Source organism: Pongo abelii, chromosome 15, assembly GCF_028885655.2.
Source record: "Pongo abelii isolate AG06213 chromosome 15, NHGRI_mPonAbe1-v2.0_pri, whole genome shotgun sequence".
Classification (NCBI taxonomy): Eukaryota; Metazoa; Chordata; class Mammalia; order Primates; family Hominidae; genus Pongo; species Pongo abelii.
The window spans coordinates 61,505,703-61,577,791 of NC_072000.2; the positions used below are offsets into that span (position 1 = coordinate 61,505,703).

Genomic DNA, 72,089 nt, shown 5'->3' on the forward strand with positions numbered 1-72,089 from the left:
TTTTGCTTTGTTTTAAAGCTTTACTAAATTCTTGGAAGATTCTGGGTTGCTTAAAATTATTTTTAGATTATGCTAAACATGGAGCTGCATTTTACACAAAAGTTCTTAAAAATTGTCCCAAAAGCTGACTTTTCTAAGTGGAATAACTTTAGAATTGAACATTTATAACATTCGTTTTATTTTTTAAGGAGCTCTAAAATCTACATCATAATCTAAGAAGTCTTAATTTTGAAATTTAATTCACAATGATCTTCTACACATGACATTATCTCACCTGTATCCTGTAGGCTCTCTGTTATGGTTAGCTCACTAGAAAGTGACCTAAGTGGGCTTAGTGTTTAATGCAGCGTTACTATGACTTTCCTTTAGAAACTCACTTTTATTTGTCTCCAGTCTACTTTTTCTTCTATTTGTTTTTGGTTTTTTGTTTTTTACTTTTGAGACAGTTTCATTCTGTCACCCAGGCTGGAGTGCAGTGGAGTGATCTTGGCTCATTGCAACCTCTCTCTCCTGGGTTCGAGCAATTCTCTTGCCTCAGCCTCCCCACCAAGTAGCTGGGATTACAGACGAACGCCACCATGCCTGGCTAATTTTTGTATTTTTAGTAGAGACAGCATCTCACCATGTTGGCCAGGCTGGTCTTGAGCTCTTGACCTCAAGTGATCTGCCCACCTCGGCCTCCCAAAGTGCTGGGATTACAGGTGTGAGCCACCACATCCAGCCCATCTATTTGTTTTTTTTTTGTTGTTGTTGTTGTTGGTTGTTTATTCTATATTTGTCCACCTTATCAAATTAATGATATTAATTCTTTTTTTTTTAAATAATTAGCATTACTTTTTTTTTAACCAGTTTTACACTGTTAAGTTACAACCAAAAGTGAAGGACTTGAATTACATTTACATTTTAACACATGGTTTTAAAGGGAAGATCCGTGTGAAAAAGAAACAAAACTCAGAAAAAAACCCCAGAAGTTTTCATACCAATTCCCATAGCAATAACAATCCCTTTTCTGTCATTAGAGTTCATCCTCATTCTGATTTCATAGTAATCCTGTTCATGTCTTTCTTTAAAGCTTTACCCCATGCATACATTTCTTTTTTTTTTTTCTTTTTTTTTTTTTTTTTAAATTTATGAAGTATTTATTGATGATTCTTGGGTGTTTCTCGGAGAGGGGGATATGGCAGGGTCATAGGATAATAGTGGAGAGAAGGTCAGGAGATAAACACATGAACAAAGGTCTCTGGTTTTCCTAGGCAGAGGACCCTGCGGCCTTCTGCAGTGTTTGTGCCCCTGGGTACTGGAGATTAGGGAGTGGTGATGACTCTTAAAGAGCATGCTGCCTTCAAGCATCTGTTTAACAAAGCACATCTTGCACCGCCCTTAATCCATTTAACCCTGAGTTGACACAGCATATGTTTCAGAGAGCATGGGGCTGGGGGAAAGGCCATAGATCAACAGCATCCCAAGGCAGAAGAATTTCTCCTAGTCAGAACAAAATGGAGTCTCCTATGCCCACCCCTTTCTACACAGACACAGCAACAATCTGATCTCTCCTTCCTTTCCCCACACTTCCCCCCCCTCCTTTCAACAAAACCGCCATCGTCCTCATGGCCCGCTCCCGATGGTCGCTGTCTCTTCGGAGCTGTTGGGTACACCTCCCAGACAGGGCGGCCGCAGCCCATCTATTTGTTTTATGTAATCTAATTTTCTTTTTTAAAAACATGGTGAGGTGGCAAGTCTCAAAGATGAACCCCAAAGGATCACACTTTGGCATTCATGCCCTTGTGTAGTCCTCTTCGGCATTAACTCCAAGCTGGCCTATGACTTTAACCAACAGAACATGGTGGCAGTGATGCAAAGTCAGTTCTATGACTAGCTTTTAAGAAGACTGGCAACTTCTGTTTCCTCCTCTTGGGACAATTGCTTTTGGGAGCCCTGGGGTCATATGAGAGAAATCTCTGCAGTGTCCTGCTGAAGAGATCATGTGCAGATGCTCTGAGACTATATGGATAGGGGGCAAGGTCCCCCTGTGTCAGTGTCCTAATGGGGCCTCTGGATGACTCCAGTCCTAGTAGTCCAAATGTAGTCCAATTTCAATGACATGAAAGATTTCAAAAGGAAACAGCAGAAGAACCACCTAGCTGAACTCAGCAACCCACAGGAAAGTGAGACAATAAAATGGCTCTTGGTTAGCCCCTGTGTTTTGAGGCATTTAGTTATGCAGCAGTAGTTAACAGCACATATGACTGACTTGTTAATCATAAGACTCTAAAGATATCATTTCTTTTTACCAAAGTGATTTGCTTTCCTCAAAGTAATTCATATATCAGTTTGGAAGATTTTGAGAGTAAAACAAGCTTTCAATGCACTCAGTATCTAGGTTAATGAATAGTATTCTTATTCTCGATCAAAAAACTCATCAAAAAGTGGGATTCTCTCTGTCCTGGTCCTCACCAGTGCTCGTGGCTTCTTCTCATCTTTCCCCAACTCATCTGAGTCAGAGCTGGAACTGTCCCAGAGAAGCTGTCCCTGGGCCTCTTGTTCATGAAGCCATGTTTCCATTTTGCCAATTTTCCGGGGACAGTAGTTATTCACTGCTTGATGTTTCAAAAATTCTGTATTCTTTGAATTTCCTACAAAAAAATTAAGTTTCTTTAATTTTTTCCCTTAGCAATGATTTATTTGTTTATTAAGTGCCTAGCTTAATAAATAATCTGCTTGGTGGTTTTTCAAACTATATATACATAGTTTGAAAAATTATATATATATATTATATATATGTATACATTTCAACTGGTGTCTCTGTAAGCATTGAACATTTTTTAGTTGTTATTTTTTAAATGATTTAAATCTTCCAAAAGTCACAATAATACAACACACACCTATATACCCCATCCATCAACATTTTGCCACAATACTTTTTCATCATATATATGTGTATATCTATCTATCTATGCATACTTTTCAGCTGAACCATTTGAAAATTAGTGGCAGAGTCACCTCCCCCCTAAATATGTCACTACAAATCTCTTAAGACCAAGGGCATTTTCTCTACATAACTACAATACAATTATTACACTTAAGAAATTTAACATTGATGTAATACTGTTTTCTAATATACGGTCTATATTCAAATATCCATGGTTGTCACAATAATGCCCATTATAACTACTTTTTATTTGCTGTTTGTGTTTTAATTTTTAGGTCCAGGATCCAATCTAGGATCATTCATTGCATTTTATTTTCTCGTCTCAGTATCCTTTAATTCAAGAATACTCTTCTACCCTTTTCTTCTCTTTCTCTCTCCCACAATCTCTACACCCCATCACCGTTCCTCCTCGTTCTCCTCTTCTGTTTCCTCTTCCATCTTCATTGTCTTTTTCATTTTTCCTAATGTAATGCTGACATTTTAAAGAATCCAGGTCAATTATTTTGCAGAATGATCCTAAATTTCAGCTTACCTTATTATTTCCTTGTTATTAAGTTGAAGTTAAACATTTTGGGCAAGAATATTGCACAGGTGACATTGGGTAGTGTTTTTATTGAACATCTACTATGTGCTAGACACATAATATATACTTCTGACATTCACATCAACTCTGGCTTCATAGCAGAATCACCTGTTGCAGCCTTTTAGAAAGAGATGTCTAAACTGTACTCCAGACCCATAGTACTGGGAAGTTCAATGAGTCTGGCATTCTATTTTACTTTATATTTTTTATTAAAAGAGACAATTTATTTTTAGTTTGGGATTTTATTTATGTGCATATGTATTTACCTTAGCTTTTTATTTAAGCAGTTCCCAGCATTCTTTATAAGGCACTCCAGAAAGCAACAGGAGCTTTGTTCAAGGAAAGCTGGCTTTTAAGAAAACAAAATCTTCCCAACCACTTTGGAGCTGAAACAAAAATCCTAGGTCAAAGCCCAGAGTTTCCCACTAGACTGGTTGAAATGACCATAACTTTTTGGATGTCATCTTAATGATAATTGTTTATTAAATCTTTTGGCATAGTTTATGTAAGCCCTTGATATCTGAAGTTGTGTACTATTATATAAGAAAATCAAGTATTTCTTTTTACCTTGTGCACCATATTTTTTAAAACTACTTTATTGAACTATGATTGACATACAAAAGCTACACATATTTAATGTATACAGCCTGGTGAGTTGGAAACAAGCATTTTAATGTGAGAATTCATGCCTTGTGATTTGTTGGGCCTCCGTGAGAGGCTACCAGTTTTTCCCCTTGAATACTATTATAATGATTGTTGTTGTAGATAGCACTGGCAGATAACTATCTTAATTAATGTCTGCAGCCCTGATCTCTCTCCTAAGCTACAAAGGATGTTTTTGTAAAACTGGACACCTCCACTTTGATATCTACTTGGCAATAATGCAGCCCTACCTTCTCTTTCTCTCACAAACCTGCTTCTGCTCCTGGCTACCCTAATTCAGCAAACGGTACTACCTTTACCCCATTGTCTGCCTAATTCTTCAAGAGAAACCCAGGAATCTACCTGGCCTCCTTACCCTCTCCATGTACTCACATCTAACCTATCACCTAATAATTCTGATCATTCTGTCTCCTAAAGATCTCATATCTGGCTGCTTCTCTCCATCCTGATCGTGACCCCACTATCCTGGTCTCAATATCATCTCTCACTTGTGCTTTTGCTGTGTCCTTATAATTGGTCTTCCTTCATCCTTTTACTTTCCCCTCCCACCCATTCTCCACAGTGTAGACAGAGTGACATTTAAAAATATGAACCTGCTTATGCCACTCTCCTGCCTTATCAGTGGCTTCCCATTGATCTTAAGATAGAGTTTAAAATTCTTATCTGACATGGCTTACAAGACCCTGTGTGATTTGGCCCTGCCCATGTCTCCAGAACCATCTCCAGTTACTCTCTGAATCTCTCATTCACCTAGAGTCCATCGTGTTCCTTCCCACTGCAGGACTTTTGCACATGCTGTGGTTGATTACCATTTTCAACATTCCAGCACCCATGGTCCTCACACCTACATGCCCTCCTCCCCACTTCATCCAGCTACTTCTTATCTCGGTTTAAATGTCCCTTCCTCATGGAAACTTTCCCAGGAACCTCATGGAAACTTTCCCAGTCGTTTCCTCATGGAAATGACTCCACAGATACCAGGTCTACATGTTATACTCTTGTTAAACATCTCTTTGTTAAAACCAGGAACCATATCTGCCTGGCTCATCACCATACAATGAAACGACCACACAATGCCTGGCACTTGGTGTGTGCTAAATAAATATTTGGTGAACAAATAGATGAATAAATGAATAAACAAACGAGCAATCAGAGAATTTTGGGAGATGGGAAGTATTGGTAACTAGGACCTAAAAAAGGCCCCATTCATTGGGGCTCAGGAATATCAATCATCTCTGCTCTGCAAATTAGTCAAGAACTACCAGAGGCACCATTCAGACTGGGAACAGGAATTTTCTAGAACATCCAGCTATCGGCAGGAGCTCTGAAACAGAAGGGGAATGTTTGTTTGTGGTGGGATCTAGTGAAATATTAATGATAGCCTAAGTCCCACAACACCCTTGATGTTATGAAAATTCAGGTCTAATGTTAGTGTATGAGACAAAATTCAAATATTCAGTTTCATCCTTGAAAATCAATCCTTTGTCACTCATAAAGTATTACATACATAGTTTTGTGTATACAGCATTAAAATTTGAGAGCTTCTGAGCTAGGTTTCTTATTACTTGTTACAGTTTTATAAATCCTTGTTTAATTCTCTGTGGTTTATAGACTTTAAAAAATAAAAACACAGTCTTTAAAAACCTAAATGGGTTTCGGGTGAGCAGAGTAAAGGAAAGTGTATCCTACTCCAAAATTAATTTAGGGAGAGAGGAAAGCAACAGCTGTCAGTGGGAAAAATAGGAAGTGATTTAGGTAGTAGAAGAATCACGTAAAGCATGAAAACTGTTTGATGGTTGTGTATTTTATAATATGTGTTTCAGAAAAATGTATCACTACTATATCAAACCCAGAATTTCACATACAGAGCTATATTAAAAAATAAAACAAAACAAGATTCTATATAGAAAGAGTGCAGGTGGCCAGATAAGACCAGAATTTTGAAGCTGTCATTCAAATAATGGATTCAAAGTGACACACCCCTGAAGCATATGACTGTTTTCACTATAAGACATCAATTCTGGCCAGGCGCGGTGGCTCATGCCTGTAATCGGATCATGAGGTCAGGAGTTCGAAACCAGCTTGGCCAACATGGTGAAACCCCGTCTCTACTACAAATACAAAAGTTAGCTGGGCGTGGTGGCAGGCACCTGTAATCCCAGCTACTCGGGAGGCTGAGGCAGGAGAATCATTTGAACTTGGGAGGCGAAGGTTGCGGTGAGCCGAGATCATGCCATTGTACTCCAGCCTGGGTAACAAGAGTGAAACTCTGTCTTAAAAAAAAAAAAAAGACATCAATTCTATCCTTCTTCAGTTTTGTCTATATTCCCATACATTTGTATGGCATTTTACTTCTTTTTTTTTTTTTTTGAGACAGAGTCTGTCTCTGTCGACCAGGTTGGAGTGCAGTGATGTGATCTCGGCTTACTGCAACCTCTGCCTCTCAGGTTCAAGTAATTCTCGTGCCTCAGCCTCCCCAGTAGTTGGGATTACAGGCATGTGCCACCACTCCTGGCTAATTTTTGTATTTTTACTAGAGATGGGGTTTTGCCATGTTGGCCAGGCTGGTCTCGAACTCCTGACCTCAAGTGATCCACCCTCCTCAGCCTCCCAAAGTGCTGGGATTACAGGCATGAGCTATGGCCTGTAAAGTGCCTGGCCACACTTTACATTTTATGTGTGCTTTTATACATGTTAATTTTTACATAAACTTTACATTGTATGCAATACTTTATTCCCATTTCACAGATGTGGAAACTGAGGTTCCTGGAGGTTAAATAACTAGAATTTAGCTATATTCTTTCTCTCTCTAGAATAAAATTATATAGAAAAATATACAGTTAATATTTATTGAGAGGCTATCATGTGTCAGGTACTATTCTACGAACAAGAAAAGGTCCCTGCCTTCATGGAGCTTCCATTTAGTAGATGCACTACTGGGACTCAGGGAAGGGCTTTGAGGTCAGTTCCAGTGCTCTTCCCACCCTCTGTGTTCATTCATGTCACAGCTTCAGCAAAGGGTAAGAGCCACAGAAACACATTAAATCTCATTGACTTGTACAACAAAAAGGGTGACATTCACTATGTGTATGTTATATATAATTTGTGTCATATGATTGTATATGTAATTTATTATAGGAATGTATGTAAAATACATGTAAAGCATGGGAGATTTCATTTTAAAGATGCAGTAGAAAGCAGTGACTGACTTATCTCACAAGAGAGCCACAACCCTCATTTCACCTTTCAACAGGAGAACAAGAACGGGCCAGTATGTCATTAAGAGGAGACTGCTACAGAGGGACCTTAATGACCAGACCCTGATAGTAGAATGCTTATGTAAGTGTAAGATCTTAGCTACACTCCATTTGTAGGAGAAAGCAAACTACTTTTAGAAGGCATGGAAAGAAATCAAAGATGCTCTCTGGGAATAAGTAAAAAGGAATCATCGCTAGGACAAATGCCGAGCACAGAGGTGAAGGCTGTCGGCTCAGGAGTCAGGTGCCCCGTGAGTGCATCACTGAGCAGCTTCACCTCTCACTGGCTGGCTGTGACCTTGCACATGTGACTGGACCTCTCTGGACCCAGTCTCTTCATCTGTAGAAGAGAGGTGGTAATAATATTCACCTTGTAGAGTTAATATGAGGATTAAATGATGCATTTAAAATTCTTAGCAGCACTTTGTAAATACTAGCTGTATCCATTATTATCCCAGTATCCTACACTTTTACATGTACAGGGCTGCATAGTGAACACTGCAGCACAGAACAGAATGATAGCCTTTGTAGGCCTTGTAATCTCTCCATCATCAAACAAATTTCCAGTGATATTTGCCTTACTTCTCTTTCCAACAACTTCAGCAATAGGCAAGTGAGTTGATGCAGACATGTTATTCTGAAAGTCTAGTTAATTATGATATCATTATAATAGGAAGAGTTAGAATTCCCTCTCTATTTCATGCTAGCAAAATCTACATTTTCTAGGCTCATTTTGTCACGTGTATCACACACACACACACACACACACACACACGAGTTGTTACAAAGAAAAAGATCTCATATGGTTAAAGTGTTGAAAGAGTTCTCAAGGGTTATCTAGTCCATCTAAGTTTGGTTAATGTTCAAAATCACTTGAGGAACTTTTAGAATGTAAAATTCTTTCACCTTCAACCTAGAGATTCAGATTCGGTAGGATGAAGCTGGGAGACAGGACTGGGTGTCTTGCTATGTCGCCCAGGTTGGAGTGCACTGGCATGATCTTGGCTCACTGCAACCTCTGCTTCCTGGGTCCAAGCGATTCTCTTGCCTCAGCCTCCCAAGTAGCTGGTATTACAGATGCCCGCCACTGTGCCCGACTAATTTTTGTATTTTTAGTAGAGACGGGATTTCACCATGTTGGCCGAGCTGATCTCGAACCCCTGACCTCAGGTGATCTGCCCATCTTTGCCTCCCAAAGTGCTGGGATTACAGGCATGACTGGGTGTTCTTAAGAAGCTCCTCAGGTGGTTCTGCTCATAACTGAGCTTTTGTGCACTACTGATGCAACTACGCCTCCCTGACTGGCACTTGAATTGGTTCCTGCCTGAGTTACTCCTTCTATTCTCCCTTCTCTACACTCCATCACTTCCAGGAGAACATGAGCTCCAAAGTCTGCCAGCTGCTTTAACTTTCCTTTCAGAAGTCGCTGAGTGTGGCCTTCTTTGAAAATAAGGTCAAGGAGTCACAACCTCTACATTTGCAAACTTTTCCAAAGCTGTCCTTGACAGAGTTCCAAGTCCTTCGTGTCCAGTGGGGCTGTGTAAAAGTGCAAGTCAAAAAGACCTGACCTTGAATTCTGGCTCTATCACACTGGGGCGAATAGTAGCTCCTACCTTCTAGGTTGTGTGAGAATTAAAAGAGATAATGCATATTAAAGGCAAACCACAGTACCTGGCTTATAGTAAGCACTCAACAAACCTTAGCTTCAACAAAATGAAGCAGCTTTAAAAAGCATCAGGAGAGCAGAGGAAAACCCCTTTCTCCATGTGCCTGTTTCTCCTTGGTCCCCTCCAGGTCTGAGACATCGTCCAAGGACTTCATCAATGCTGGTTTTTCTTGGCGTGCTCTCAAGTGATGACTCTTAAGTGTCTAACTTTAGCTGAGGTTTTTTTCTTGGTTGTTTTGCGTATTTTTTTTAAGGTATGGTTTAAATGGTAAAAATTGTTTATGTGACTACAAAGGATATTTCATTCTGAGACTTGGGAGTATAGGTTAAATAGATGCCCCAAGTAGATTTTCAGTTATTCAGCCTTTTCTTATTTAATTAACTTATTGATTAAGCATCTTGTTTCTCCGAGTAGGAGCAGTGTCTCTTTCAGCAGGCAATTTTGCATCTTAGAAGTTCAAGACCTCCAGAGACATAGCCAGCTTTTCTGCAGCTCTCTCAGTGGTGGGTCAGTCCTGCTGATGTGGGGATTTGGCCCACAGCACAGCAATCTGTGTGTGTGGACAATATTGGAAATTTCAACTGTGGGTTTGCCCTGGGGAAATACAAACAAGGAGAACTTAATGGGGCTCTAACTGGTGGGGCAATGTCGCGTAGAAGTTGTGGACAAGCCTGTCCATTAGAAAGCATGGCGCGATCTGAGAGCATAAACAATTTGGCCTGGCTGAAATGTGGGGTCTGGGTGCGAGAGTGGCAGAAGATGAAGCTAGAAAGGCTAGGTAGGCAATGACTAGATTCTGAATGTCTTAGGATCCCATGTTGAGTTTATTTTATTTTATTGAGACAGAGGCCTTGTTATGTTGCCCAGGCTAGGTTTTGAAATCCTGGCCTCAGGTTGTCCTCCCACCTCAGCCTCTTGAGTAGCTGGGACTACAGGCATGAGTCACCACACTTAGCTCCATGTTAAGGAGTTTAGATGTTGTCTTCAAGCTGACAAGAATCCTGCTTGTTTTTCTAAGCAGGAGAGTGACATGGTCAGATTTCCATTTTATAAGACTACTCTGATGTTAGTGCAGTGCTTCTAGAACTTCAGTGTGCATGAGACTCATCTGGCAATCTTGATAAAATGCAGGTTCTCATTCAGTAGGTCTGCGGTATGACCTCCAATTTTGCTTTTTGTAATAAACTCCCAGGTGATACTGATGATGCTTGTATGTGGTAATACTTTAATTACTGAGTAGAGTTAAGAATCACTTAAAGTTAAGTGTTTCTTAAACTTTAAGGGCATCACAATAACCCGGAGGGGTGGTTAAACCCAGAGTACTGGGCCTAACCCCTGCGGTTTTTGATTCAGTTACTCTGGCTGGGGCCCTAACAGGTTCCCAGGTGATGCTGATGCTGGTGGTCTGGTGGCCACATGGAGAACCACTGAAGTGAATCATTGATGGATGGACAGTAAGACCTAATGGGAGGGGCCAAGTCAGGAAGCTGTAGCTGGAGCCCTGGTGTAATAGGACCAGGGCCATACCTAAGGCAATACTACTGGGAATGGAAGAGAAAGAGCAGATTTTACTGCTAGGTGATATCAGCAGGGCTTGGTGACTGACCAGCTGTAGGGAGATAGGGAAGAGTGACATTAGAGGCCTGGTCCAGTGAGCCAGTAGATCAGCAGGAACAGCAAGCTTAGGTTGGGCAGTGATTCATTCTAGAAATTCTGAATGTGCCAAAGAGAGTTGACCTGCACAGAAAAGGGTGCAGTTGGGAAAATAAGTGTCTGCATATGGTACCAACTCTGCTGAAGCAAATTTGCCATGTGACTGCAGGCAATATATCTTCATATGCTTCATTCTCTCTAACCACAAGATGAGGCTATTTTGCCTTTTCTCCTTCTAGGGATGAGGCAAGGCTTGCAATGAAGCATGCAAAGCATATTAAACCCATACAAAGAAAGAGACATTTAATTACCAAGCTTAAGCTTCTGTCTTTTCCTCCCAGCAATCCGAAATTACATGACAATATACCCACATTCTGGGAAGTAAAAATCTCAGCAAGAACTCAAAGCTGTTTGCTGTCTTCTCACCATGTCCCTCCCTTGGTAGTTTATTTGATGAAGTTTTAAAAAACACTTGAAATATTTTACTAAAAAATTGTACATGACTCACCGGGACCTCTGTTCAAGATTTCATCAGGCAACATGGTTAGAAGGTCATGGTCATCATTCCTTGGGGTGCTTTGAAGGGTTTTCTTGGCTTTATGGTCCCTTGGACTTTGCTTATTAATTCTTGCCTCTCCATGAAGACTTTTCTTTAACTCCATTTGGGCCTGAAAATCATCAACCATAAATGATCAATGTTCTTCCCAAGCTACTTTCACCAGAATAGATCAACAGATCAGCCACTTTGCAAGTTGTGTGCTTATCTGTAGACATCTGCAGTCCTCTAACCAGAACATGGTTTTCTTTTTCCTATTAGAAGGTACGGGAACTTTCTTTATTGACAGGCTTGTTAGGAGAAAGATGAGTGTGCCCAGTCTCAAAAAGGTATGGCTCAATTAGGATGAGGACCCTTACAAAAGTGTGTTTCTGTAGGCTAGCTGATATGATTGGAGTTGCAGAGAGCAGTAACTAAAGGCTCATTTCCTAGAGGGAGGAATTTGGAATATGACAGTTACAGGCATTACTGGTAAAGGGTTTTTTTTTGTTTGTTTGTTTGGTTGTTTTTTTTTTACAAGAGGTCTTTCTTGTTAGATAATTCTATGGCAAAAATTATATAGAGAGGCCTAGGAATCAGAATAAAGAACAATTCACCACCTCCTCCTTTCACTAAACCAAGAAAAATGATCTAGCCCCATTTTCCTATGTCCAGAGTGTCATTGGAGCAAACTATTTTTAAAAATGGAGACTTGAGACACAGATACATTCTTGATAGGACTGAAAACTTAGAAAAGACTCAACAAGGTTATCAGCAGAAGGAATCTTCCTGATTCTTCTCAGCTTTAGTAGTTGAACTTTCAACCTCAATGATGAAATTTAAAATGCTAAGTAAAGACTGGCTATCTACGCTTGATATATTCATGTGCCAGGGCAGTGATTATGTGATGAAAATTTGGTAAATATGACACTCTTTTCTCTTCTCTTATTTACCTCTTGTCTTTTACAGATCATTTCCAGCATTTGCATCTTATGCAAATATTGTCTGTTCTCAGAAGTATACATTGGAGTTTGCATTTTCTTTTCTGGTACCTGCTATGAAAGACAACACACTTGTTAGTATGGGGTAATTTGTTACTGACTCTGCAATTCACAAGTTTAGATCCTTTTTGAAACAGAGTCAGATCTTAATCAGTCATAACCCGTAGAGATATCTTGTGATGACAAAAGTGGACTATTGTGTGTCCCTGACAAGTCCTTAGTGTCCCTATCAATGAATGAAGTGACTCTTTGATGTGTATATATGTAGTTTTTTAGGTTGCTATAGAGTTTTGTAAACCTTAAATGGGAATATCTTTCCACATCTCATTTTTGACAAGATATCACTTCCTTTGTAGACAGATGCTTATTACCACCTCCCCAGAATTGTGTTCTGGTTTGAGGAAACCTGTCTTTTTCTCCCTGCCTCTTTTACCATTGAGTAATTGACTGGCTATGAAATGAGAGAGAAGCTGCTGAATGGTGAAATGGAACCCATTTCTATAGAGTGCATTTCCATATGCCAGCATAAGCCTTGGAGAATATTGCAGTTTAGGGAGGATTTGAAGTTGATTATTTGTGACTCTGAACATCTCCCCGCCGGTGCATCATAAACTCCAGTGGGACAGTGCAGACAGTTATTGAGGGCAGCCAGAGGTGAATATACCTTCATTTGTCATTTGCTGTTGCCAGGAAAGGTGATGTGTTTGACAATACCTTTTGTGTTGCCATGTGGATAGTGACTGTCAGCTGATGTGAACCTCAGGGAGGGGCCATCTCCTCAGATGCTGTCAGCACCACAAACATGGGCTTGAGGATGTGACAGCACCTGGACATCTTTATCAAGTCAGCCAGCCACAGAGCAGCACCTAGCTAGCTCCAAAACAAAATTAGGAGTGGAAAGTGTTGAAAATCTGCTTCTACCTCCCAGCTTCCATTTCTATGTGAGGGGAGTTCTAGTCAACAGAACATTATAAGTGCATAGCAGGGAAAAGATACACAGAAGACATTTCCCAGGATTAATTTTTGGTGAGGTTGTGGCAAATAAGTCAGGAGTAACTTGTAGATAAGATTTCTCCTGCAAACTGAGAACAAAGAGAAAGTTTTAAACTGAGGGGAGGAATGAAAGGGAGGACTTATGCTGAATTTTTCACAGATTTGAAAACTTCAGAATCACCAATTTCTAAGTAAAAGTCTTCTCTCATCTACATTGCCCTGGTTTTCAACACAAAGCAGAAAAGGGTGCAGAGCTCATGCAAGAGGTAAGAGCCACTGCCAGTTGGAGGCATGCACAGAAGAGAATAAATAGCTTTGAAAAGTTCTCACTCTGAATGACTTAACAGTTTGATTTGTCTTTGAACTCCTCCATGCAGAGAGTGCATGAAAGGACCAGTGTGCTCCAGTTCCCCAATCCTGTGTCACCCACCCCCAGTTCACCTCCCTGTCAGGTTACTGCTGCAGGTCACCTTTGCTTTGTGCATTGTCCTGGCTTCTCGCTGGCTCAGGAGTCTTCCTGAAGTAATTACTCGCGGCAAGTCAATGGGTTCAAGCTTCTAGAAGTTCAACGTTTAGAGCAGTCAGCATTCCTCATGCCATGAGATGATGAAACACAAAAGCCAGACATTAAACTATCTTAACACTTTGCAAAAGCGGCACTTATTTCTGAGAGCATACAGGAAAGGTGATTCCAACAGCATTATAGTTATATTGGTACAAAAGGCTTTTCAACCTATCTGGGTTCTTTATTATTCTAGTGCGCCGTCGACAGTGCCTTATTGATCTAAGTGTTTGTCAGAGAGTTAGGAGACTAAGATCCTCTTCTGTCTGCATTGAGGGCCATGTCCAAAGTTATGAAACCACCAGGATCTTAGAATATTAGAGATAAAAGAGGCACTAGGAATTTATTTTATTTCACACATCCCTTAGGTACCCAACTGAACTATTCCAGCCCTTAGGGAAGCAATCTGTTTTTAAGATCTCTAGAGAAGCTCCTTAGTAGTAATCACTGGTGATTACGAGACACATTTAAAATGAAACTGCAGTGCCCTAACACATTTTAGAGATGTCCTTTTCTAGCAGGGGCTTGGCTTGATAGGGGAGATCATGTTGGCGTTTCAGGGGGTCACTAAGACTGGGCAGCAATTCATGTCAACTGGTCTACCTCCAGCCCTTCTTGCCTTAGAAGCTGAGCACTGAGAAGTGATCAAGCAGGTTTGGGAGACAAAGCCTGGTCTCTTGATATTGACACGCAATGGGGAGCGTGGAGGGCCACAGAGTTTATCTGTTCCTTCGGTGAGTACTTAATGACTGCTACATGCCAGACATGGGGATGCAACAGTCACCAAAAATGGATGTGGCCCCTCATGGAGCTTACAATCTATGCATAATAGATGTACTTTTGCTTGTGTGATTATTCAAGTGATAATTACACTGCAGGGCAGAAAAAACCTGCAGGGCAGAACTGTGACACTACGTAACTGAAGGACTCCACCTGAAAAATAGGGTGTGTTAGGGGTTGAATCGTGCCTCCCCACAAAATTCATATGTTGAAGCCCTAGCCCTCCATACCTCAGAATGGGAACTTATTTGGAAATAGGGTCATTGCAGATATAATTAGTTAAGATGAAGTCATGCCGGAGTAGGGCAAGCCCCTAATTCAATATGATAACGTCCTCACAAAAAAGGGGAAATATGGACACAGACACACACACAGGCAGGACACGATGTGAAGATGAAGGGAGAGGTTGGGGTGATGGTTCTTCAAGCCAATGAACAGCACCCAAGAGTGCCAGAAAACTACCTAAAGCTAGGAGAGAGTCGTGGAACAGATCTTCCTCACAGGCCTCACAGGGAACCAACCCTATGGACACCTTAATCTCAGTCTTCTAGCAAACTAAGGCAGGAGGGAAAGGGCTAGGGAGGCAGTTCAAGAAAGTGCCTTGAGGTAGTACCTTTTCATTAGAAATCGGAAGATCGGGAGTTTTTAGGGGACTAAGTTGTGCCATAGCCCTGAGGTGGGGAGGGATCATGATCTCTTGAAGGAATGGAAAGAGATCGGTTGGCTGCAGTTTACAGTAAGTGAAACAGCAGCTTGGAATGAGCTGGGAGGTGAGGCAGGGGCCAGGTCATGCAGGATCTGACAGGCCATTAAGATAGTCGTCCCTTAAGAGCAATGAGAAGACACTGATATGTGTTAAGCAAAGGAGTGACACGATTACATTTGCTTTTTAAAAAAAGGTCACTCTGGCTGCAGTGTGGAAACTAGAAAGGAATAATTATGGATGTGGAGAGATCAGCTAGGAGGACAAAGATGATGGGCTGGGGTTGAGAGCGGGAAATTGATGAGCTCTACACATGTTTAAAGCTGACCAAACAAGATTCATTATGGTTAGTAAAGGGGAGTAGAGTCTACAGTACAATGAATGGAGGGTGTTATCATACCCTGTGATGGGCAATCCAGAGGAAGACCTAGTTTGGGTAGGATGTAGAAGGAAAATACAAATTTGGTGTGCAGTAGATTGAGTTTGAGACACCTTTAAGACAGGCCAGTGTAGATATTGAGTTATACGGGGAGCTTGGGAGGAGAGGTCAGTGCTGGAGATTTTGGGGAATAATCCCAGAGTAGAGCATGAGTGAAGCCCAGGTCATGGGCAAGGTCAGGAGTGAGAAGAGAAGAGCCAACAACTGCAGACTCCAGGAGTTCCAGTGGTGAGGCTGGTGCCCAGGAATAAGCTGGCCAAGGAGACTGGGAAGTGATGGCTCAGGAAGTAGGAGGAAAACCGTGAGGACATCACGCTGCAGCAAAGAGTGTGAGCCCTACTCCTACCTTAGTCCAACGCTGAAGGCACGTGCTAATTTACTTTCAAATGGTTTAGTTTTAGTGTGATTTGTGGCGTTATTAAGGGGGTAGATTTGGAAGTTAACTTGGCTTTCAAGGTGACCAGGATAAAAAGAGAGAGTGGAACCACAGAAGATAGATACTGGATATTCAGCACTTGTAATGGGGAGCATTACCTGGGTCCCCCACTACTTCCCTGTACAACCACTTCTAGGTCCCTGGTCCTGGACTGGAGAGCACCCAGCAGTCCTTTCTGCTGGAGCAGTCCAAAGTAGACCTGGTAAGGAAGAGAAGAAGGGCAAAGGATGTGGAGACAAAGAAGAGACAACAAGGGGGAAGAGCTCATCTTTATGTTAGATATATACCAGGTAATAATTTGCATTTGTGGTGGGAAGTGGTTCTCTGTTCCATTCTCACCTTAGAGGAGGAAGTGGGTCTTTTAACATAACTTAGCAAAGATGTAATGAGAGGAGATCAATCCTAGTAAGAGGAGTTTGTCTGTTCCCCTGGCTCTTAACTCTGCAGGACATGAAGATGCAAAGCAAATGGGACCTGCTGGCACAAGAAGCAGCTGCTGATCAAGTCAGAACACTGCAAGAAAAGGGGAAGGAAAGGAAGGGGAGGCGAGGCCAAGGGAGAGGAGCCCCTCAAGGCACCTATGGGAGGAAGAATCAGGAATGACTGAAGGGGGATTTCTGGAAGCTGGGGAGAACAAGTGTTTGTGCCATCCTCTGGAGATGGAGAGTGTTCAGGATTTGGTTCTTTCTCTTTAGGCCTATATGCCTTTGCAGCCATTACTGCATGCCATGCCCAGGGTTATAAATATGTAATCTCATTCAGTCTTCATGTGAACTCCGTGGATAATTATGAAGATTCACCATTTCAGACAGGTTGCTGACTTGTCTAAGGTTGAACAGTTAGAAAGTGGCATCTCCAGGATTTAAGCGCAAGTGTGTCCAGCTCCAAATCTAAAGCTCTTTTCTGCACTATATGTTCTCCAAAATGGCTTATCATCAGACTTTTCTGGGATTTAAAAAAAAAAAAAGAAATTCTTGGTCCAGTCACTACAGATTGAGATTCAACAGGTCTGGGGTATGTCCTGGAAATAAATATTTTCAAAACTCTCCCAGGGATTCTGATGATTTCTTTCTAGGTTGGGGTCCATTAACTTCCACATTGCCTTAAGTGAATAAACGAACGACATCATAATAGACTACGGAGAATTTTTTTTCGTGGAATACTTTTGAAAAATTGAATCTGAAGAAGCCAAGAATTTTTAGTTTTATTAAACTCATCTATCCATAAATTCATGGACCAAGTTTTTGCTTTGATAGTATAAGTATGTAGTTATCACAGATCTCTTTCTTCTATTTTCAGCCTTTCTATTTAAACATACAATTCTAATAAGGGTTCAGTGGTAGATATCTTCAAGAACTCTCCCCAGGTTGAGTTTCTCCCTGGCCTTTGAAAAGAGCCTAAGGAATCACACTATTCCTTCACAAAAGCCACTAGATGGCAGCAACTAACATTGCAACTGGGATCTCTTCATTAAATCATTTGCCACTTGATTTGAGAAGCACTGCAGAAAATTGTTGGTGAAATTGGTTTCTGCTAAATAAACCAGTCAGATGAAATTGCCTCAGAATTCTGGGTTTGTGTGCATGTTCCTTTTCCCTGCCCAGGAAGTGAGATGCCTCACTTCATCATCTTCAAAGAGAACACAATGGACGGAACTACTAGAGAATCAGTTAGAATGACACCTTATTTTCACTTTATAATATAAGTATCATTTGTCTAAAGACTTCTGGATTATTTGACTTCTCAGACAAAACAAATGGTCAGCATAATCAGTTGAAGCGTCTGCTAGGAGATTTGGGAATCTGGTGAAGGGCCAGGGGACTCGAGAGTGCTGATATGGGGGTTGCAATGTCAATTGATTGGTCAGAGTGGGTCTTATAGGGACAGTGAGATTTGAACAAATATTTGGAGATGAGGGAGTTATCCAAGGAGATCATCTGAAGACACACTACATATGTGGGGGAAACACCTCCAATTTAAGCTAGACCTGAAATGGTTGGATAAGAAGGTGATCAGGCCAGAGGGGACAGTGCTAATCAACTCTTCAATAAAAAGGCCCATTTGATTCGGAGTTCCCTGGCAGAGGCTCTCAAAGCCTCTCAGCTCCAGGCTGGATAACGCTAGTTCATGACTTGCTCTTTATTTGAGGAGTAGATATTTAGGAAGTAGAAGGTGCCAAAAATATAACTCAAATAATTTAGCATACAGTTAGATTTGGTTTAATAATTAAAAATAATTTTAGAATTTTCTTTGGCAGAAATTAGGCTATTAATTAGCATGTCATGAGGACCCAGCATGTATTATTCTCTCAAAAACTCATTTGTGCTGAAAAGTGTGCTGAGCTTCATTTGTGAAGATAATTATAGCTGATCTCTTTGGGAGTGTCTGCCAAGTTTCTAGTGATTTTCCTCCTCTCTGGGAGCTGACTCCAGAGTCTACAGGGGAGACGACTCTGCCCACATATCTACTGCATGAGCATATCCTCTGGCCATAGCTCATTGGACCAGAGCTGAAATCATGAGCAAAGCTGAGCCAATATCCTTTATCCTAGGAATCTGGAATTGGAGTCAAAAAGGCCAATCTGTCCATTTGACTGGAACTATAAGATACAAGCTCAGGGTGGCCATATTTCGTTGTGTACCTGAAGAACAGAGAAAACTGATCATTGGAGAAAGAGTATAGCAAATGCACAGAGAAGAGCTTAGGGATTGAGAGAGCTCTGCATTTCAGGTTCCAAGGTACAATTCTTCCCTGAAGCTTAGGTGTCTCACAGATCTTTGGTTCAATAAAACATTCCTATATCCTTTAATTAATCATGTTAGTTATTTTTGCTAGTCAATGAGACTTCTAATACAGTAATGTTACGGTGATGGTACAGACTTCTAATATTACAGGTCTGCAATAGCAGGGAGTGCACTTTGAGCACTTTATCCCCCCTCCAGCAGGGATAATGGGTCTCACTGTCATTCATTTACTCATTCATTTTACTCACAAACCTTTATGGATCTCATATTAAGTATTAATGGCTGAAGACATAAGATTGAATAAGACATAGTCTTTGCAACCTACAGAATGGGAGAAAATTTTTGCAATCTATCCATCTGACGAAGGTCTAATATCCAGAGTCTGCAAGGAACTTAAACAAATTTACAAGAAAAAAACAAATAACCCCATTAAAAAGTGGGCAAAGGACATGAACAGACACTTCTCAAAAGAAGACATACACGCAGTCAGCAAACATGAAAAACAGCTCAACATCACTGGTCATTAGAGAAATACAAATCAAAACCACAATGAGATACCACCTCACACCAATCAGAATGGCTATATTAAAAAGCCAAAAAACAACAGATGCTGGAGAGTTGTGGAGAAAAAGGAATGCTTTTACACTGTTGGTGGGAGTGTAAATTAGTTCAACCATTGTGGAAAACAGTGTGGTGATTCCTCAAAGACCTAGAGGCAGAAATACCATTTGACCCAGCAATCCCGTTACTGGGTATATACCCAAAGGAATATAAATCATTCTGTTATAAAGATACATCGATGCGTATGTTAATTGCAGTACTGTTCACAATAGCAAAGACGTGGGACCAATCTAAATGCCCAGCAATGATAAACTGGATAAAGAAAATGTGGTACATATACACCATGGAATTCTATGCAGCCATAAAAAGGAACGAGATCATGTTCTTTGCAGGGACATGGATGGAGTTAGAAGCCATTATCCTCAGCAAAACTAACTCAGGAACAGAAAACAAAACACTACATGTTCTCACTTATAAGTGGGAGCTGAACAATGAGAACATATGGACACAGGGAGGGGAACAACACACACTGGGACCTGTCAGGGTTGGTGGAGAGGGAGAGCATGAGGAAGAACAGCTAATGAATGCTGAGCTTAATACCTAGGTGATGGGATGATCTGTGCAGCAAATCACCATGGCACATATTTACTTATATAACAAACCTGCACATCCTGCACCTGTACCCCTGAACTTAAAAGTTGAAGAAAAAAAAGGCATAGTCTTTGCACTGAAATAATTCATTTGTCTTGATTCTTTGTTTTTAAGGTGGTTGGTTAGGGTGTGTGTGTATGGGGGTGGTGGTGCAGTGTTTGACTCTGAAATACCAATGTTCTCTTTCTGACCTTGTTTGACTATTGAGAAAATCAAAACCTAACCTCCTTTGTTTAGGATTGATAGATATAAAAAGCACTTGTGAGCTATAAAGTACTAGACAAATATTTTTCACTAGAGTAATATCTTCTATTTGAACTAATCAGCTTAGAGGCTTCACAGAAACATGTATTAAACTCACTCCTTTGAAAGAAAGTATTTGCTTTAGGAATAAAACACATTTTAAAACTGTCCTGTTTACCTAGAGGATTTGTAAAAACTTGTAAATTAGATATTAATTTGTTATATTTCATTTTATTTTTCCTTATCCAAATAATGATTTTATAGTTTCTAATATTTTGGGAAAAGATACTCTTTTGAGACAAAATGATATAATCACTTCAAATAATGGCTGTGAGCTTCTGCAGAAGACAGGTAAATAAAAACCAACTGAAACAGAAATAATCTCCAACAAATGAGCTCCAATACCCCTGGGATTGGTCCAGGCATCTGGGTGAATTGTGTAGCAGGTGGGATTTGGCTTCAAATGTCAGTGATAGATCCTGCTCACAAGAGAGCCCCAAACCCTCCTTCCAATGATGCTCATTTTCAAGGACCACTCCAATCTACCCATTCCCTTTCTAGGTTGAGAGTTCTTAAAATGTGTAGCTAGCTACAGAGAACCCATTAAATATTTATTAAGGTGAATGCATTTAAAGCTCTTGCTTTGCTTCCTTGGAATCCAATGTCCCGAATTTAAACAACCAGTTAACATCTAGAACAATAAAAGGTTAAAGGTAGAAGGACTATAGAAATTACTTATGCTGACAGTTAAGAGTACAGACTTTGGAGACCTGATTGATATCTGGCCTCTGTGAGTCTTTGAGGGTAGTTACTGAACTCTCTGACGAGCATGTATAAAACAAAGATAATTCTTCCTTTTTCATAGGAGGCTAAGAAGATTAAATGAATGACATAGAGTGAATTGCCTAGTATAGTATCTGACTTGTAGTAGGGTGTAATTAAATAGTAGTAGCTGTTATTATTTATTACAAGTTGTTTTCCCATAGTCACCCAACTAATCTGTGCTAGATTCAAGCCTCTTGAATTCCATCATACCTATGTCCTTGCTGCTAGCTTCTTTCAGTGGCTGGTCTTAAAAGCGAAATCATTGCTAAAGGAAATCTTAAAGTAATAGAGTATTTGCGATTGATGACATTTTTCTTTAAGAACATTCTCATTAACAGCTTGGTCATTATCAATATCCCTCTTTGATGATTATAGTTTAAAAAGGGATGTTACCATTATATCCAAGAAATTCCTTATGAAGCCTTTTAAATTCATCTTACTTGAAGTCTTTGAGGTGGATGCCTTTTAATAATACTTGTTTCTCTGTGTTCCAGTGGGATGTCAAAATACACGTCTCTGGATGCTTGAAGGATTGGGGAAGAAACAGGAATAAAACATTAAATATAATTTACTATTAAATCAGGCAATCATTATTTACTAGACTTTGTCAACATAATTTTGTACCTTTTTAGTTATATATTTCTAACCTGCGGGTTGAATGTGGAGATAAAACACAGAAAGCAGAGAACCTACATTAGTGCAAATGACACTATTTTAGTCTAGACCCGGGATTTAATATCTGCTTTCCTAACTTCCTACTCAGGTTCATACTTAGGGCAAGAGTTATAAAATTACCAATATGTTGACTGCAAATATTTTTCAAACAGAATTTGGCCTGGAAAATAGAAATTTATTGACTTATTTTAATTCCATAAAATCTCCTCCCTGAAATATAAGACATCAGAAAAAATATATAACTTTAAAAAATGAAAATAATCTTAGATGAAATAGATGATAGATAGATAGATAGATAGATAGACAGATGATTATACAAAGATGAGAAAGAAATGGAGTATGTGTGAACACAATTCAATAGCCCCTATAGTGAAAAAAATTTCCACAGGTTGCCACTATAATACTGCATATCAATATTCTTTCCTGATGAAACAAGCTGGCGATACAGAGTTAAGCCTCTATTAGGAAACAGAGAGGCTCAACAGATCCATTGTGGATTTTATTTTCCAGCTTGATTATCCTGAGCTCTTGGGAGTGCTACCATGACCAGCACTGCATGAATGAAGTTCTTGTCCTTCCCTTTTAACAATCTGGACACATTCTGATTTCTAGATTGTTTCATAGACGATTTTACAGTCCCACTTTGCATTTTAAATGGAAAAATCCCTGGGTAATTATGCATCTCTCTCCTTAAGACATGTGAATGACCACTTTAAGGACTTTGTTCTCTCTAACTTTTAGTGGGATGGAAACTTTGTCCTTATTTTCTTTTGAAAAGATGCCAGCATATTGAGCAGGATGGAAACAACAAACATAGTGGATTTAAAAATGTAAGCATTTTCAGCTATTTTTTCAGAAGGCTTACTAATCCTTATTTTTTTTATTTTAGTGACATTACCCCATTATTTAATTAGATATTCCTCAAATGGCATAGGCTGTGTCAGGCATTTATTTTTACCCCTGATTACAAGTGAAAAAAATTGATGAAGTAACTTGCCCAAGGTCATTCGATTTGGTATTTGATAGAGCTGGGGTGTGAATATGGGAGATCATGAGGATTCTCATGATCTTGTTATTTATTTTTAATGTGATTTTGTCACTTCAGACATAAGCTCACCATTTATTCAGTTACCTAAATCTTTTTTTTCTTTTAATTGAGACAGAGTCTCTCTCTGTCACCAAAATCTTAAAACTCTCAATGGGGGTTTGGATAAAAAGGGAATTCCTCAGTAGGAGAATTGTATACTCTTAGTACACATTCATGCTCCATTTTTTAAATCATGTCTTATCACCTATCCATCTATCTATCATAAAAAAATTCTTAAGGGGAAAATTCCCATCTATGTGCTTAAGAACTTGAAGAACATAAAGAACATAAAAATAGGCCGTATAGAAACAACCAAAGGTTATCAATTCTGCAGACAATAGCCATGAAAAATCTTTCCAGGCAAGATTTGCTAGGTACCAAAAGAGAATGTGAGGCTTTCTGAACAAGGCATCCAATAAGGGAAACTTATTTGTGTTATTGATCCAGAAGGTGAAGAAAAGGGAAAACAATATACATATGTATATGTATATAATAAACATATATTTTTCTAAGTGAGAATATCTGTTTAATTATCATTGTGGTCATCATAAAACATTTTACATGGCTTATAAAATATCCCAGGATTTATGGCCATTTCAGTCTCAGAGCTTCCAATCATAATGGGAAAGAATTCTGTTAGTTCTGCAGATGACCATGAAGAATGTGGGGTTGGGAAAAGGGTGACTCATCCACTCCTCTGTACTGCAATAAATCAATTCTGTTTAGGGTGGTTTCAAAATTCATGTTAGAATTAACTTACTCTTAAATTGCTGCTTTCAAAACCACAAAGCCTGGTGCATTAAACTATACTGGAGAGAATGATTTAAATTTAGAATCTAACTGAAACACGATTGCTATCATTTATTACTAGTATCTATATAATTTTAATGGTCTGGCAAAACTAGGTATAAACATTGAAAGCAGTACAAACTGAGCTGAAACAAAATGATTTATCCTTCTCATATGGAATGGTGAAAAGTCCTTTGTACAGTTTATACTCCCATTCTAATGCACCCAGAATACTTTCAATTGACATTCAATCCTCATTGAAAGATTTGAGTTTTCAAAGATAGCCTAAATTCCTTTACATTTCAGGAATTTAGAAACTTTCTGAGATCATGGAGACAGTCAGATAAATCTATTAATAATGCTCCTTGGTCCAGATACACACATCTCATGCTGGGTTTTATGTTTACCTGTAGAATATCTTCCATACCAGGTTTCTTGTAAAGGTGGCAGCTGCCCTTCCAAGGCTTTATTCTGGTCCTGCAGTCTTGCCAGTGAATATGAAGTCTTTTCCTCCAAATTCTGATTGAATGCGAAGTCCACACGGCCAGCCGAGGGAGTCTCTACCTCTTTGTTTTGCAAAGGTGCTACTTTGATCACCCTAGGGTGAGTCTTAGAGTGACTCAGGCCCATTTCATGTGAAAGACATTCAGAGGAAAGCTGCGAGGGAAGTGGTTTTGGGGTGTTTAATATAGCTTATTTTAATCAAGGCATTTCAGAAGTTTACCGTCATTTTACAAAGCAGTCATTTCCTTCATGGCATCCTTCTAGCTCTGTTTCACTGCACACTAACCCTTATGGCCACTTCCTGGGAGGCTGGTTTCCATGGAGACTTCCCTTCAACGTTGCCATTTCAGACCCAAAGAATCCAGTTAAACATTGACTTGGTTATGCTACTTTCTGAAATACTCAGTGATAGGAATAGAAGCCACTATTGATCATTAAACAAATATCTAACACCAGGAAGGTTATTAACAGAGAGAGAGATGTAAAGCAGAGGTTTAGAGAAGTCTTAAACTTGACCCTTTCATTGCAAGTACCTTTGTAAAAAAACTGACTGCTGAGAATAGCTAAGCCATCTTTGCAATTAAGAGGATGCATGCTGATTACCAAGGCTTTGTTAATCTTTAATTTAATTAAAGAATTTATCCCCCAAATAGGAAAGAAAGCAGTGGAGTGGCTAAAGCGTCATTTGATTTTTCTGTCGATGACTTGAGTTGCCTTTGAAGGGGGTGAATACATTGCAGGACAGGAGGATAATAGAAATTTTTTTCCTGGGGATGAGGGGAAAAACTTCTTGAATAAATGGTCTAAGTACACCTTGAGTTTTTGAAGATAGCCTGTTTACTATGTTTTTAAATTAAATTAAATTTATTTATTTATTTTTGAGACAGAGTCTCACTTTGTCACCAAAGCTGGAGTCACCCAAGCCCAGCGATCTTGACTCACCACAACCTCCGCCTCTCCAGTTCAAGTGATTCTCCTGACTCAGCCACCCAAGTAGCTGGGATTACAGGCACCTACTACCACCACACCCATCTAATTTTTGTATTTTTTAGTACAGAAGGGGTTTCACCATGTTGGCCAGGCTGGTCTCGAACTCCTGACCTCAAGTGATCCACTTGTCTTGGCCTCCCAAAGGGCTGGGATTACACGCATGAGCCACAGTGCCCAGCCTATTATGATTTTTAAAGTAGAAAAAAGACTGGAAGGAAATGTGCCGAAATATTGAGTAGTGATTTTTGAATGGTGGGATTATGGGTGATTTTTATTTTATTCTTTATACTTAGAAGTGGGACTAACTTTCAAGCTCTAATTGTTCATGACCACAGATTACTTGTGTTTTCATCACACCTCCATAAAGAAATTAAAAGAAAATTTATTTTTCATCTTTGCAGAATCCATTTCCTAACGGACTAAGGTGGTGTTTGGAAAGTCTTGGTAGACAATCACGTTTATCTAAAAAGATGTCTGAATTTAGTTTTTTCCTTACTCTCTTTGCATTTTCCACATTATTTTCTCTGCAGCAGAGAGGTTTGTAAGTAGAGACTAATATATTAACAGTATCTGCAAACAAAACAACCTCTGGTAAACAGACTAGCTTAATTACAAGGATAAAAATACTTGAATAAGGTCTAGTAAGATTTATTTTTTAGTACAATCAGTTTAAGTATTTCTAGGGGCAGGGGAATGCATTGCGAACTAACAAATGAACTAGACATTGTACTGAAAACTGTGGACTTCATGGATCTGGACCAGTAAGAGGGATTCAGCTCTTATGTTTTGTTTTATTATTATTTAATTTTCAGACAATATTTGTGGAGAACATGAGCCTTTGTTGAGGAAATTGGTTAGTTGTTGAAGGAATGATTAAAGAAATAAACAGGCATTTCTGTGTTTCTTTCTCTTTTCATTACTAGTGACTATCAAGCTTTGTGACTTTCCTGATCTGTGAAATGGGGTTAATAACAATACTTTGTGGGAAATGAACCTGATTCCATTTATAGCTCTTAGACTAATACCTGGCATGTAGTAAGCTCACAGTAATCATTAGCCAGTATCCTCCTCCTCTGAGGAAGTATTGCTACATGTCTACATGTACATAGGATAGTCTTTATTGCCAATTGGTCAGAAATTAAAATAGACATATTCCTGTCTAAAGGAGTTTGCCCCTAGGTATAGAAAAGACCAACGAGGGAAGCATAAATTAATCTAGCCAATTTAACTGGGAAAACCACCATGTCTAAGGATTATCATAAGAAAATATTCATACACTGAAAGGATTTTATTAAAATTTGATAGTGAAACATTTTAATTTTATTAAAAGAGAAAAAGAGATTAATTTCACTGATAGAGTTAGATATAAGATGTAATTTCTTATTACTAGAGTTGTAAAACATTAAAAAGCTCTCACCCAACTAAAACCTTGACTACTTCCCAAACACTTTGTGATACTTTACAATGACCACTCCCTAGTTCAAGAATGACTATGACTATACGTTATTGTGTGTAAAAATGATAAAACATGCTGTTATTTGTAACAGTCAGAATTCATGAATATGGAATGAGAATATTAATTTATAAAACTCTTAAGATGGAGCTCAGAAGGGATTAGCTAAACTTTTCTAAAGCTGAAGATAGCGTCCAGAGAAAAATGTACTAAGAGAAAGTGGTGAGGCCCCAGAGGAGATGGGGAGAAGCAGGAACTCACAGCCAAGTGTACTATTTCTGCCAGGAAGAATCAAAGCCCTCAGCCTGGAGCAGTTCCACAGGCAATGTGACCTTGAAGTTCCCAAGAAATAGCCGTGTACAAGCTCTGAGTGCTTGGACCTTTCTTGCCTTCTGTAGAAAATGCCTTCCTTCAAGACACAGAGTGAACCAAGCAGGAAGGAGAAGGCAAAATATAATGTCTATTTCAAAATATACATTCATTTTGAAGTTAAAAATCCTAGCTTTTGTTCTGGGTTCACTCCTAACTAGCCTTGGGGACAAAACTATTAAGCAATATTGTTTAGTGAATGTAAGTTCTATAGAAACTTCAATACACATTCATTATGAGATATGTGGATGTTTCTGCTCTCTAATAAGACAAAGTTTTACACTTGAATGATGGGAGGCAAGATCCAGGTCTTTAAGTGTGAGTTTGGTGTCATACTTAAGAGAGTAGGTGCTCTCTAAGTTTCCTTACAACCTCCTACAGCTTGATTTACACTGTAATATCTATTCAGAGCCAGCACGAGGAGAGAAGCTTTTCTTCCTGTGTGGAAACATTCCCTACCTTTTTCCATCAGATTGTGATTTGATAGCTCTTGCCTTGGTTTTGATGGATTTCCCAGAGTCATCTACAATCTCCTTCCCCATACCTTGGTAAGATGACTGCCTGGAGATAAGGAAAATGCCTGGGATGAACAAAGACATCTATTTTCTGCAGGTAGCTTACCAGCTAACAGGAATTCATGACTGCAGTTGCACTATGTTCTGAGCAGCTACCTAGAGAAAACCATGCAAACACTCGAGGAATAGTAAATCTTAAAGTTTAAACAACCTAATATTGGATAAATGAGTTTCTTTTTTTAATGAGCTGTGGGTAATTTCATTTGGATCTTTTATATTAAGCAAGTGACGAAGGCTAAGGTGATATTCCTTAGGATTGGATGGTGGTAGTCTGGAGTCGGGTTAGTTAAATTGCCTTTTGATCCTTCAGCATACGGTTTTCTTGGAAAGGCTTCAGAAGGGATTTAAATCCACATGTATATAAATATTCCATACGGTTGGACTTAATTCAGTCAGTGGGGCTTAAATTCTAAATGTTTATAGGGTTCCTAAATTAGGCTTCTAATAAAGTTACAGCCTTTTTCTGCAATTGATCTGTAATGGGTAAGCAATCATTGTAGGCTTTTCAGCAGCAGTGTGAATTCTAGGTTTGCATGCTAACTAAGCAGAGTTGATGTATGACCCGAACCTTAATTTTCCTTCCAGTGATTATTTTCCTTCCTATTTATTTATATATTGATGTAAAGGTGACAGTGTAATCAGACCTACTGGGTTTGGAAGTGCTCAAGCAAAACAAATGGAAAAAATGTGAACTGAAGCGTCTTGTATAACCTCTTACATGAGATCAGTTGTATACAATTTGTATCTTTACCCTTTGAATGCAATCTGCAAGTACATCATTGAATGAAATGCTAAAATCATGCCTTCATACACTATACTACTCTGAAGACAGCCAGTGCATGGGTTTCTTAAAATGTATTGCCAATGGATTTAACCTAGATAAAATAATATTTGTATATTGTATCTCTAAAAGGAACATCAACCTTTGGTTATCATAATTCTTTTTATTTTTTAAATTTTTATTTTATTTTAAATAGACAAATACTTGTGAATGTTTATGGGGTACAATGTGATGTTCCAATACATGTATACCTTGGAAATGATTAAATCAGGGTAATTATATCCATCACCTCAAATATTTGTCATGTTTTCTTAGTGAGAACATTTCACATCTTTTCTTTTAGATATTTTGAAATATACATTATTAACTGTAGTCACCTTGTTGTGCAATAGAACACCAGAACTTATTCCTTCTAACTGTAACTTTGTACCCATTGACCGACGTCTCATCTCTTCCTGTCCACCCCCTATTGCCTATTCCCCCAACTCCACCTCCCCATCCCCAGCCTCTGGCAACCACCATTTTACTCTCTACTTCTAGGAATTTGACTTTTTAGATTCCACATACCAGTGAGATCATATGGCATTTACCTTTCTTTCTTTTTTCTTTTCTTTTTTTTTTTTTGAGATAGAGTTTCACTCTTGTTGCCCAGGGTGGAGTGCAATGGCGCGATTTCCACTCACTGCAACGACCACCTCCCAGATTGAAGCAATTCTCCTGCCTCAACCTCCCAAGTAGCTGGGATTACAGGCACCTGCCACCATGTCCAGCTAATTTTTTGTATTTTTAGTAGAGATGGAGTTTCACCATGTTGGCCAGGCTGGTCTCAAACTCCTGACCTCAGGTGATCCACCTGCCTCGGCCTCCCAAAGTGCTGGGATTACAGGCGTGAGCCACTGTGCCCGGCCGGCATTTACCTTTCTATGCCTGGCTTATTTCACTAGGTTCATCCACATTGTTGCAGATGACAGAATTTCCTGTTTTTTAAGGCTGAGTCGTATCCCATTTTGTGTGTGTGTGTGTGTGTGTGTGTGTGTGTGTGTATGATATATATATATGGTATATATATAATATGGTACTTATATGTATATACCATATTTTAAAAATCCACTCATAATAATTCTTTTAAAGGCATCTTTAGAAAATCATTTTCCTTCCTTCCTGCCCTTTCTTTCTTTCTTTCTTTTTTTTATACTTTAAGTTCTAGGGTATGTGTGCACAACGTGCAGGTTTGTTACACATGTATACATGTGCCATGTTGGTGTGCTACACCCATTAATTCATCATTTACATTAGGTATATCTCCTAATGCTATTTCTTCCCCCTCCCCCCACCCCATGACAGGCCCCAGTGTGTGATGTTCCCCTTCCTGTTGTCCAAGTGTTCTCATTGTTCAATTCCCACCTATGAGTGAGAACATGTGGTGTTTGGTTTTTTGTCCTAGCGATAGTTTGCTGAGAATGATGGTTTCCAGCTTCATCCATGTCCCTACAAAGGACATGAACTCATCCTTTTTTATGGCTGCATAGTATTCCATGGTGTATATGTGCCACATTTTCTTAATCCAGTCTATCATTGATGGACATTTGGGTTGGTTCCAAGTCTTTGCTATTGTGAATAGTGCCACAATGAACATACATGTGCATGTGTCTTTATAGCAGCATGATTTATAATCTTCTGGATATATACCCAGTAATGGCATGGCTGGGTCAAATGGTATTTCTAGTTCTAGATCCTTGAGGAATCACCACACTGTCTTCCATAATGGTTGAACTAGTTTACAGTCCCACCAACAGTGTAAAAGTGTTCCTATTTCTCCACATCCTCTCCAGCACCTGTTGTTTCCTGACTTTTTAATGATCCCTGTTCTAACTGGTGTGAGATGGTATCTCACTGTGGTTTTGATTTGCTTTCCCGGATGGCCAGTGATGATGAGCATTTTTTCATGTGTCTTTTGGCTGCATAAATGTCTTCTTTTGAGAAGTGTCTGTTCATATCCTTTGCCCACTTTTTGATGGGGTTGTTTTTTTCTTGTAAATTGTTTGAGTTGTTTGTAAATTCTGGATATTAGTCCTTTGTCAGATGAGTAGCTTGCAAAAATTTTCTCCCATTCTGTAGGTTGCCTGTTCACTCTGATGGTAGTTTCTTTTGCTGTGCAGAAACTCTTTAGTTTAATTAGGTCCCATTTCTCAATTTTAGCTTTTGTTGCCATTGCTTTTGGTGTTTTAGTCATGAAGTCTTTGCCCATGCCTATGTCCTGAATGGTATTGCCTAGGTTTTCTTCTAGGGTTTTTATGGTTTTAGGTCTCACATTTAAGTCTTTAATCCATCTCGAATTAATTTTTGTATAAAGTGTAAGGAAGGGATCCAGTTTCAGCTTTCTCCATATGGCTAGCCAGTTTTCCCAGCACCATTTATTAAATAGGGAATCCTTTCTCCATTTCTTGTTTTTGTCAGGTTTGTCAAAGATCAGATGGTTGTAGATGTGTGGTGTTATTTCTGAGGCCTCTGTTCTGTTCCATTGGTCTATATCTCTGTTTTGGTACCATTACCATGCTGTTTTCGTTACTGTAGCCTTGTAGTATAGTTTGAAGTCAGGTAGCGTGATGCCTCCAGCTTTGTTCTTTTGGCTTAGGATTGACTTCCTGCCCTTTCTTAAAACAAAGTTATGTTTTAACCGTTAGTCCATGAATGTTTGTCTCAAGAATTCACACTGAAATTTAATCTTTAATACATGGTCTCTGTCTGGCCTCAACAGTCACTCAGAATACAGGCCTAAATAGAATAATGTGCATTTTTCCCCTAGGGCAAAACACCCTACTCTTACTGATGCCTAGCTTACTAAAAACAAATTTTAGAGTCTTTTTTTTTTTTTCTTTGAGACCTTTAAATTATGGACCCAGAAGAAGAGATCCGAGCTTCCAGCTTCCAGGCAGCATAAAACCAGGATGGAGAAGAACGTGGTAAATCAGATGTTCCAACGGTCAGGATTAAAGTGGCCAGAGTGAAGCTTCAGCTGGTTTCATTGAACTAAATGCCAGCATGGCCAGTGCTAGAGCCTGAGCTGCAGAAACCTCAGTTTTCAGTTATGTGTTTTAAAACATAGCAGGTCTGAGTCCAACCCAGATTAGGATGTCTCTCTGCTCTGGGAAAGTCTGTACTTAGATTTTTAAAAATTGCATTGAGATGAAATTTAGAGGACACCAAATAAAAAGACCCATCCAAAAGATTTGCCTTTCTTTTCATTCCTTCTTTATTCCTCTTATTTCCAATCAAATGCAATGCCAAGAAATATCAAGATATCACCCTCAGTGCTCTGGCCCTCTGCCTGGCATTACACATTTGTCCAGGTGACCCAGGGCCCTAGACCTGGCTCAGGTCACTAGGCAAAGCAGTGAAGGCTTCCTGTTACCTGTGGCTGAGCTTCTGCAGGGCCAGTTGGATGACTGCTCTGGCCCCATTTCTTACTTTCCTCAGGGCAGAAATTATATGACCGTGATGACATCCAGTTCTAACTCTATGACCTCTTTTGGAACTCTGTAGGGCAAGTTTCTGCTTGTCTTTGTTGTTTAAACAAAAACAGAAAGCAAATCGGCATGATTGCTAAACAAAGGGATAGAGCCAAAAGATTTGCTAATCTTAGGCTTACTTCCTTGCTACCAATTTGCATCCTAGTGAAGGACACAGATCTTGGGGTATCTAGCTTTAGAACAATAGAATTACAGAACAACGGACTCAGTCTGTTTATTTCTTCTGCTTCTCAGGAGAAGGGAGAGAAGTGTCAGGGAGTCTTAGGTATTACTGGGGAGATTTTTCCCAAGTACCTTCCACAAGATTACCAACTTGGACCCATGCCATTTCTGAAGTATGCAAGTGCAGTATGCAAAGCCATGCCGATGGTTTGGCCAGTTGTCTGATCTTACTTCTTCCTGGCATGTTGTGGGTCCCCTCAAGCATGCTCATGGGCATGGCTGCTGAAGAGAGACAGAGGGCTTAGGATTCTCTGTATTAGAGCAGTGTGGTCTTCCATAGGTCTTTTTCAGGGCTTTCTCTGTTATCCTGTGGGAGGTAGGTCTCCTTGGTGCTGGACTCACAGTGGCTAGATGCTCCCTCAGACCTTCATCCCTTCTAGATGTCTCCTGCTATTACTGGCATTTTTCCTTCTGCAGGATTTGACACTTAGACTTCAGACATCTTCAAGCAGAAAGCAACAGTTACCTTCTATTTAATTATTTGCAGCCAACGTGGCCACGATGTTTAGGCTCTGTATAACCAAGGTCTCTGTGGGTACCTCCAGCTTTCTTGCCTGTGCTCCTGGTGGAAATACTGCTGTTGAGGAGAATCTGAAGGCAGCCTCTGGTGCCAGGCACCATGTGGGGAGGAGCTGAGGTGAATGAGACACAGCACCTACTTCTCTTACTGGATTCAAAATTGAGCTCCGATGATGGAAAGGCAAAGGGGGAGGACAGAGCTCGGATCTCTATAATGACATTATTAGCCACTGTTTAATAAGCACTTCAACAGCTTCCCACTGTCCTTAGGGAAAAATCCAAACTCATTTATGTGGTACACATATGCACTCAGACATAGCTTCGAGTGCAAATGGTTTGTTTGGGAGGTCATCTTAGGAGACAGGTAGCAGGTGAGGAAGTGATTCAGAGGAAAGAAAAAAAGCTGATAAAGGGGTGTCTTCTAGCTTGTTCCACTGTGAGTAGAATTTAATTCTGCTGCAAAATTCTGGGAAACACTATAGAATACACATTTCAAAGATATCCCTCCAGAGGAGTGAGGGAACTGGGATAGCTGTCCCCCAACTATGGGTGCCTGGCTGAGAACTGCTGAGGGAGGGGGCAGGGGGGTCTGAATTTCCTAGCATTTCCTAACCACATGCATTAGGTCAGAGCAGGCTCTAATAGTCTAAGAAAGTCCTAAGGCAGAGAAATGTGAGTGCTGGCAGTGTGCCCTGAAGTGGGAAGGCCCAGGAGACCAGGCAGCATCTGCCAAGTGTGCTTTTACATCTTCCTACACAAGCAGGCCTCTGGCTGCTTTTCCAGACTTCACTCTGGAAGAGGGTGTATATGACGGGGAAGTGTGTTGGAGAGATGATATTTCCCATAGGATAGGTTAGGTATCATTATGCAGAGAAGCTGGTAGTGGTAAGCTGGAAGGCCAGGACAGCACCAGACCAAGCTGTTAAGGACAGGTGCAGATCGTTCCACAGGTACAGCTTGTTAGGCAGTAGATCTCTAGGGCAACACCAATAGCTGCCATTTACGAGTGCTTAGTATGCACTGTGCACTGTGCTGAAGGCTCTCAAGCACTTCTCAGTGGATCTTCACAATAGCCCCCTGAAGCAGAATATGCATTATTCTCTTTCTGCAGGTAAGGAAATAAGGCTTAGAGAAGTTATGAACCTGAGGCCACATGCCTGTTTTTTTTTTGTTTTGCTCTGTGTTTTTGTTGTTGTTTGGGGGAAGGGATTGTTATATTGAAAATGTCAAATATTCCCATCTCAAGCAATCCTCCCACCTTTTTCATGCCACTAACTTGTTATCTGATGGAATATCCTGTGGATTTGGCATCTGATGTGGTTTGGTTCTGTGTACCCACCCAAATCTCACCTCGGATCGTGTAATAATCCCCACGTGTCAAGGGAGAGACCTGGTGGAAGGTGATGGACTCACGGGGGCAGTTTCCCCCACGCTGTTCTCGCGATAGTGAATGAGTTCTCATGAGATCTGGTGGTTTTATAAGTGTTTGGCTGTTCCTCCTTCACTCTCTTTCTCACCTGCCACCATGTAAGATGTGACTGCTTCCCCTTCCACCATGGTGGTAAATTTGCTGAGGCCTCCCCAGCCATCCAGAACTGTGAGTCAATTGAACCTCTTTTCTTTGTAAATTACCCAGTCTCGGGCAGTTCTTTAGAGCAGTGTGAAAATGGACTAATATAAGGTCTGATTAGTTCTCCTCTTGTCATTTTTTTACCTTGTGTCTCTAGTCCCTAGGTTTTCTTAAACTGGGAGGTAGTCTAACTCTAAAAGGCTTCTTAGATGTGGTCATTTAGCAATACTACAACCCAGCTGGTGCTGTATGCGTGATACTGTGTGGTGTGGGGAGGCTGGATGCTAAGATTGCTCAGTGGGTTCAGGAGGTAACAGCTGATCCTTTCATTGTAAGACTGCACTTTTTCCTCTTTACAATCAGTGAGTAATCCATGGGGTGATACTGTCAAAGCCTGTGCTCTTAACCATAATATGCTAGAACCATCTCAACACCAATGTTTCAAAGTAGGTGTGGGTCATACAATCAGGGTGCCCAGCCCAAGCTGAAAGGGTCTCAGACAGCCTTGGCCTTTTACAAAGACATGAAGAAGCAGCAGGATGCATATGTCCCCTTGACATTTCCCTAGACCTGGCCATGGTAGAGGCCTTATGACCTTATTTTTTCAGGTTCCATGTGGAGATAACAGTTAGGCTCTTGCTGGCTGCAAAGGTTGAGCAACAACGAGGATGAGACAGGAGATGTTGGCACAGAGCTCTTTACCTAGGGACACTAGCCATTGCGCTCACCTTCCTTCTAAGGCCTGCTAAATGTTAGGTGCAGCCTCTCCTTTCCTGCACTTACTCAGATTTACACCAAATGATGCTGGGCCCCTCTTTGGTTCTCATGCCAGCTGCCACAGGTCCCGAACAAGCAAAGAAACTGCCAGCTTCCATTTCCAATTATGTCAAATGGGCCTATTATGCAATCAAATCTGGTTGAGCCCCAAAATAGACCCCAAAGCACCAAGTGATTTGATGGCATTCACACACACTCTGTTCTTGTTAACCCTCGCCAGGCCTGGTGAGCTGCTCTAGGACATCCAGGTGTGTCCTGAGGTCTAAACTATGCAGGGATGGCCCAGGGCTGAATTGCTGCAGCTGCTGCCCTGGGGACCCCGAGGCAGTGCCTGTCATTTTCCCTGCACCATCACTACATTTCCTTGACATCTAGGTCTAGGGAAACAGTTCATGGACCCCTTCATTTGAAAAAGCAAGATGCAACCAATAATAATAATTGTGGTTGCCCTAAATGGCAAGCACAGGAGTTTGGAGCATATAAATGCTGGGTCAAGAGATTCCTAATATTTTTTCTCTCTCATCTCTAAACCTTGCTGGGTCATCAAAGGGTAGATGGAATCATCTCTAAGAGAGAAACACTTTTCTAGACTTTTGGTCAAATTTCTTATCTTGTTTTCTTCCTGAAGTGCAGGCCCAGTTCTGCCTAAAAGAGGCAAGTTTTAAATAAAAATTTTGAGGCTAAATGAGAATTCACTGTGAATAGTGAAAAACTGGCATAGGCAGCCCTGTGGTCAGGGTCGAATGGAAGCTCCGGGAAGACTGCTTTTGTATTTGGATGCATGCAAGGCCATAAAGTCAGATGCGGAGCTGAGAGAGTGGCCAGCACAAAGACATAGTGGGGTTAGGATATGTGATGGTCTAGAAACAGGGCTGGAGGAGATTAATCCTTATTTTTGGAGAATTTATAGCTATCCTTTCTTTTCAAATGTTTTATAAAACTTCCAATCTTATACGAGGCCAGATCCCTTCCAAGTGTATCTCTATTCAAAGAACTAATTTTCATCTTTATGAATATCCATTATTAACATGATTTTCATCTGTTTTTGGTTATTTACAATAATAACAACAAATAGCATACAGCGAGCTCCAACTATGTACTAGGCACTCCATGGAACTTTTTAAATACATAATTGTTTCATTCCTACAACAATGCAATGATGGCAGTCCTGTCATTATCCCCATTTTAACAATAAGAAAATGGAAGCTTAGATTAAGCAATTTGCCCAGAGTTACACAGCACATATTCACTAGGATATGAACTCAGGCACTCTGACTAGTCTGGAACTCTAGCTCTATCTGTGCCTGATTGTGTAGGAAATCATAATTCCTGAAGCATAGCATTATACACTACTCTCATCTTTATACTGTCTCTCACCCCAACCCTCCATACACTTAATAAAGAACCTTCTGTAGATGGGCCCCTGTAGGTACTTATTGGAAGAATAGATATCTTACTCCTGCTTCCCCTCTCTTCTGCCTCATGCTCAGGGACAGAACCCTGGGTTTCTAATTAGTGCTAGATCTTTAGAATAACATAAAGAAAAAAAAATCCTTAAATTCTCATTAAGCTTCTCCTGAGTTTTATTATAGGAACAAATACAGAGAAGAAAAGTAGTGGCCATTTTGTATCTTGTAGCTGTTAATCTATAATTGTCTTTATTGATGCACACATTGTAAAGATTCAAGTGAAGCCTTTTGAGTCCCTGCCTTTGAAGAAAATCTCTTTGGAGGCAGAAGCTGCACTTTAGAATCCATAATATGTGCTGGAGAATTGTGTCATGAAGAATGTGGCATGCCCCTGACCCAGAAAGGTGAATGCTTCTATGGTTGGTCTGTGCTACGCTGACATCCTGTAAGTATTTATTGGAAGTATAAGCTGCTCCCTGTGACCTTACTGCCATCTTCAGCCCTTGTACTGAGCCTGCTAACGAGGATATCCTTTTGGTGAGGTGGAGACCTCCTCACTCGGAAGGTGAAAGGGTGCTCCAGTACATTTCACATCCATTAAATGAAGATGATTTCTAGCTGCTCTGAGCTGGATGGAACCTAGTGGAACACCAGCATGGCCTGGACATATTGTATCCTGTTTTTTGAATACCCATCGTGAGCAACTATAAGATGCATGAATCAATAGTGTTACAACTGGGAAATTGAATTAAAAAACCCTCCATATGACCAGAAAGACCACCAAATGTTGACTCATGATCCCTCTATGTTATGCAATACTTGGGTTAGCCTAATTCCAGTAGAACAAAAGAGCTCAGAACAAGGTGACCAATACAGCATAGTGTAAAGGAATGAACCTGGTCACCAGGAAGCCTGCATTCTAGTGCTACCTCTTTCTGTAACTAGTAATAAGAGTTCCCTTTTTTTTTTTCACCACTCGCCACATGTACATACTTTACATGAACTAAATTAGAGGTAGTGGACTGAGTGATAAAGAACTTGGACTCAGGAGTCCATGACTTTCTATCTGTGTAACTATGTCTTTCTATGCCTCAGTTTCTGGATTCCAAGAAAGGGAATAACAATAGTTCTTATCCCATAGAGTTATTTTGAAAATTAAGTGAGTTAATATTTGTGAAGATCTTTGAAGAGTGACTGGCATGGTAGATGTTTGAGTTCATTAACAACAACAATAATAATGGAAATAAAACCTAACAACTTTATGAAGTAGTCAGCTTTCACTCCTATTTCAAAGATGAGGAAATAGTGATTCAAAGCAGTTTCTAAGCTACTAAGAGATGGAGTCTGGATTCAAAACCATGATCTTACTCACAACACTTCCCTGGCCTCAATTTACTCAAGTGTAAAATGGGACAAGGTGGGCTCTGAGGTTCCTTACAAATCCTAACATTCTACAAACTGTCCTCTATCTCTGTCCTCTCCATGACATCTATTACTTATCCCTCTTCAAGGGCTTTTTCCCTTTCAACTTCAAATATACCCAGATCTCCCTTACTCTAAAAATTGTTCATTGTACCTTTTAGGCTGTGCCAGCTTTGATATTCCTCTATCTTTAAAGTCGAAGTTATAGGCATAGAGACCACTCCCACCAATCTCCCATCATCTTCCTGCCTCTGCAATGTTTTTCTCACCTCTGCTCCTCAGCTGGTAGTCCTCTCCTGAAGATCAGATGACTTTCTTCTACCCAAATCCATTTGCCTTTTCTTAGTTTTCTTGACTTAGTATCTTTGCCATATGCAACATGTCAAAATGTAATGATATGTAATGGTCTTCCAGGTCCCTCTCCTCCAGAACACTTCTGCATTAGGCAGGTCTCTTTCTCTCTCCCTGTTGTTCGTCCCTCTCAAAAACATAGACCGTTTCATATAGTTTATAATACCATGCCATTTTTCCCCGCTCGATTCAACATTATGTATTGGAGATCTTCCCATAATAGTCATTGAACACTACCTCATTCTTTTGCATGGCTATGGATTGTTTCAGTATGGATACACATAATTATTCCCCTATGGATGGACATTAACGTTGTTTTCAATTCTTTGATTGCAAGCAATGCTGCCATGAACATCCTAGTATACACTTCTTGTGCAAGATATAAGTATTTTCCTATGATAAATACCAAGATGGACTTTTGCCTTTTAGCTCAGTCTAAAAGACTTTCGCCTTTAGCTCACATCTAAGACTAAGGTACCCTCCCAGATAGGGACGCTATTATGAGATCCTACTTCAGTTTATGACTTATCAAAAGCGAATTTTGCTGGTGCCTGGCCTCTGCCCATAGGAATTCATTTGTCTGAGCTTCTGCTTTTGTTTGTTTCCTTTTCTGCCTCTGATTTATCCTGATTTTCTCTGTGCTAATGTCTCTGAATCTTATACCTGTACCTCTGAGATATCCAATATCTACTTGTTGGAATCTTCACCAATTACTCCTCTCTTCCCCCATCACACTGACCTGGATAGACTCCATCAGCTCTTGGTTTCTGCTCTGACCTTGACTTGCAGGCTTCTGATCCCACCGGTCCTTTTCCTTACTCTGGTGTACTGGTGTCACAGATCCCATTAGAGTCCATATTCCCTAGCTCCAGATTTGAGATCAGCAACCTAAAATGGCCTATCGTGGGCTTCCTGCTTTATTGTGAGGTTCTGTCTGGGCTTAGCCACTTCTTGATCTGGTGGCTGCCCAAGCTCACACACTATTAGGGGGTTCCATATTGTCACATAGTAGTGATTATCTTTCATCTCTAACCATGTATCTGGATTTTTCCCTGGTAAAAACACTTTTTTTCTATTTCTTTTTTCTTATTCCTTGATATTCTTCAAGGCTGAGTCTTTGCCCTGCTGTTTTTTTAAGCACTCACTTCTTTAGTATTTACCTAATCTTACTTACCTTAATAGACTCAATGTAGTCTATTTCCAAATCTACGTATCTTGCCGTCACCATTCCCTGCGTTCCATCACTGCATTTCCAGTTGTCTCCATAATGCCTCCATTGGGATATTTCCAGTCACTTCAGTTTCAATATGTCTAAATGCAGCAGAACCATCTGCTCCCATCCCAATCCCATCTATTCCTTTTCCAGTTTTCCCTATCTCTGTAAGTGATACCACATTTTCCTAATGACCCAGACTAGAAATCTTGGAATAATATCTAATTTATTTCTCTTTTTTACCTCTTATATACAATCCATCATTTAATCTTGCTGAATTTTTTCATTTTAAAAATAATATAGTAGGTTACTTCTAGTTGAGAAGTGGATTGTGTACATGCCTTTATCTCTGCTCCTTTCTGAAAAGTCACTAAGATGGCAGTAAAGGTATATTTTTAAAGGCAAAAATCTGTGTAAGAAAGGGAAAGGAGAAAACCTCAAGTTGAAAAGTAGATGGATGAGCAATAATTGATTTAGCAAACTTCAAAAAGCTAAACCATAAGCCAAGAACAAAAAGAATCTTAGGACCATCCCAATTTTTACATCTCTGAATAACTCAATGGCCTAGAAATTGAAGACACTCTTATGTGGGGGTACATTAAGAAGTGGGAGTAAAGGAAGAGCTAATCAGAAGGAGAATTTGAAAATCTTTTTAAAAGCAGTTAGAACCCTAGTTACCCTTCCACAGTCCTTCCCATTCCAGAAAGACTAGAGGTTTATTCTTTAGAAGAGTGTATTTCTGGCCTGGGAATATCAGTAGCTGTTTCAGGTGGGTGCTGATTACCAAATATGGTGTGATCAATTATAAGTTTGTATACTGCGTGCTGAGACTTTCGGTTCTCTTTCCCCACTATCCCCCAGAGCTCAAGATTCTCTGAGGCAGGAAATGTCTGGGGACTCTGACTAACTCAACACAAAAGACCTGGAGATGCTGACATCAGAGACAATAGCTTGGAAAAACAGAGACCATGCAGGAAGAAGAAAACGGGGGGGAAAAACTCAACCTTCTATTAACATTTTCAAAGATCTAGGAGAATATTTTATACCCATGAAACAAGAATACAGATGCTATGTTAAAAAAAAGAACATTCAGAAATGTAAAAGAGTTGCTCTTATAAATTAAAGGTAATATAGGAGAAATTTTTAAAGGCTCAATAGAAATTTTAGAAAATAAATTTCTGGAAAAAAAAAAAGAAGCAGGAGATGGATAATAGGAAACAACAGCAATTCCAGAAAAGAGAGTACCAAAAATAGACAGGAAGAAGTTATCAAAGAAATAATTTTGAAAATTTGCCAGAACTGAGGGACATGAGTTGCCAGACTAAAAGGATCTGCTGAGTGCCACGATGGATTAAAGCACTAAGTCTAGTTACTGTAAAGTTTCAGAGCACATGGGACGAAGAAAAGATTTCAAAATCTTTCAAAGAGAAAACTCAAGTTTCAAACACAAAAATAAGATCCAGGATAGCACCAAACTTCTCTACAGGATGGTTGGAAGCCCAAAGACAATGAAGCAATGTCTTAAAAATTCAAAGGAATAGGAATTGCAACCTAACCAAACTAGCATGAATTAGTTTATACCTAACCAAACCAGCGTAAATTAGTGTGAGAATATAACAAAGACCTTTTTAGGCATGCAATATCTCGTATACCCTTTTTAAAGAAGGTAATGGCAGATATGGCCTACCAAAATAAGAGAGTAAATGAAGAAAGGTAAAAAACTGAAACCCAGAAAAAGGTAATCTAGCATAAGAGACAAAAGAAATCCCCAGGATGAAGATGAAAGAAAAACCCAAGATAACATTTATGCACCAAGCATGGAGCAACCAATTCAAACTGGGGCCAATTCAGAAGGCTCAAGGAGAGATTTCTTCAACATGAAATTAATAGCTACTTTCCTCCTCCTCCTCCCTATTCTCCTTTCCCGTCTTTTTTTTCTTCTCTTCTTTTTTCTTATAAAGTGGTTCCTTTAACATTTTTTTGTCATGTAACATTTTTCCTTTATTTCAAAAGCGCTGTAACAAATCAAAATATTCGTAATAGCTAACATGATTCAATTAGTGCTTGCTAAGTGTCAATCACCCTTAAGTGCATTATGTGTATTGTATCAATCTTCATCCTAACACTATGAGGCAGAACTATTTGATCTTTATTCACAGATGAGAGAATGAGGCATATAGAAGTTAAGTAACTTGCCTGTTGACACATATGAGAAGGGGTTGAGTTGGCATTTCAACCAAGTCTAACTCCAGAACCTATGATCTTCATCATTGTGCTGTGTATTAAAGAAAAACTTAAACTCTCTTCATTGCCTCAAATCCATGAGGTGCTCCTTGATGACAGTTCAGTGTGCATCTTGACACATATTTTTTTGCATGTTCACATGCATATATAAACACATATATGGGGGACATTTTCTTTTTAAAAAACCCAAACCATAATACATGGTTTCACTTTATTTCAACTAATATTTATTGAATGTACATTTTGTGCTTGGCACTGTGCTAGATACTGGGATAGAATGAAAATTATGTAGTTCCTGCTTATAAGGAGCCCCTAGATTATTAAGTTAAATATCCTGGTTTATTAAAAGTTGTCATAAAAACATTTTTTCCAAAGAATTAGAGTATAATATATTTGATGTGAAATTATACTAAATATAAGCTTTCCTTTGATTCAGGTACCACTTTACACTCTTGAAATGCCTTTGCCTTTTTAGTGTGAACATCAGATATCCTTGAATTACACAGCAAAAAAAATCTGCTTTTGAATTTTCAGGTGTTTGGATGCTAGGGAAGTAGGTCTACACTATGCATTTAATCTGCTTCTCTGCCAACCCATTTCTCTCAAATGTCATCCTCCTTTACACTGTGCTGATTTAATACCAACATTTTCTTGGCCCGTAGCTAGTTGCCATGTAAATTAAAAAGAAAAACCTTAGGTAATATCGTCTAGGTTGTTGGTGTGTCTCACTCTTGGACTAGAGACAAACTTTATGGTCTATTTAGCGAGATTTTGCTTCATCACTTTACCATAAGGATACAATGGTAATAACTCAAAAATAAAGTCTGTTTAATTAAAGACAAATTGTTGGCTCAAGATTATGCTTGTTTGCTAAATGTAGCAAGAAGAAAGTAGAAGTTCTTGCAGCTGATTTGTCTTGAGAACTGCCAAGTTTTTTCTTATATGTGTTGGTCAAGTTCAGTTAGAGACAGAGCTTGAGTTGTAGCTATTTTTACTGGAATTTGAACATTGTCTCTTTGGAATTATATGTCTGAGAGAAAATGAGCCACCTGTACATCTGAATACATTTTCTGATTTGTAATATTTACCCTGCATACCTTTCCTAGGGTTTTGAACTTTGACAACAGAAGAAAAATTATATTGAGGTTAAGCTGTATGAGAGAGTAAGATAATAGAGAACTAGAGACTGATCTATCTGTAGAATGAAGTATTTTGTTGTGGGTGGTACTAGGCTATGTAAGTTCAGGGAATATATCAAATCCTCCAAATAAGAGTTGAAATATGGTCTCTTCAGTGTGACTGATGTTCTGGCTTCTGGGAGCATGTTTACTGGCTATAACAATGTTCCAGAGGCTGCTGCTGAACAACTGTAATTGCAATCCACAAATGATTTGTGAGGAGTGTCTGAGCATGCTAGGATCATAGCAATTTGTTCTGCTTCTTTATTTTTTCCCGATCAAATTTGTTGTGGGGTAGTTTACAAACAACAAAATTTATAAATGTTAAGTGTGCATTTCAACAAATTTAGACAAATGTATACACCTGTGTAATGGGCACCTCAGTCAATATACAGAATATTTCTAACATCCCAAAGAGTTCCCCTGTGCCCCACCCTAGTCATTCTTCTCCCCATCCCACCCACCCCTGGCCAATGTGCTTTTTGTAGCTAGATTTGGATTAGATTTGTTATTACTAGAGTCTCATGTAAATGGGACCATATAGTGCATACTCTTTTGTGTCTCTCTTCTATAGCTAAGCATAATGTTTTTGAAATTCATCCATGTTGTATGTGTAGTTCATTTTTGGTGTTAAGTCATATTTCATTGTATGAATATACTGTAATTTGTTTATCTGTTCACCTGTTAATGTGGTCATTTGGGGTTGTTTCTGATCATGGGCTACTATGACTAGAGCTGCTGTGAACATTTGTATACAAGGTTGTGTGTGGACACAAGTTTCATTTCTCTTGGGTAAATGCCTAAAAGTAGAATTGTTGAGTAATATGTTGAGTGTATGTTTAACTTTTTAAGAAAATGTCAATTGGCTTTTTAGTCATTGTACTATTTTTCATTCCCACTAACAATATATGAGAGTTACAATTGCTCTACATCCTTGCCAACCTTGGTATTTTCAGCCATTTAAACTTTAGTCATTCTAGTGGGTGTACAGTGGTATCTCACTGTATTTTTAATTTGCATTTCCATTTGCTTATTTTATATCTATCCTCTCTGGTGGATTATCTTTTCAAATATTTTGCCCATTAAAATTATTTTTGGACTTATTGTTGACTTCTAAGTGTTCTTTATGTATTCTGGATGATAAAAGTCTTCAACCAGGTATATAATTTGCAAATATTTTCTCCAAGTCAGTGGCTTCCCTTTTTAAAATTTTTTTTTATTATGCTTTAAGTTCTAGAGTACATGTGCACAACATGCAGGTTTGTTACATAGGTATATATATACCATATTGGGTTGCTGCACCCATCAACTTGTCATTTATATTAGGTATTTCTCCTAATGCTATCCCTCCCCCAGGCCCCCACCTCCCGACTGGCCCCGGTATGTCATGTTCTCCACCCTGTGTCCATGTGTTCTCATTGTTCAACTACTACCTATGAGTGAGAACATGTGGTATTTGGTTTTCTGTCCTTGTGATAGTTTGCTCAGAATGGTGGTTTCCAGCTTCATCCACGTCCCTGCAAAGGACATGAACTCATCCTTTTTTATGGCTGCATAGTATTCCATGGTGTCTATGTGCCACATTTTCTTAATCCAGTCTGTCATTGATGGATATTTGGGTTGGTTCCAAGTCTTTGCTATTGTGAATAGTGCTGCAATAAACATACATGTGCATGTGTCTTTATCGTAGCATGATTTATCATTCTTTGGTTATATGCCCAGTAATGGGTCAAATGGTATTTCTAGTTCTAGATCCTTGAAGAATCGCCACACTGTCTTCCACAATGGTTGAACTAATTTACATTCCCACAAACAGTGTAAAAGCATCACTATTTCTTCACATCCTCTCTGGCATCTGTTGTTTCTTGTCTTTTTAATGATCGTCATTCTAACTGGCATGAGATGGTATCTTGTTGTGGTTTTGATTTGCATTTCTCTGATGACCAGTGATAATGAGCATTTTTGCATATGTCTGTTAGCTGCATAAATGTCTTCTTTTGAGAAGTGTCTGTTCATATCCTTTGCCCACTTTTTGATGGGGTTGTTTGTTTTTTCTTGTAACTTTAAGTTCTTTGTAGATTCTGGATATTAGCCCTTTGTCAGATGGGTAGATTGTAACAATTTTCTCCCATTCTGTAGGTTGCCTGTTTACTCTGAGAGTATCTTTTGCTGTGCAGAAACTCTTTAGTTTAATTAGATCCCATTTGTCAATTTTGGCTTTTGTTGCCATTGCTTTTGGTGTTTTAGTCAAGAGGTCTTTGCCCATGCCTATGTCCTGAATGGTATTGCCTAGGTTTTCTTCTAGGGTTTTTATGGTGTTAGGTCTTATATTTAAGTCTTTAATCCATCTTGAGTTAATTTTTGTATAAGGTGTAAGGAAGGGATCCAATTTCAGCTTTCTATGTATGGCTAGCCAGTTTTCCCAGCACCATTTATTACATAGGGAATCCTTTCCCCATTGGTGGTTTTCGTCAGATTTGTCAAAAATCAGATGGTTGTAGATATGTGGTGTTACTTCTGAGGCCTCTGTTCTGTTCCATTGGTCTATATCTCTCTTTTGGTACCAGTACCATGCTGTTTTTGTTTACCGTAGCCTTGCAGTATAGTTTGAAGTCAGGTAGCGTGATGCCTCCAGCTTTGTTTTGCTAAGGATTGTCTTGGCTATATGGGCTCTTTTTTGGTTCCATATGAACTTTAAAGTAGTTTTTTCCAATTCTATGAAGAAAGTCAATGGTAGCTTGATGGGGATAGCATTGAATCTATAAATTACTTTGGGCAGTATGGCCATTTTCACTATCTTGATTCTTCTTATCCATGAGCATGGAACGTTGTTCTATTTGTTTGTGTCCTCTCTTATTTCCTTGAGCAGTGGTTTGTAGTTTTCCTTGAAGAGGTCCTTCCCATCCCTTGTAAGTTGTATTCCTAGGTATTTTATTCTCTTTGTAGCAATTGTGAATGGGAGTTCACTCGTGATTTGGCTCTCTGTCTGTTCTTGGCATATAGGAATGCTTGTGATTTTTGCACATTGATTTTGTATCCTGAGACTTTGCTGAAGTTGCTTATCAGCTTAAGGAGATTTTGGGCTGAGACAATGGGGTTTTCTTTTTCTTTTTCTTTTGACAATGGGGTTTTCTAAATATACAATCACGTCACCTGCAAGCAGACAATTTGTCTTCCTGTTTTCCTAATTGAATACCCTTTATTTGTACAATCATGTCATCTGCAAGCAGACAATTTGACTTCCTCTTTTCCTAATTGAATACCTTTTATTTCTTTCTCTTGCCTGATTGCCCTAGCCAGAACTTCCAACACTGTGTTGAATAGGAGTGGTGAGAGAGGGAATCCTTGTCTTGTGCTAGTTTTCAAAGGGAATGCTTCCAGCTTTTGCCCATTCAGTATGATATTGGCTACAGGTTTGTCATAAATAGCTCTTATTATTTTGAGATACATTCCATCAATACCTAGCTTATTGAGAGTTTTTAGCATGAAGCAGTGTTGAATTTTGTCAAAGGCCTTTTCTGCATCTATTGAGATAATCATGTGGTTTTTGTCATTGGTTCTGTTTATGTCATGGATTACGTTTATTGATTTGCGTATGTTGAACCAGCCTTGCATCCCAGGGATGAAGCTGACTTGATCATGGTGGATAAGCTTTTTGATGTGCTGCTGGATTTGGTTTGCCAGTATTTTATTGAGGAATTTCGCATTGATGTTCATCAGGGATATTGGCCTAAAATTCTTTTTTTGTTGCGTCTCTACCAGGCTTTGGTATCAGGATGATGCTAGCCTCATAAAATGAGTTAGGGAGGAGTCTCTCTTTTTCTATTGATTGAAATAGTTTAAGAAGGAATGGTACCAGCTCCTTTTTGTACCTCTGGTAGAATTCAGCTGTGAATCCATCTAGTCCTGGACTTTTTTGGGTTGGTAGGCTATTAATTATTGCCTCAATTTCAGAGCCTGCTATTGGTCTATTCAGATTGAACTTCTTCCTGGTTTAGTCTTGGGAGGGTGTATGTGTCCAGGATTTTATCCATTTCTTCTAGATTTTCTAGCTTATTTTTGTAGAGGTGTTTATAGTATTCTCTGGTGGTAGTTTGTATTTCTGTGGGATTGGTGATATCCCCTTGATCATTTTTTATTACGTCTGTTTGATTCTTCTCTCTTTTCTTCTTTATTAGTCTTGCTAGTGGTCTATCAATTTTGTTGATCTTTTCAAAAAACCAGCTCCTGGATTCATTTATTTTTTAAAGGGTTTTTTGTGTCTCTATCTCCTTCAGTTCTGCTCTGATCTTAGTTATTTCTTGCATTCTGCTGGCTTTTGAATTTGTTTTCTCTTGCTTTTCTAGTTCTTTTAATTGTGATGTTAGGGTGTCAATTTTAGATCTTTCCTGCTTTCTCTTGTGGGCATTTAGGGCTATAAATTTCCCTCTACGCACTGCTTTAAATGTGTCTCAGAGATTCTGGTACATTGTGTCTTTGTTCTCATTGGTTTCAAAGAACATCTTTATTTCTGCCTTCATTTCGTTATGTACCCTGTAGTCATTGAGGAGCAGGTTGTTCAGTTTCCATGTAGTTGTGCAAGTTGAGTAAGTTTATTAATCCTGAGTTCTAATTTTGTTGCACTGTGATCTGAGAGATGGTTTGTTGTGATTTCTGTTCTTTTACATTTGCGGAGGAGTATTTTACTACCAATTATGTGGTCAATTTTAGAATAAGTGTGATGTGGTGCTGAGAAGAATGTATATTCTCTTGATTTGGGGTGGAGAGTTCCATAGAGGTCTATTAGATCCGCTTGGTCCAGAGCTGAGTTCAAGTCCTGGATATCCTTGTTAACCTTCAATCTCAATCTGTCTAATATTGACAGTGGGGTGTTAAAGTCTCCCATTATTACTGTGTGGGAGTCTAAGTCTCTTTGTAGGTCTCTAAGGACTTGCTTTATGAATCTGGGTTCTCCTGTATTGGGTGCATATATATTTAGGAGCGTTAGCTCTTCTTGTTGAATTGATCCCTTTACCATTATGTAGTGGTCTTCTTTGTCTCTTTTGATCTTTTTTGGTTTAAAGTGTTTTATCAGAGACTAGGATTGCAACCCTGCTTTTTTTTTTTTTTTTTTTTTTGCTTTCCATTTGCTTGGTAGATCTTCCTCCATCCCTTTATTTGAACCTAATGTGCAGCTTTGCATGTGAGATGGGTCTCCTGAATACAGCACACTGATGGGTCTTGACTCTATCCAATTTGCCAGTCTGTGTCTTTTAATTGGGGCATTTAGACCATTTACATTTACATTTGTTGTTTGAATTTGATCCTGTCATTATGATGTTAGCTGGTTATTTTGCCTGTTAATTGATGCAGTTTCTTCCTAGCATTGATGGTCTTTACTATTTGGCATGTTTTTGCAATGGCTGGTACCAGTTGTTCCTTTCCACATTTAGTACTTCCTTCAGGAGCTCTTGTAAGGCAGGCCTGGTGGTGACAAAATCTCTCAGCATTTGGTTTTTTGGTAAAAGATTTTATTTCTGTTTCAATTATGAAGCTTAGTTTTGCTGGATATGAGATTCTGGGTTGAAAAATTCTTCTCTTTAAGAATGTTGAATATTCACCCCCACCCTCTTCTGGCTTGTAGGGTTTCTGCCAAGAGATCTGCTGTTAGTCTCATGGGCTTCCCTTTGTGGGTAACCCGACCTTTCTCTCTGGCTGCCCTTAACATTTTTTCCTTCATTTCAACCTTGGTGAATCTGACAATTATGTGTCTTAGGGCTGCTGTTCTCAAGGAGTATCTTTATGCTGTTCTCTGTATTTCCTGAATTTGACTGTTGGCTTGCTTTGCTAGGTTAGGGAAGTTCTCCTGGATAATATCCTGAAGAGTGTTTTCTAACTTGGTTCCATTCTCCCCATCACTTTCTGGTATACCTATCAGATGTAGGTTTTGTCTTTTTACATAGTCCCATATTTCTTGGAGGCTTTATTCATTTCTTTTCACTCTTTTTTTCTCTAATATTGTCTTCTCACTTTATTTCATTAATTTGATCTTCAATCACTGATATCCTTTCTTCCACTTGATTGAGTTGGCTATTGAAGCTTGAGCATGCGTCAGGAAGTACTTGTGCCATGGTTTTCAGCTCCATTGGGTCATTTAAGGATTTCTCTACACTGTTTATTCTAGTTAGCCATCTGTCTAACCTTTTTTCAAGGTTTTTACCTTCCTTGCAATGGGTTAGGACATGCTCCTTTAGCTCAGAGAAGTTTGTTATTACTGACTTTCTGAAGCCTGCTTCTGTCAGCTCATCAAACTCATTCTTCGTCTAGTTTTGTTCCCTTGTTTGCGAGGAGCTGCAATCCTTTAGAGGAGAAGAGGTGCTCTGTTTTTTGGAATTTTCAGCTTTTCTGCTCTGGTTTCTCTCCATCTTTGTGGTGTTATCTACCTTTGGTCTTTGATGTTGGTGACCTACAGATGGGGTTTTGGTGTGGATGTCCTTTTTGTTGTTGTTGATGCTATTCCTTTCTGTATGTCAGTTTTCCTTCTAACAGACCCCTCAGCTGCAGGTCTGTTGGAGTTTGCTGGAGGTCCACTCCAGACCCTGTATGCCTGGGTATCACCAGTGGAGGTTGCAGAACAGCAAATGTTGCTGCCTGATCCTTCCTCTGGAGGCTTTGTCCCAGAGTGGCACCCGCCTGTTTGAGGTGTCTGTCGGCCCCTGCTGGGAATTGTTTCCCAGTGAGGCTACAGGGGGGGTCAGGGACCTGCTTGAGGAGGCAGTCTGTCTGTTCTCAGAGCTCAAACACCATGCTGAGAGAACCACTGCTCTCTTCAGAGCTGTCAGACAGGGACATTTAAATCTGCAGAAGCTGTCTGCTGCCTTTTGTTCTACTATGCCCTGCCCCCAGAGGTGGAATCTATAGAGGCTGTAGGCCTTGCTGAACTGCAGTGGGCTCCACCCAGTTCATGCCTCCAGGCCTCTTTGTTTACAAGGTGAGCTACTGAAGCCTCAGCAATGACAGACACCCCTCCCCCTGTCCAGCTGCGGCATCACAGGTCAATCTCAGACTGCTGAGCTAGCAGTGAGCAAGACTCTGTGGGTGTGGGACCCAACAAGCTAGGCACAGGAGGGTATCTCCTGGTCTGCCGGTTGCTAAGACTGTGGGAATAGCACAGTATTTGTTCAGGAGTGTACTGTTTCTCCAGATACAGTCCGTCGTGGCTTTACTTGGCTAGGAAAGAGAAATCCCCCAACCCCTTGCACTTTCTGGGTGAGGCGATGCCCTGCCCTGCTTCAGCTCGCCCTCCATGGGTTGCACCCACTGTCCAACCAGTCCCAATGAGATGAACCAGGTACCTCAGTTGGAAATGCAGAAATCACCCGTCTTCTGCGTCAATCTTGCTGGGAACTGCAGACCGGAGCTGTTCCTATTTGGCCATCTTGGAAGCCTCAGTGGCTTGCCTTTTTATCCTTCTAAGAGTATCCTTGGAAAAGCAACAGTTTTTAAACTTTGATGAAGTCTAATTTTTATACTTGTGTGTCATATATAGTATGTATTTTTTGGTATTCTGAGAAATCTTTGCCTGTTTCACTATTTTAAAGTCTTTTATTGATCAAAATAAATTATTCACAGATGAAATGACTCTGTACCTAAAAAGAACAAAGCAATCAATCAACTTAACAATTATAAGAGCTAATGAGAAAATTAAATAAGGGGACCAGAATGAGATTCAGATCTCAACTTTTTTTTTTTTTAATCCTTGGCCAGGGAAATTATTCATGTTCTTATCTTTATATATTTTTATTTATTTCATTTTTTAAATTTTATTTTATTCTATTTTATTTCAATAGTGTTTTAGGGGAACAGATGGTGTTTGGTTACATGGATAAGCTCTTTAGTTGGCGATTTCTGAGATTTTGGTGCACCCATTAACCGAGAAGTGTATACTGTACCCAATGTATAATCTTTTATCCCTCACTCCCTTTCCCCTTTCTCCCCACCAAGTCCCTAAAGTCCATTATATCATTTTTATGCCTTCACATCCTCATAGCTTAGCTGCCACATATAAGTGAGAACATACAATGTTTGGTTTTCCATTCTTGAGTTATTTCACTTAGAATCATGGTCTCCAACTTCATCCAGGTTGCTGTAATTCCTGTTATTTCATTCCTTTTTATGGCTGAGTAGTATTCCATGGTGTGTACGTGTGTGTGTGTGTATATATTAGTGTGTGTATATATATAGTGTATATAGTGTGTATATATATGTATATATAGTGTGTGTATATATATAATGTGTATATATATATATATCACATTTTCTTTTTTTTTTCTTTAAGTTCTGGGATACATGTGCTGAATGTGCAGGTATGATACATAAGTATACATGTACCTTGGTGCTTTGCTGCATCTATCAACCCGTCATCTAGGTTTTAAGCCCTGTATGTATTAGGTATTTGTCCTAATGCTATCCTTCCCATTTCCCCCTACCCTCAACAGGCCCCATGTGTGATGTTCCCCTCCCTGTGTCCATGTGTTCTTATTGTTCAACTCCCACTTATGAGTGAGAACATGCAGTGTTTGGTTTTCTTTTCCTATGTTAGTTTGCTGAGGAGTATGGTTTCTAGCTTCATCCATGTCCCTGCAAAGGAAATGAACTCATTCCTTTTTATGGCTGCTTTGTACTCCATGGTGTATATGTGCCACATTTTCTTTATCCAGTTTATCATTGATGGGTATTTGGGTTGGTTCCAAGTCTTTGCTGTTGTAAGTAGTGCTGCAATAAACATATGTGTGCATGTGTCTTTATAGTAGAATGATTTATAATCCTTTGGGTACACACCCAGTAATGGGATTGCTGGGTCAGATGGTATTTCTGGTTCTAGGTCTTTGAGAAATCGCCACACTGTCTTCCACAATGGTTGAACTAATTTACACTCCCAAAAACAGTATAAAAGAGTTCCTATTTCTCCACATCCTTGCCAGCATCTGTTTCCTGACTTCTTAATGATTGCCATTCTAACTGGTGTGAAATGGTATCTCATTGTGGTTTTGATTTGCATTTCTCTAATGATCAGTGATGATGAGCTTTTTTTCATGTGTTTGTTGGCTGTATAAATGTCATCTTTTGAGAAGTGTCTGTTCATGTCATTTGCCCACCCTTTGATGGGGTTGTTTTTTTCTTGTGAATTTGTTTCAGTTCCTTGTAGATGCTGGATATTAGTCCTTTGTCAGATAGATAGATTGCAAAAATTTTCTCCCATTCTGTAGGTTGCCTGTTCACTCTGATGACAGTTTCTTTTGTTGAGCAGAAGGTCTTTAGTTTAATTAGATCCCATTTGTCAATTTTGGCTTTTGTTGCCATTGCTTTTGGTGTTGTAGTCATGAAGTCTTTGCCCATGCCCATGTCCTGAATGGTATTGCCTGGGTTTTCTTCTAGGGCTTTTATGGTTTTAGGTTTTATGTGTAAGTCTTTAATCCATCTTGAGTTAATTTTTGTATAAAGTGTGAGGAAGGGGTCCAGTTTCTATTTTCTGCATATGGCTAGCCAGTTTTCCCAGCACCATTTATTAAATAGGGAATCCTTTCCCCATTTCTTGTTTTTGTCAGGTTTGTCAAAGATCAGATGGTTGTAGATGTGTGGTATACACCACATTTTCTTTATCCACTCGTTGATTGATGGGCATTTGGGCTGGTTCCTTATTTTTGCAATTGCGAATTGTGCTGCTATAAACATGCATGTGCACGTGTCTTTTTTCATATAACAACTTCTTTGCCTCTGCATAGATACCCAATAGTGGGACTGCTGGATCAAATCGTAAATATACTTTTAGTTTTTTAAGGAAACTCCACACTGTTTTCCATGATGGTTATACTAGTTTACATTCCCACCAGCAGTGTAAAAGTGTTCCCTTTTCACTGCATCCATGCCAGCATGTATTATTTTTTGATTTTTAAATTATGGCCATTCTTGCAGGAGTAAGTTGGTATTGCATTGTGGCTTCGATTTGCATTTCCCTGATAATTAATGATGTTCAGCATTTTTTCATATACTTGTTGGTCATTTGTATATCTTCTTTTGAAAATTATTCATTCATGTCCTTAAGCCCACTTTTTGATGGGATTGTTTGTTTTTTTATTGCTGATTTGTTTGAGCTCCTTGTAAATACTGAATGTTGGTCCTTTGTTGGATTCATAGTTTGCGAAGGTTTTTTCCCACTCTGTGGGTTGTCTGTTTATGCTGCTCATTTTATTTTCACTTTTTTTTTTTTTTTTTTTTTTTTGCTGTGCAGAAGCTGTTTAGTTTAATTAAGTGTCATCTACTTATCTTTGTTTTTGTTGAATTTGCTTTTGGGTTCTTGGTCACGAAGTATTTGCCTAAGCCAATGTCTAGAAGGGTTTTTCTGATGCTATCTTCTAGAATTTTTATGATTTCAGGTCTTAGATTTAAGTCCTTGATCCACCTTGAGATGATTTTTGTAAAATGTGAGAGATGAGCCAGTTTCATTTTTCTACATGTGGCTTACCAATTATCCCAGCACCTTTTGTTAAATAGGGTGTCTTTTCCCCACTTTATATTTTTGTTAGCTTTGTCGAAGATCAGTTGGCTATAATTATTTGGGTTTATTTCTGGGTTCTCTGTTTTCTTCCATTGGTCTACGTGCCTATTTTTATACCAATACCATGCTGTTTTGGTGACTGTAGTCTTAAGGTATAGTTTGAAGTTGAGTAATGTGATGTCTCCAGATTTGTTCTTTTTGCTTAGTCTTGCTTTTGCTATGTGGGCTCTTTTCTGGTTCTGAATGAATTTTAGAATTATTTTTTCTAGTTCTATGAAGAATGGTGGTAGTATTTTGATGGGAATTACATTTAATTTGTAGATTGCTTTTCGCAGTATGGTCATTTTCACAAGATTAATTCTACCTATCCATGAGCAGGAAATGTGTTTCCATTTGCTTGTCATCTATAATTTCTTTCAGCAGTGTTTTCTAGTTTTCCTTGTAGAGGTCTTTCTATTGGAAAGGAGTTGAGTTCTTTATTTGATGCTCAGCTTGGTCATTGTTGGTGTATAGAAGAGCTACTGATTTGTGTACATTGATTTTGTATCCTGAAACTACTGAATTCATTGGTTAGATCTAGGAGCTTTTTAGATGAGACTTTAGGGTTTTCTAGGTATACAGTCATATTATCAGCAAACATTGACAGTTTGACTTCCTCACTACTGATCTGGATGTCCTTTATTTCTTTCTCTTGTCTGATTGCTCTGGATAGGACTTCTAGAACTATGTTGACTAGAAGAAGTGAGAATGGGCATCCTTGTCTTGTTCTATCTAGTTTTCAGGGGGAATGCTTTCAACTTTTCCTTATTCAGTGTAATGTTGGTTGTGGGTTTGTCATAGATGGCTTCTACTGCTTTAAGATATGTCCCTTCTATGCTGATTTTGCTGAGGGTTTTAATCATAAAGAGATGCTGGATTTTGTTAAATGCTTCTATTCAGATGATCATGTGATTTTTGTTTTTGATTCTGTTTATGTGGTGTATCACATTTATTGACTTGCACATGTTAAATCATCCCTACATCCCTGATATAAAACCTACTTGATTATGGTGGATTTTTTTTTTTGATATGCTGTTGGATTCAGTTAGCTAGTATTTTGTTGAGGGTTTTTGCATCTATGTTCATTGGTCTATAGGTTTCTTTTTTTGTTGTGTCCTTTTCTGGCTTGGGCATTACGGTGATACTGGCTTCATAGAATGACTTAGGGAGGATTTTTCTATATCTATTGGAATAGTTTCAATAGGATTGATACCAATTCTTTTCTGAATGTCTGATAGACCTCAGCTATGAATTCATCTGGTCCTGGACTTTTTTTTGGGTGGCAACTTTTAAATTACCATTTCAATCTTGCTGCTTGTTATTCATCTGTTCAGAGTTTCTATATTTTCCTGGTTTAATCTAGTCGGGTTGTATGTTTCCAGGAATTTATCCATCTCCTCTAGGTTTGCTAGTTTGTGTGTGTAAAGGTGTTCATAGTAGCCTTGAATGATCTTTTCTATTTCTGATGTATTGGTTGTGATATCTCTTGTTTTGTTTCCAATTGAGCTTATTTGGATCTTCTCTCTTCTTTTCTTGGTTAATCTTGCTAATAGTCTATTAGTTTTGTTTATCTTTTCCAATAACCAGCTTTTTGTTTCCTTTATCCTATGTATTTTTTTGTTTTAATTTCATTTAGTTCTGCTCTGATCTTATTTCTTTTGCTGGGTTTGGGTTTTGTTTGTTCTTGATTCTCTAGTCCTTTGAAGTGCGACCTTAAATTGTCTATTTGTGTTCTTTCAGACTTTTGATGTAGGCATTTAATGCCATGAACTTTCTTCTTAGCATCAATTTTGCTGTATCCCAGAGGTTTTGATAGGTTGTGTCACTGTTATTCAGTTCAAAAAATTTAAAAATTTTCCTCTGGATTTCATTGTTGACCCAATGATCACTCAGGAGTAGATTATTTAATTTCCATGTATTTGCATGGTTTTGAGGATTCCTTTTGGAGTTGATTTCCAATTTTATTCCACTGTGGTCTGAAAGAGTACTTGATATGATTTCAATTTTTTAAAATTTGTTGAGGCCTGTTTGTGGCCTATCGTATGGTCTATCTTGGAGAATGTTCCATGTGTTGATGACTAGAATGTATATTCTCCATTTGTTGGGTAGGATGTTCTATAAGTATCTGTTAAGTCCATTTGTTCTAGGGTATAGTTTAAGTCCATTGTTTGTTTGTTGACTCTGTGTCTTGATGACTTGTCTAGTGCTGTCAGTGGAGTATTGGAGTCCCCCACTATTATTGTGTTGCCATCTATCCACAAGGTAGTATTATCCAGCCCAAGAGGTTAATAATAGTAGAGTTAGAAATCCTGAGTTAGATCAATCAAGGAGGGATCAATGGTGTCAGGAAACCATGGAAAAAGAAGTTCCCATTCAAATGCCCTGTCCTGTAACCTTGAGTAACTTTGGGCAACAAAACCACATAATCACATGCTCTGGAGTAGTTTGGTGTCGAGTTTGTCCATCACGTCTGTTTGCCAGTGCCCTTCTCTAGTTCAAGCAGAAGTTTCACCACTGCCCCAAAGATGGGAACATTAAAATCACACAGATTAGATCAGATAGTTTACCCTAACTGGGAAAGCCATGGGCTGAAGAAATGATCTTCTTGCAAGGCAGAAATATTACTGAACCTGTTATTGGTTTGGGACTGGGCAAGAAAAATCCCTGATGTTGCCTAAGCAATTCCCTTAGACTGGTCTGAAATGAAGTTTTGGTGTAAAATAATAAAAATAAAGAGAATAGTAGTGAATGTTTCACAAATCTATATATATTTTCCCATTTAAAAGATTATTTTATATTTTGACATGGCCTCCATTAGTTTTAGCACTAACAGTGTTCTGTCTTTCATAAAATAATAGAACATTTTCATGATTCTCCACCCTCCTCCTACCACCAATTTTAAAAATACATTACTGATCTGGAAAACCAAAAGTCTGATGATCACTGGCTATGTCAACTTGATCTGTTTGGGAATTACATTTCCCAAAATGCTCTTCCTTATATGGCTTCAGTTTAGAGTTGGAAAAAAGAAAAATATATGTGAAATTCAGAAGGCAGAAGTAAAACTGCAGTCATTATTCTCCTAAGTATTTTTTGGTCAGGTGTGTGTACAGACACAGAGGTGCCCAGCAGGTTCCCTCCTGTCCTTGCTTTACATATCCAATTATTCTTCCTGCCTGATGGCTCTGCTGACCAATAGTGACCCCAGACCCACTACTACCAAATGCTTGGTGACAGACCTGCAGAGCAGATAGCTAGACAGAGGCAACTGCCTCCCACAGGCCTCTCTGTGCACTCTCTGCTCATGGCCTCCTTTGGCAGCTGGAAGTATTTGACTTCTCAATGTTGCCTGGTTGGTGATCCTTCTCTGATCCTTCCAGACCTGCATTTCTGTATCTCCCCCATAATTATGTAAGGTCTAATTCCTATAATAAATCACTTGTCCCATCATTTTCAAGGGACTCTGTTCTCCTTCCTAAATCTTGATTGAAAGGTATTGATAACAGAAATGGTTCCAGGGGAACAGAATGATGAAGACAGGAATCTGGAACTGGTTCTCCGATCTTTTAAGATTTAAAAGTATCAGTGGTCATGTTTCCATTGGTAAAAAAGTACACATGTAATCCATGGAATGGAGTGACAAAATAGTTACCTAAATTTCTGTCTCTAGTCACCTGAAGTCAAGTCGCTATAGAAAGGAAGACTTAGGATGGCCAAGTAGTTGCTGCTATTAAACATTTTAGTGGAAATCTAGTCTAAGGACTATAGGGTTGGTTGGTTCCTTTTAAGATAGCTAGAGAACTTAGAGAAAAAAAGAAAATGATGAGCTTAGGGCTTTACATTTCCAGCTAAAGATCTGTATAGGTTGTCAGTAAACTTCTATAACTGCTCTGAAAGACACCATATCTCCTATAGCCCAGAGCTGAGACTTCTGGGAGCCAAGCTTAAAGGCTAATACTGCAGGTAGGGTGCCTTCCTAAATGGACTAACCTACAGGCCAATAAATAGTGCCATCTCCTCATAGCAAGAATGCTCCTTATCTGGGAAGCAAGAGGGGGAAGTGGGAGTGGTTACTCTCACTATTAGATTTAATAACCCACATAAGGAATTTTTGCTGCTTATGTTAATGCTGCAACTTTAGACTTAATGGTTCTGTAAGACATCCGGCCCCAGGGCAAAATAGTTTCACCAGTAAACACAGTCAATGTTCCATTAAATCGGAAGCTGAGATTTCCCTTTAGTCAATTTGGGTTCCTCATGCCAATGAGCCAACAGTCAGCTCTGAGAGGCTGATTTTTATGGGTCTCATTAGATGGGCTTCCTTGCCATTTGGCTTCCAGGTGAGTTTGGCTAATGGGAGGCACCGACAGAGAGTCAAAGGATAGAAGGAGAGAGAGATTGAAGTATTTGTTCCCCTATCTCCCTGCCTCTGCTGGGTCATGGGTTGGCGGTGGCTGTATTCCTCTACCAAAGACTGAAAAGCTCCTGTCAGGTGGACCTCTCCTATAGGAGAGGTCTTTGCTCTGACCCTTCAGGCCTAGAATTAGTAATGGCTTCCTGCTGTTGTTAGAGTGGTTAACCCTGCCCTCCCCTGTGTGAATAGTCCCTTCATCACACTGTCTTTAGTCACCCCTTTTGAATATGTGGGCCATGCTGCCCAATTCCCTGACTAATGCACATACAAGAAAGTTGAGGATTTCCAAGGAAAATGGTTACTAGGAGGCAGGACTAACTTGTAGCTCCCACTCAGACAGATGGAATAGTGTGTGGAGGCTCATATCATGAACTTTTGCTCCAAGAACTACCACAGGAACATACCAAGAAAACCAAAAGAATCCACAGACCCTTTGAAAAAAGTGGCTTGCTCCTGCAAGCTCCATGAGACAGACAAAAAACTGAGGGCTCACAGTGTGAGGGGGGAAGTTCTGCCTCCAAACACACATCCTCACTGGGGAACCTGGAAATTCCATATCATAGGAGAAGGATCTAAACCTTACCTAGAGCTGAAATGAATTTAGAGAGCCAAGCAAAATATAAAGGTAGAAGAAGTAGTAGGAAGAGCCCTGTGGGCACTCCCGGTCCCCAGGAAAGCCATTTCTGATTTTGTCTCACAAAGGTCCTTGGGGAGGGCTGCTAGTGGAATCGGGAAAGGACCACAAGGAGAAGGAAACTAATAGCTGAACTTTGTAATAATTTTGACCAAACACAGTCTTCCCTGGGCAGAATTCTGGGGTGGGGAGAGATTCTGCCCAGGAAAGAATGGGAAGTGCAGATACAAGTACAGGAGCTGCAACAGGCAGGGAAGGGTGGGGCCTGAAAGCCCTGCTTGCTTTCTCAGTGGCGAGGCTTGTAGCCTGGGACAAGATCTCAGTCCTGCTCACTGGCTGCCTGGATATAAACTTGATGCTGGTGATGGAGTGAGACTAGTCTTGTTGGCTTCATGGGAACTGGGTGAAGCTTGTCACTGCCAGTTTCCCCCAACTTCCCTGATGACCTGGATGATGCAGCAGAGGCAGCCATAATTCCCCTGGGAATATAACACCATTGGCCTGAAAACCACACCTTCATCCCTCATAGTGGCCACAGTAAGCTCCGCCCAAGGAGAGTCTGAGCTCAGACACACTTAACCCTGCCCTGACCTGATGGTCCTTCTCTACCCACCCTTGTAGCCAAAGACAAAAGACATAATCTCTTGGGAGCTCTATGACTCCACCTGTCACCTTAGAAACCCGAATACTTGTCCAGACGACCTTAAGGCAAGCTTGTATCCCCCTATGCTACCACAGCTGATGTTCTCTTGAAAGCACCACCTCCTGGCTAAGGGCCAACTAACTCAAGTCACTACTACAACTCAAAACAGAACAACACTCTCCAAGAAAAGACAAAACAGCTAATTCCACTGCCTGTAACATCCTGGCTAACCAGAGGTCCTGAATCTGTCCACATGACAACTTCACTGCTAACACAACCAGCATTAAAAAAAAAAAAAAAAAAAACCAGTGCACCAAACAAAACTACAACGAAGTACCCTCAGAGAGTTCATTTCACTGTCCTGCTACCTCCACTGAAGCAGGTGCTAGTATCCACAGCTGAGAGACCTGAAGATGAATCATGTCACAGGACTCTTTACAGACACTCCTCAGTACCAGCCTGGAGCCCAGTAATTTCACTGGGAGGCTAGACCCAGAAGAGCAATAACAATCACTGCAGTCTGGCTCTTAGGAAGCCCCATCCTCAGGGAAAGGTGAAGAGCACCACATGAAGGGATCACCCCATGGGACAAAAGAATCTGAACGGCAGCTGTAGAACCCCAGATCTTTCCTCTGACAGAGTCTACTCAAATGAGAAGGAATCAATTCTGGTCATGACAAAGCATGGTTCTTTAACACTCCAAAAAGATGATACTAGCTCACCAGCAATAGGTCCAAACCAAGAAGAAATCTCTGAATTGCCAGAAAAATAATTCAGAAGGTCAACCTATGGAAATTAAAAAATTAAAAATAAAGAATTTAAAAGGTGGATTATTAAGCTACTCACGGAGGCACCACAGAAAAGTGAAAAACAATTTAAAGAAATTTAAAAAATAATACAGGAGATGGACAAAAAATCTCCAGAGAAATAGACAACATCAATAAAAAATAATCAAAACTTTTGGAAATAAAAAACAAACTTAGAGAAATACAAAATACACTGGAAAGTTTCAACAATAGAACCAAACAAGTAGAAGAAGGTACTTCAGATCTCTAAGACAAGGCTTTTGAATTAACCCAATCCAACAAGGACAAAAAATAATAATTAAAAAAAAAGAAAAAGAACGAAGCCTCCAAGAAGTTTGGGGTTATGTTAAATGACCAAACCTAAGAATAATTGCTGTTCCCAAGGAAGAAGATAAAATTAAAGGTTTGGAAAACCTATCTGAGGTAATAATTGAGGAGAACTTCCCTGGCCTTGCTAGAGATCTAGACTTCTAAATACAAGAAACGCAAAGAACACCTGGGAAATTCATAGCAAAAAGATCATCACCAAGACACATAGTAATCAGGTTATCTAAAGTCAAGACGAAGAAAAGAATCTTTAGAGTTGTGAGACAAAAGCATTGGGTAACCTATAAAGGAAAACCTATCATATTAACAGCAGATTTCCCTGCAGATACCCTATAAGCTAGAAGGGAGTGGGGTCCTATCTTAGCCTCACTAAACAAAACAGTATCCAGTGAAACTAAGCTTCATAAATGAAGCAAAGGTAAAGCCTTTTTCAGACAAATAAATGCTGAGAGAATTCACCACTGCCAAGCCAGCACTATAAGAACTACTCAAAGAAGTTCTAAATCTTGAAATAAAACCTCAAAATACACCAAAATAGAACCACCTTAAAGCATAAATCCCACAAGGCCTATAAAATAATAACACAATGAAAAAAAAACACAAGGTATTGAGGCAACAACTAGCAAGATGAAGACAATAGTATCTCACATCTCAATACGAACATTGAATGATGTGTATGGCCTAACTGTTCCACTTAAAAGGCACAGAATGGCAGAATGGATAAGAATTCACCAATCAAGTATCTGCTGTCTTCAAGAGACTCACCTAACACAAAAAGACTCAAATAAACTTAAGGTAAAGAGGTGAAAAAAGATATTCCCTGCAAATGGACACCAAAAATGAGCAGGAGTAGCTATTCTTATATCAGACAAAACAGACTTTAAAGCAACAACAGTTTAAAAAAAAAAAAAAAAGACAAAGGTGGACATTATATAATGATAAAATGACTAGTCCGACAGAAAAATGTCACAATCTTAAATATATATGCACCTAACACTGGAGCTCCCAAATACATAAAACAATTACTACTATACGTAAGAAATTAGGGGATTGTCTTGGGCATTCTAAGATGTTTAGCAACATTCCTGCTCTCTACCTACTAGATGTCAGGAGTGCCTTCCCCCCAATTGTGACAACCAAATCATAGATCCAGGCATTGCCAAATGTTCACTAGAGAGTAAAACCACATCCCTTCCCACATTGAGAACCAGTGATCTAACTTTAAGCTGAATGCAAATATAAAGATACAAAGGATACAGAAATGTCCTAGATAAAGCCAGGAGAAATCCCTTTGGGCTGCTATGCTTAGAGAAAGCAAGCATTGAATGATAGGGAAAGGGAAAGAGCAAACACATGCTTAACTGGTGTAGCAGACACCTAGATGCCCTCCATTGCAGCCCCTGGCCACATCTGATTTTGATGGCAACTGCAGTGAACAGTTTTCTGTGGATGCCAAGTCACCTTGCACTGATTCCATTACCAGGGGAGCCTGCTGGCCCAGTGCACAAGCGTAGCCTATAAGTACTGTGTCCTGCACGTGCGTGTGTGTGTGTGTGTGTGTGTGTGTGTGTGTTGGGGGAAGGATGTTAACACCCTTGGGGACAGGCAACTAATAGGGATAGAACTCAGGGGGTAAACTCTGTTTCCCCTTTTTCGGGGCAGACCATTCTGGGAGGCATTCAGAATGATTCGTGAAGGGCCTTATGGAATTGAGACCTCATTGTTCACAGTGGGGACCTCAATGTTGCACCCTAATATCAGCTTTCCCTCTTTGCCACCTCATTCTCCTCATCCGTCATCACCAAACCACCGAAGTGTTTAACCCAAGCTCTGTTTCAGGGAAACCCAAACTAAGACATCAGCCTTTCCAATTTTTACAACAAGTTCTATCTACCGTCTACAAATACATTGCGTGCAACATCCAGCCATTTAGAAGAAATGGTATTTTGTTGCTTTTCAGTTTGTTTCCACAGCAAAATTAAAGACCCTATCAATGAGATAAAAGGACATTGTTTTTCTTTTCCCTTTCAACCTGCTACATGTTACTGAATCTGTTCATTCATAACAAATATTTCTTAGGCACTTACTGGTCTCGGAGCTGGAGAATATACATTACTAAATACATAGCCAAAAATCCATGCCTTACAGAGATTTTCATTTTAAGAAGGGAAGACTATACTCTAAGTAATTCAGTTGTTATAGTAGGTTAGAAGATGAAGGCAAGGGGCTATTGGAAGTGGGACGAATAGTCCTGGAACCCAAATCCCCAAATCGGATGTTTCTGCACCTGGCTTTGTTTGCTTGCCACAGCCTTGCCTGACCTCCTGGACGTGCCTTGTCTTTTGCTGTCCCCCAACATAACTCCACATTTCTAGCAAATAAGTCCTTTCTATTTTTCCAACAAGCCTTTCTTTCCTGAAAATTGAGCATCCCCAGTCCTGCAGCAGTTACAGTGTTTCCTAGCTTCAGTCACTCCCAGTGCCTCCCTGAAGCCGTCCTCTTTGACCGTGGGTTGTGATGTGTTCTTGGCCTAAGCTTGCAGTCTCTTGTATTCCTGGGACATCTCCTCCTCCTGCTACTAGACCCCATCTGCCTCTCCCACATGCACACAGCATTGGTGGTACAGCCATTGCTTCTGATCCTGACTTGCAAATTTTCATTTTCTATGGGGTGAATCTCAGGGTGAGTGAAATGAAGCAATATCTCACTCAACAAAAAATGTGTCAGGTTGCTGGGACACAAAGAATGTGCACAGTTGGGAAGTAGAAATGGAATGGCTGCAGAAGTAGACTGAAGTGAGGCCAGTCGGATGATTTGCATGGGGACGTCACAATTTTCCCTTGGAGAAATTAGTGCATCTCATCCCACAAGATTTGGATATTAATTCTGACTTGGAAACAAAGGATGATTGTCAGGGTACAGATCAAAGACCCTTTTCTCCTTGCCTGCAGAAACTGATGTTTTCTGGTTCCTGGGACAAGGACTAGCTCTGTCATGGTTTTGAAATGCAGGTCTTAGGAACCACACTTCTCATGTCCCAGGGCCTATGATGGTGATAGATAGGTGCTCTATGTGTGTCTGCAAAGTCCTAGAAGCAGTGCATGGCCCAAATCTTTGGAACCCACTGTGAAGCTTGGAATTATGCCTTAGATCTTGTCTAACCTCGAACCCAGGGCAATTAGGGGCTAACACTGCCTCAAGAGTGCTCCAGTGTTGAGTAGAGTGTGGCACTGTGTCGGTGTGGAACTGCCTCAGGCCTCATGGACTGCCTACCTCTCCCAGCTCCCAGTTGATCCTCAGCAGTTCTAATATTTGCTATGGGAGCTCAGGGAAAGGCTCCAAGGCAAGGCATCCAGGCTTATGCTTTCTTTCGAGTAATCTCTAGCCTGATTGTCACAATAGAGGCAAATCTCACATCCAAGTTAACTCAGAAAATTCTCCTGGGAGTCCCAAGGAAGCAGTGAAAGTCATAAACACAGGCAACATTTCTATTAGTAGTTCCTATTAATATCTGTGGGGTGCTTTTAGCAGTTTGTAAAGCACTTGCATAATTCAGCCCTGGGAAGGTCTACCAGATGAGAAATAAGCTCACAGAGGTCATAAAAGAAATATATGTAGGATTCAAGACTTATATTCAGTTGTTTTGATACCAAAGCCTGTGCTTTCTATGCCATATTACATTTTGCCTAAATATTTGTCAACCATTTCTTCTGGGACTACTATTTTTCACTAAATTAAAACTTGTGAGCCTTGAACTCAAGTCCCAGTTTGGCCACTAGATGGCTGTGTGACCCTGAGCCATCTCCTTAACTTCTCTGGCCTTAGATTCTGTTAAACAAGGGGCTCACAGTTGATGCTATATTGATACTGTTTTACAGCTCTCAAACTCTTAGGTGAATACCATCCTAAAAGGATGGTGGGACTACCTATCAGGTGCAACTGAAGACAGCCTTTCCAAAAAATGAGCTCCAATTCTGAGGGCTCCATTAGGGCTTCACTTTTTTAAAAAAAATTTTATATTTTTAACATTTAAGTTCAAGGATATATGTACAGGTTTGTTACATAGGTAAACTTGTGTCATGGGGGCTTTGTTGTACACATTATTTCATCATCCAAGTATTAAGCCCAGTAACCATTAGTTATTTTTCCTGATTGCCTGCCTCCTCCCACACTCCACCCTCTGATGTCCCCAGTGTGAGTTGTTCCCCTCTGTGTGTCCATTTGTTCTCAATCACTTAGCTCCCACTTATAAGTGAGAATATGAAGTATTTGGTTTTCTGTTCCTGTGTTAGTTTGCTATGGATAATGGCCTCTAGCTCTATCCAAGTCCCTGCAAAAAACATGATATCATTCTTTTTGATGGCTGTGTGGTATTCCATGGTGTATATGTACCACATTTTCTTTATCCAGTCTGTCATTGATGGGCATTTAGATTGATTCCATGTCTTTGCTATTGTGAAGTACTGCAATGAACATAATATGCATATGTCTTTATAACAGAACAATTTATATTCTTTTGCGTTTAGAGTAATGGGATTTCTGGGTCAAATGGTAACTTTGTCTTTAGGTCTTTGAGGAATTGCCACACTGTCTTCCACAGTGGATGAACTAATCTACACTCCCACCAACAGTGTATAAGCATTCCTCTTTCTCCACAGTGTTGTAGAGTCTGACTTTTATAAAGTCAGAGATTTAGCTTAAGAATCCTATAGTTCTGACTGACCATAACTTTGTGTCTCTGTTTTAGTTTTCTACTACTATGTAACCTAAAAGTAGAGGCTTAAGACAATCAGGATTTAATATTTCTCACAACTCTGTGTTGGGTGGGTTCAGCTAGGCAGTTTTTCTGCTTTCTCTGGGGCCACTCAATGTGGCTATATTCAACTGGAAACTAGTTGGGTCTAGAATGTTCAAGATAGCCTCACTCATGTACTGGGGTCTAGATTCTAGCTATTGGCTGGTGATCTCAGCTCTCCTTAACTTGTCTCTCCAGCAGGACAGCTTGGATTTCTTTACATGGCAGCTTAGAGCTTTGAAGAAGGTGAAAATACAAGCTGCAAGGCCTCTTAAGGCCTAGACTTAGAAGTCATACAGTATCACTGTTTAAAAAATTTTTACTTTAAGTTCTGGGATACATGTGCTGAACGTGCAGGTTTGTTACATAGGTATACATGTGCCATGGTGGTTTGCTGCACTTACCAACCCGTCATCTAGGTTTTAAGCCCAGCATGCATTAGGTATTTGTCCTAATGCTCTCCCTTCCATTACCCCTCAGCCCCCGCCGCACCCGACAAGCCCCGTTGTATGATGTTCCCCTCCCTGTGTCCATGTGTTCGCATTGTTCAACTCCCACTTATGAGTGAGAACATGCAGTGTTTGGTTAGGACCACCCAAGATTCAAGGGAGAGAGAAAATGGTGGCATTTCCTCTTGGTGGAAGTAGTGGCAATGACCAATTGCAACCGAGTAAGCAGCAGGTCATCTTTAGAAACAATCTGCAAAAGGAGAAGGAAAGTATCTACGGAAGAACTGGTAATTCAAGAAAGTGGCATGAGCAGAAGACTTGGGGTCCCTGGGTGTGCTCTATCTCTCAGAGGTCTCCTTAGATTGCACTGTCACTTCCTGAGGAAATCATGGGCTTCTGGAAGGGCATTTGTAGAATGGACTAATTATTACCAGTTGTCTGCCTTCAGCCACCACTGTCCTCCCACAGGGTCCTTCCCCTCTCTTCACTCTCTGCTGTTCCCTGCACCAGTCTCCTGACTCTCACCTCCCACTCTTACTGGCTCGCCAAACCCTGTATTTGAACTACATCATTTTTCTCGGAAACAAGAATCTGGTTGAGAGTCTTCTTCATCTGCAACTTAAATGTATGTACACATACACATTCAAGGCTGTAGCTTTTATGAATCACTAGAGAGTGTGTCATCCAGGAGCCACTATTTGGCTATCATAGGTTTTTTTTAATAATTTGGATTTTTGTTTGTTGGATTTTGTTTGTTTGCTTTTGTACAAAAGCTCGCATTCCCCAATTGTGCCGTGGCCCCAAGAAACTACTGCTTTCCACCAAGGCTATCTCTCTTTCACTTATTCCTTTTATCTGCCAGGCTCCTGAGGGAAATTACGTTTGCATCCTTGACCTAGTTCAACACATCCAATTAGGTAAGGAAATAAGGTGCAGAGAGGTGGGATGATTTCATTTTCTAAACAAAACAAAATGAAAGGAGCCACCCAACCACTGTTTTCTTGTTTGTTATGTTTTCATCTTTTTTTTTTTTTTTTTTTTTTTGAGACGGAATTTCACTGTTGTTGCCCAGGCTGGAGTGCAATGGTGGGATCTCAGCTCACCACAACCTCCACCTCCCAGGTTCGAGTGATTCTCCTGCCTCAGCCTCCCAAGTAGCTGAGACTACAGGCCTGTGCCACCACGCCCAGCTAATTTTGTATTTTTAGTACAGACCGGGTTTCTCCATGTTGGTCAGGCTGGTCTCCCTACCTCAGGTGATCCGCCTGCCTTGGCCTGCCAAAGTGCTGGGATTACAGGGTGACCCACTGCGCCTGGCCTGTTTTCATCTTTTTGACAACATAGTGGTAGAGTTCATAGATAAGGAAGTCAATATTTGGGGTGTTAAAAATGGCCTACATCCTAGATCTCCTGGTTCTGCTTCCAAGATACTTTTCCATACAGCACCTGGGGTTGGCCTGGAGCATAAAGAAATGTGTGTTTGCTGTTCCTTATGTTAGACCAGCATTTTCCTAGGATTCTATAGCATCATCTTGATTCTCCCTAGGCTCAGCCCCTAAGTACAGAGCAGACTTCATTTTCTGTCCTTGAATAGCCCTATGCAAATGAAGTTGTTTATAGATTCATGAATCATTTATTTATCTATTACTTCATTTATCTTATTTTTTGAGACAGGGTCTCCCTCTGTTGCCCAGGCTGGAGTGCAGTGACACAATCGCAGCTCATTGCAGCCTCCAACTCCCAGACTCAGGCAATCCTCCTATCTCAGCCTCCTGAGTATCTGGGACTACAGGCATGCGTGAACACGCACAGCTGATTTTTGTATTTTTCGTAGAGATGAGGTCTCACCATGTTGCCCAGGCTAATCTCAAACTTCTAGACTCAATTGATCCACCTGCTTCAACCTCCCGAAGTGCTGGGATTATAGGCATGAGCCACCACACCTGGCCTTCATGTATATCTTAAAGCAAATTAAAAAAACAAATGTGAAATTCAAGTGAGCAGTATCACCTTGTACAAACACTGCAAGAATGTGTCTTTCATCTTGCCTTGTATACTTCTATAGAGTAGGATTCAAGTTATTCATTTGCTCAGCATCCAAGACAAAGAGAAGAAAATAGTGCTCAATAAATAGTTGAAGGCATGAATGAATTTTTAGGGGGCACCAGAAGTGAGGCTCCTTTGCTTTCTCCATGGATAAGTAGTTGGAGACTTAGACGAGGACCGACCTCTTCCTCTAACTGGCTTCATAATCTGATGCAAACAGTTTTAACCTCTCTCAGCTTCACTTTTCTCACCTCTAAGATGAGAAGATTAGAAAGTATAAACTCTTATGCTTCTATTTCAAAGTGCTGTAACTATTTCATATAATATTGGATCAGGAAATTGGAAAAGTACTTTGACCAAATAATTTATAAGTTTCAGTATCAGTTTCTCATTTTCTGAATTATGAAGTTTAAACCCTCCTACTTAAAGAAGAAGATGAAGCAGTGGTTTGTAAGAGACATCCTTGGGAAGTTACACTTGAGTTGAAGAAATACATTGCCTCATCCTACGTTGCTATTGAGTGTGGGTCCTTGTGGTTCATTTTCAAAAATTATACTTTAAGTTCTGGGGTGCATGTGCAGAATGTGCAGTTTTGTTACATAGGTATACACATGCCATGGTGGTTTGCAGGACTCATCAACCCGTCACTACATTAGGTATTTCTCCTAATACTATCCCTCCCCTAACCTCCCCACCCACTGACAGGCACTGGTGTGTGATGCTTCCCTCACTGTGTCTATGTGTTCTCATGGTTCAACTCCCACTTATGAGTGAGAACATGCAGTGTTTGGTTTTCTGTTCCTGTGTTAGTTTGCTGAGAGTGATGATTTCCAGCTTCATCCGTGTCTCTGCAAAGAACATGAATTCATCTTTTATGGCTGCATAGTATTCCACGGTGTATACGTGCCATAAATTCTTTTCTTTTCTTTTTTTCTTTTTAATTATACTTTAAGTTTTAGGGTACATGTGCACAACGTGCAGGTTTGATACATAGGTATACATGTGCCATGTTGGTTTGCTGCACCCATCAACTCGTCATTTACATTAGGTATTTCTCCTAATGCTATCCCTCCCCCAGACCCCCACCCCTCTGACAGGCCCTGGTGTGGGACGTTCCCCGCCCTGTGTCCAAGTGTTCTCATTGTTCAATTCCCACCTGTGAGTGAGAACATGTGGTGTTTGGTTTTCTGTCTTTGTGATAGTTTGCTGAGAAGGATGGTTTCCAGCTTCATCTATGTCCCTGCAAAGGACAGGAACTCATCCTTCTTTATGGCTGCATAGAATTCCAAAGTGTATAGTGCCATAGTTTCTTTATCCAGTCTATCATTGATGGGCATTTGGGTTAGTTCCAAGTCTTTGCTATTGTGAACAGTGCCACAATAAACATACATGTGCATGTGTCTTTATAGTAGAATGATTTATATGACCCAGTAATGGGATTGCTGGGTCAAATGGTATTTCTAGTTGTAGATCCTTGAGGAATAGCCACACTGTCTTCCACAATGGTTGAACTAATTTACACTCTTACCAACAGTGTAAAAGATTTCCTATTTCTCCACATCCTCTCCAGCATCTGTTGTTTCCTGACTTTTTAATGATCACCATTCTAACTGGTGTGAGATGATATCTCATTGTGGTTTTGATTTGCATTTCCCTAATGACCAGTAATAATAAGCTTTTTTTCATATGTTTGTTGGCTGCATAGATGTCTTCTTTTGATAAGTGTCTGTTCATATCCTTTGCCCACTTTTTGATGGGGTTGTTTTTGTCAAGTAAATTTATTTAAATTCTTTGTAGATTTGGGATAATAGCTCTTTGTCAGATGGATAGATTGCAAAAATTTTCTCCCATTCTGTAGGCTGCCAGTTGACTCTGATGATACTTTCTTTTGCTGTGCAGAAGCTCTTTAATTTAATTAGATCCCATTTGTCAATTTTGGCTTTTGTTGCCATTGCTTTTTGTGTTCAGACGTGAAGTCTTTGCCTATGCCTATGTCCTGAATGGTATTGCCTAGGTTTTCTTCTGGATTTTTATGGTTTTAGGTCTTACATTAAAGTCATTAATCCATCTTGAGTTAATTCTTGTATAAGGTGTAGGGCAGGAATCCAGTTTCAGTTTTCTGCATATGGCTAGCCAGTTTTCCCAATGCCTCTTATTAAATAGGGAATCCTTTCCCCATTGCTTGTTTTTGCCAGGTTTGTCAAAGATCAGATGGTTATAGATGTGTGATGTTATTTCTGAGGCCTCTGTTCTGTTCCATTGGTCTATATATCTGTTTTAATACCAGTACCATGCTGTTTTGGTTACTGTAGCCTTGTGGTATAGTTTGAAGTCAGGTAGCATGATGCCTCCAGGTTTGTTCTTTTTGCTTAGTATTGTCTTGGCTATGCAGGCTCTTTTTAGGTTTTGTATGAAGTTTAAAGTAGTTTTTTCCAATTTTGTGAAGAAAGTCCATGGTAGCTTGATGGAGATAGCATTGAATCTATAAATTACTTTGGGCACTATGGCCATTTTGATGATATTGATTCTTCCTATCCATGAGCATGGAATGTTGTTCTATTTGTTTCTGTCCTCTCTTATTTCCTTGAGCAGTGGTTTGTAGTTTTCCTTGAAGAGGTCCTTCCCATGCCTTGTAAGTTTTATTCCTAGGTATTTTATTCTCTTTGTAGAAATTGTGAATGGGAGTTCACTCATGATTTGGCTCTCTGTTTGTTTGTTCTTGGTGTATAGGAATGCTTGTGATTTTTGCACATTGATTTTGTATCCTGAGACTTTGCTGAAGTTGCTTATCAGCTTAAGGAGATTTTGGGCTGAGATAATGGGGTTTTCTGAATATACAATCATGTCATCTACAAACAGAGACAATTTGACTTCCTCTTTTCATTTTTGAATATCATTTATTTCTTTCTCTTGCCTGATTGCCCTGGCTAGAACTTCCAATACTATGTTGAAAAGGAGTGGTGAGAGATGGCGTCCTTGTCTTTTGCCAGTTTTCAAAGGGAATGCTTCCAGCTTTTGCCCATTCAGTATAATATTGGCTGTGGGTTTGTCATAAATAGCTCTTGTAATTTTGAGCTACGTCCCATCAATACCTAGTTTATTGAGAGTTTTTAGCATGAAGGGCTGTTGAATTTTGTCAAAGCCCTTTTCTGCATCTATTGAGATAATCATGTGGTTTTTGTCATTGGTTCTGTTTATGTGATAGATTACATTTATTGATTTGCATATTTTGAACCAGCCTTGCATCCCAGGGATGAGGCCCACTTGATCATGGTGGATAAGCTTTTTGATGTGCTGCTGAATTAGGTTTGTCAGTATTTTATTGAGGATTTTCACATCAATGTTCATCAGGGATATTGGCCTGACATTTCCTTTTTTTGTTGTGTTTCTGCCAGGTTTTGGTATCAGGTTGATGTTGGCCTCATAAAATGAGTTAGGGAGGAATCTCTCTTTTTCTATTGTTTGGAATAGTTTCAAAAGGAATGATACCAGCTCCTCTTTGTTCCTCTGGTAGAATTCGGCTGTGAATCTGTCTGGTCCTGGACTTTTTTTGGTTGGTAGGCTATTAATTACTGCCTCAATTTCAGAACTGGTTATTGGTCTATTCAGGAATTCAACTTCTTCCTGGTTTAGTTTTGGGAGGGTGTATGTGTCCAGGAATTTATGCATGTCTTCTAGATTTTCTAGTTGATTTGCATAGAGGTGTTTATAGTATTCTCTGTGGGATCAGTGGTGATATCCCCTTTATCATTTTTTACTTTGCCTATTTGATTCTTTTCTCTCTTTTTCTTTATTAGTCTGGCTAGTGGTCTATTTTGTTAATCTCTTCAAAAAACCAGCTCCTGAATTCACTGATTTTTTTGAAGGGTTTGTCGTGTCTCTATCTCCTTCAGTTCTGTTCTGATCTTAGTTATTTCTTCTCTTCTCCTAGCTTTTGCATTTGTTTGCTCTTGCTTCTCTGGTTCTTTTAATTGTGATGTTAAGGTGTTGGCTGTGTCCTAGATATTCTGGTATGTTGTGTCTTTGTTCTCATTGGTTCAAAGAACATCTTTATATCTGCCTTAATTTTGTTATTTACCCAGTAGTCATTCAGGAGCAGGTTGTTCAGTTTCCATGTAGTTGTGTGGTTTTGAGTGAGTCTTTTTTTTCTCTGTTTTTTTTTTTTTGAGATGGAGTCTCACTCTGTTGCCCAGGCTGGAGTGGAGTGGCGCGATCTCGGCTTGCTGCAAGGTCTGCCTCCTGGGTTCTCACCATTCTCCTGCCTCAGCCTCCCGAGTAGCTGGGACTACAGGCACCTGCCACTGTGCCCAGCTAATTTTTTTTGTATTTTTAGTAGAGACGGAGTTTCACCATGTTAGCAAGGATGGTCTTGATCTCCTGACCTCATGATCCTCCCGCCTCAGCCTCCCAAAGTGCTGTGATTACAGGTGTGAGCCACTGCCTGAGTGAGTTTCTTAATCCTAGTTCTAATTTGATTGCACTGTGGTCTGAGAGGCTGTTTGTTATGATTTCCATT

At 39.7% G+C, this 72,089-nt stretch overlaps 1 protein-coding gene across 1 annotated transcript; it reads right to left on the bottom strand.

Annotated features, from left to right (window-relative positions):
- Positions 1-2,352: 2,352 nt before the first annotated feature.
- On the bottom strand, positions 2,353-24,548 carry CCDC198 (coiled-coil domain containing 198). The gene is made up of 7 exons (XM_024231721.3): positions 24,184-24,548; positions 21,666-21,748; positions 13,752-13,838; positions 12,241-12,339; positions 11,261-11,420; positions 6,326-6,448; positions 2,353-2,633 (listed from the first exon to the last, which is right to left on the bottom strand). The coding sequence occupies exons 1-7, from the start codon at positions 24,404-24,406 to the stop codon at positions 2,398-2,400; spliced, it is 1,011 nt and encodes a 336-aa protein (XP_024087489.2). The 5' UTR covers positions 24,407-24,548; the 3' UTR covers positions 2,353-2,397.
- Positions 24,549-72,089: the final 47,541 nt, after the last annotated feature.

Bases quoted from the DNA above. Each gene is read 5' to 3' on its own strand.
- CCDC198 (XM_024231721.3), bottom strand. From the start codon at position 24,406: ATGGGCCTGAGTCACTCTAAGACTCACCCTAGGGTGATCAAAGTAGCA. The intron at 12,340-13,751 runs GTGACCTGCAGC...CTTTCATAGCAG, and splicing joins GGACAATGCACAAAGCAAAG to GTACCAGAAAAGAAAATGCA. The intron at 6,449-11,260 runs GTGAGTCATGTA...TTTTTTTTTAAG, and splicing joins AATCTTGAACAGAGGTCCCG to ACAGAGTTTCACTCTTGTTA.